This window comes from Triticum aestivum, chromosome 6A (genome assembly GCF_018294505.1).
Source record: "Triticum aestivum cultivar Chinese Spring chromosome 6A, IWGSC CS RefSeq v2.1, whole genome shotgun sequence".
NCBI lineage: Eukaryota > Viridiplantae > Streptophyta > Magnoliopsida > Poales > Poaceae > Triticum > Triticum aestivum.
This window is the reverse complement of record NC_057809.1, coordinates 134900288-134972376: the sequence shown is the minus strand read 5'-3', so window position 1 is coordinate 134972376 and position 72089 is coordinate 134900288. Positions and strand designations below refer to the sequence as shown.

Genomic DNA, 72089 nt, shown 5'->3' with positions numbered 1-72089 from the left:
GCCCAACCCCTTGCTCTCGCATCCGACCTCGCCTGCTATTCACAACCCAGGTTGGGATCATGAGGTGCTCGCGAGCCCCCGGCTCGCCTTCGTCTGGCGCCGCTTCCAGAGTTTGAGGGAGCTCAATGTGTCAGCACCCAAGGTGGTGAAGGAGTTCTTCCAATGCCGCATTGCTCCTCTCCAACGCCACTCTCGCCGCATGTGGGACTTTGCGGGGCACAGAGACCGCATGCGGCTTCAGCAGGAGGACTTGGCGCCTGAAGCGCTGCGGACAGTGCTCAGGGTCTTGATTGACGATCCTTCTCCAGGTAGCCTTCGGCATGGTGGTGTCCTCTTGTATCTTTGCTCTGGCAGGGCCGATTTTGTGAGGCAGATGCCCAACTTCGACGAGTGGGGGATGCGCCCGGCTCGCTTCACGGGGCCCCGCGAGAATCCAGTCGATGTGGTTGCTCCCCCTGCCGCCCATAACGGTCCTTCCTCAGGCGACAGGGCGGGGAGACGAGAACCGGCTGGAGCTGAGGCGACTGATGTAGATGTGTCGATGCCGCGAAAAACTCCAAAGACGGCGTCTCCCGAGGCCCGCACTGGAGCGGCGGCAGGTGCGGAGTTGCGGCCTGTGGTTCTTGAGGCCGGGTCTCCCGAGGCCCCAGCAGCTCCTTGTGAGGCGACGCCTGATGGCATCCCCCAGGCAGACCCCTCTGGCACTAATCATCTTGAAGCTTCTTTCGCACCACAGGCCGCCCCTGCCCCCCGCACTTGGGCCGGTTCCGCGTAGACTTCCAGGCCCTTCGCAAGAGGAAGGATGCCTTGGGTGGCAGGGACCGCCCTTGTCCCTTGTTGAAGCGCAGGAAGTACTTCGCTATGGACGAGTAAGTCTTCTTCTTTCTCTGCTCATTTACTTTGCTACCCCTGCGACTGATTGTGGCCTTTCAGGCCCTGCCCTGCCAAACTCGCTGAGTCGGCCTGGGAGCCATCCCCCCGAACTTCGCCTTCTTCACTGGCCTTGGGTGCGCCGAGCTCGAGCGGCACCCTTGCTACCGGACCAGTTGATGGAGTTGTCCATTCCATAGGGCACCTCGAGCCTGCACCCTCGCTGTCTTTTATTCATGAGTCCTCCTGGGGCACATCCGGCTTGCCCCGCGTTCCTCCTCTGGTCATAGATGGTGCATGGCTGAAGTCTGTCTTTGGCTCCTCCTCCGTGGGTGGACCGACGCCCGGCTGGATTCCCAGAGAGGTCCATTCGGCGATGGCTAGGGCGCCAGCCCCCAGCCCTGCGCCGGGAGGGGGCGTGCCGCCTCGGGGCCCTCCGCATACCCCGGTGGAAGAGGCTGATGCTGAATACGTGCTCAGGCGCGCTCGGGAGCGTCGCGCCCTTCGCGAAAAGTTCCTCCAGGGGGGCAGCGGATGCGGTGAGCCAGATCAGGGTAGAGCTTGCCGTCGAGGATGAGCGCCTCGAGGCCGAAGGTTTGCGCCTTGCTGAGGAGAGGCACAAGCTGAAGGTAGCCATCTCCCTCGTGCGTCACCAACGTGATCTCGACAACGCGAAGTCTGAAGCGTCGCTGGCGGCTTCGCGGGAGGCCTGCTCCCAGGCCGTAGAGGAGGCTCGGGAAGCAGACCGACGGCGCAGGGATGCGGAAGAGCGCGCATGGGAGCCTCGAGCCTGGAGCAATTCCCTGGAGCAACAAGTGGAATTGCGCCAGGCAGCCCTTGAGTCGATGCAGGGGGCCTCCGTTGACTGGGCGGAGCTCTTGAAGCACGAGGAGGCGCTGACGCTGGAGGCTGTCGAGCACAATCTTGACCTCGAGCGGTTGGAGACGAGGGAGCGCTTGGTGGCCCAGGCGGAGGACGACGATGCTGCGCGTGAGGCCCAGGTCCAGGAAGAGGTCAACCTCCGCGTGGCGGAAGCTCGCTCGGCGTTCAAGCGTGAATACGAAGTGAGGTTGGGGCTGATTAGGGCCGAAGCTAGGGGCAGGACCGCGGCCCTCAAGGCCAAACTAGATGAAGTGACACGGCGTGCGGACTCCTCCGTAGCCGCCCTCGGCGCAGCGCAGGCGGAGCCGACCTCTTCCCAGGCTGAGCTGCTTCTTTTCCAACAAAGGTTTGATGACGCCGAGGCCATCGCGTGGCGGAACGAGGACGAGATCCGTGAGTGGAGGGTTCTGGAGCATGAGCATGTTCCCATGCTTCGAACGCTTAGGGAGAGTGCCAACTCAGCTTTGGGCAACATTTGCGAGGCTGCCGCTAAGGAGTCGCATGAGGCCAACTACACCAGCAACCTTCAGTTTTTCACCAGTGTGGTGACGCTTCTGGAGAACCGCTCCGAGAGGTGCCGTTGGCTTGTTGAAGAGAGGAGCCGAGCCTTTCTCGGGCGCGCCTTCTCTCGTGTCTTCAACTATCTGCAGGAAAGGGACCCCCACTTCGACTTCGATGCTGCCATCGCACCCGTGCCCATAGCCGTCTAGGGCGACCTGGCGCAATGGGTGGAGAACAACGTGGACGCCCTCGTCAGGGCCTTTGCGTCTGATGATGACGGCGTGATCGTGGCTGCCGATGAAGGCGGCGTTGTGGACGAGCCTGGTGCTGGCGGAGATGCTGGCGGTGGTGGCGACGATGTCAGCGACGCCAGTGACGCCTTCGAGGGTGCCCCAGAAGACGTGGAGAGTGATATGCCTAACTGATTGCGTGTCACTACTGTTTATCCTGCACGAAGAAGGTTCGGACTCGGCCCTGAAGAATGTAAGAGCATTTTGGGAGGGGAGGCCCCTCATGTAAAGATCTGTGATCAGCATCCTGGTAAATATAATGTTGTGTGCGAGCTTAGCCTCTAGCCCGGCGATGGTTCAGCTGATTTGTTTACCTTTCTACCCCGACGAGTCCTGAGTGGGCCCACGGGGGGCCGCCGCGCCTCGGGCTTCTTCTGTTTAACGTGTTGATCCTGCGATGAGAACCTCCGGAGAGGGTGCAGCGACAGCGGTCCCGGCTGTAGACGTGCATGGGCCGGCCCTGGCTCGCGAGAGGCTCGTGAGGGGGGGGGGGCAGCCGACGCTAACTTTGGACGTAAAGACGAAACCAGAACACGAGAGATTGCTCGAATGAGACTAAACACCCCTTCCCCAAACACACGCAAGTCTTGAGCTCAAATCCAACTTAAATCCAAATCAAAGAACCTTGTCAACAAAAAAGAAGCAAAAAGCAAAAGGCCGCGTCCGGCACCTAGTCTAGTCTTCGACGTCTTCTCACCAGCGCGGAGCTAAGTGCTACCACTAGGCGTGGGCGGGAGCCCCCGAGGCCCGAGGGCGGCTCTCCAGAGACTTCGGGGGCGTGTACAGCCCCACTCATTATTACGTGAGAGTGTCACGGGGCGGTGAGCTTCACAGGCACTAGGCCTTCTTCACGGGTACCGGCCTTGCTTCATATCGCCAGGCGAGGGCCCCGCCTTGCGCCTCACTCTGCCGCCATTGACAGCGACCGGAAACCAAGACGAGGCCAATGGGGTAGAGCGGTCGCCAGCGGTTCCCCTGACGACCATGGGTCCTCTGTTGGGGGCAGGCCCTGGGGCACCTGCCCGGCAGAGGGCCTACCTCCTGAGAGCGCCATGCTCCGACCGCCGTGGGGACGAACCCGAATCTCGGCCCCTCTCCTGCAGCCCCTTGCGCCCTCCTCCTGAGGGGTATGAGGCTGTAGCATTGGGGCAGCCATCTACTGTGGCGACCTGTATCTCCTGCGACCCATGGTTAGCATAAGCTTGCTCCTGGGGGATGAGTGGTACCCGATAGTTGCTGCGTTGGTGCGGTTGTCGAGGCTCTCTTGGGATTCCTAAAAGAGCCCAGCTTCTGGCGTCTCCTCGCCCCAGCCTGGCCTGAGGAATGAGCCATGATCTTCTTCTAGCGCGCACCCGTGATCCACCATGCGGGGCACATAAGCTTCCGGGGCCACCGCCCCATGGGTCTCGCCGAAGCGCCCCACATGCCACACAGTCTGGCTTGGAGCGTCGTCTTGGGGGTGATGGCGCGCCGGTCCGCCGAAGCCAAAGGCCGCGACGTGCACCCCTTCGCCGACCTGAGGAGGGGTCGGCGTGACTTGTCGCCCGGTGCTGACGGAGGTGTTGGCGCTGGACTGGCTCGGGAGTCTGCTTGAAGTTACGTGAGACGCATAATGCCACCATGCGGCCCGCCCTGGATCTGGGGCGGCAGCTGGACGCAGCAAGGGGCTGCTCCTGAGGCGGCGGCGTCCAGGAGCTCAGCCACTCGCTCCAACAACACATCGCGGCTGCCTTCCAGCAAACGGCACCATAGCAGCTCTCGGGCCACCGTGAGCGCGGCCCTGGAGTTTGCCTGCTCCCGTCGGGTGTACGGCGCTGTGGCCGCGGCGTGGTTTGAGGCCCTTGCTGCGGCCTACACCGGAACGCGGGCTGCTTGAGGCACAAGTTGAGGTCACCCTGATCCGACGATACGGCGTGGGCGGGCCACGCCGCCCAGCGGTCGGTGTTGGTGGCCGGGTCACTTGACATCTGACGACGAGGCGACGGAACGCGATGCGGAGGAAGAAGGATTCCGGCGCACCCCTACCTGGTGCGCCAAATGTCCGATTTCGGGTTCCGGCAGACCCTTGAGGTTCAAACACTGGGGTGCGCGTGGAGATCTCTCCCCTACCAATCTACGTCTGATCTCCTCGTGCGATGTAAGCTGGAAACGATGAACAACGCAAAGCACACGAGATTTATACTGGTTCGGGCAACCGTTGTGGTGTAATACCCTACTCCAGTGTGTGGTGTGGTGGATTGCCTTAGGGGCTAGAGATGAATAGTACAGGGGAAGAACAGCCTCACGAGAGGTGTTCTTGATCTGGTGCGGTGTGTTCTACTTGGTCTGGATCTCCCTCTCTACCAGTTCGATGGATGCCACTCGATGCCTCTACTCTGTGGTGGCTAGCTCTATTTATAGAGGCCCTAGGCCTCTCCTCAAATAATGAGCGGGAAGGGCGCCAACAATTGGCCATTTTGAAGGGGAACATCTAGTGCAAGTTATCCTGACCAAAGGTGGTCTTCGGCTGCCAAAAGCACTGGTGGTGACGCCGTCTTGGGCTCCACGGTGACCTCCGTCCTGCCGTTCGGCTGGTCTTGGTCTCGTTGCACCGGAATGGTAACCTTTGCCTGATGCCTCGGCCTGTGCTTGACCCTTTGCATCGAAGGGGAAACAAGAACACTGCGCAGGCCGGCGCCCGCCTGGCGCCCGCCTTGGCTCGATCGTCATGGCTTGTGAGGGAGTCTTGGATTAGGAGGTATCCGGACAGCCGGGGTATAACCTTTGGCCGGACTGTTGGACTATGAAGATACAAGATTGAAGACTTCGTCCCGTGTCCGGATGGGACTCTCCTTGGCGTGGAAGGCAAGCTTGGCAATACGGATATGTAGATCTCCTTCCTTGTAACCGACTCTGTGTAACCCTAGGCCCCCCCGGTGTCTATATAAACCGGAGGGTTTAGTCCATAGGACAGAACAATAACAACAATCATACCATAGGCTAGCTTCTAGGGTTTAGCCTCTCCGATCTCGTGGTAGATCAACTCTTGTACCACCCATATCATCAATATTAATCAAGCAGGAGTAGGGTTTTACCTCCATCGAGAGGGCCCGAACCTGGGTAAAAACATCGTGTCCCTTGTCTCCTGTTACCATCCGCCTAGACGCATAGTTCGGGACCCCCTACCCGAGATCCGCCGATTTTGACACCGACATTGGTGCTTTCATTGAGAGTTCCTCTGTGTCGTCATCATCAGGCTTGATGGCTCCTTCGATCATCGCTAGCGATTCAGTCCAGGGTGATACTTTTCTCCCTGGACAGATTTTTGTATTCGACGGCTTTGCACTGCGAGCCAATTCGCTTGGCCATCTGGAGCAGATTGAAAGCTGCGCCCCTGGCCGTCAAGTCAGGTTTGGAAGCTAAAACTACAAGGCCGATATCCACGGAGACTTGATCTTCGACAGATTCGAGCCCTTGCCGAGTGCGCCGCACTGTCAGGATGGGCATGATTTAGCTCTGCCGTCGGACAATGTTCAGGAGGTCGCACCTGCAACCGCTCCGACCTTCAATTCGGAGCCAATTGCGTCATCCATGGACGGGTGGTTGAGCCCCATCATGGAGGCCACAGCTTCGATGGCGATCAAGCCGAATTCCAGCCTCACCCCTCACGAGGTCAATGACTCCAAATTGCCGGACTCCCTTCCGGACTCCGAGCCGCCCGCGCCCCTGCCAATCGAATCCGATTGGGTGCCGGTCATGGAGTTCACCGCCGCGGATATCTTCCATCACTCGCCCTTTGGCGACATACTGAACTCACTGAGGTCTCTCTCCCTGTCAGGAGAGTCCTGGCCGGATTATGACCGGCAGGATTGGGATGCGGATGATGAGGAAATTCGACGCCCACCCACCACCCACTTAGTAGCCACTTTCGATGATCTGACCAACATTCTCAACTTCGACTCCGAAGACATCGACGGTATGTACGACGATGCAGGAGACGAACAGGAACCACTGCCCACAGGGCACCGGACAGCCATCTCATCCCACGATGTATACATGGTAGACACACCAAAAGGAAGCGACGACGAGGAACGTAAGGACGCAGCGAAGGATCGTTCGCTAGAAAAGCAGTCAAAGCGGCGGCGGAAGCGCCGCCCCAAACCCCGCCTTGACAGAAATAGTGGTCATGCGGACCCAGCGATAGACCAGGGTAAGCCGACGGACGATGAACATGGCATCGAACAACCGTCCGACCAGGGCGACACGGATAATCAAACCGAACTACCCGTCTCCGGTGAAGATAATAGCCCAGATGACCTAACGCCGGACAAGCTCACGAAGTAGCAGAACCTCCATAAAAGGCTCGTCGCCATAGCGCGTAGCCTGAAAAAGCAGAAGCGGAGGCTCAAGACTGCGGAAGATGCACTCAGAATCAGATGGAGCAAAGTACTCAAACCCGCAGACAAATATGGCAGCAGTCGCCACGTCAAGAGCTACCCAAAGCGAAAGCTACTGCCTGAGTTCGATGAGGAGGCCTTAGAGCCCCCGCAATCAAAAAACCAAGCAGCCATCTAGTCGGATACACGACCTCATGGCCAACCTAGGGAGGCAAATAATGCCGCACACAGGCCAGCATGCGATCCACATAAGGGCTTGCATCCAAAAAATGGCCCAACCAGATCTATCTATGGGCCAAGAAGGCATGCTCCAGCAAGCAATGCAACACAAAGAAAATCCGAACACCTCAGTACACCCAAATACAGGGGTGCCGCCCATCCCCTATGTTTCACCGATGAGGTGCTGGACCATTAATTTCCAGAGGGATTCAAACCCGTAAACATAGAGGCATACGACGGAATGACAGACCCTGGGGTCTGGATTGAGGACCACATCCTCCATATCCATGTGGCTCGAGGAGATGATCTCCACGCCATCAAATACCTACCCCTCAAGCTCAAAGGGCCAGCCAGGAATTGGCTCAAAAGCCTCCCCAAAAACATTATTAGAAGTTGGGAAGAGCTCGAGGACGCCTTTCGGGCAAATTTTCAAGGGACCTATGTCCGACCACCGGATGCAGACGATTTAAGTCACATAACTCAGCAGCCCGGAGAGTTAGCCAGAAAACTTTGGAACATATTTCTTACTAAAAAGAACCAAATAGTCGACTGTCCGGACGCCAAAGCCTTAGCGGCTTTTAAACACAGCGTTCAAGACGAATGGCTCGCTAGACACCTTGGCCAGGAAAAGCCAAGAACAATGGACGCATTAACAAGCCTCATGACCCGCTTTTGCGTGAGGGAGGACAGCTGGTTGGCAAGATGTAGCACCAGCGACCCAAGTACATCCGAAGTCAGGGACGGAAACGGGAAGCCACGACGCAGCAAAGACCAGCGCCGGAATAAGGAAAACAGCCCGAAGAGCACGGCCGTTAACGCCGGATTCAAAAGCTCTCAGCGGGGTCAGCAAAAGCTGCCTCTCAAAGACAACAGAGACGAACTATCTAGTCTCAACAAAATTCTGGACAAGATATGTCAAATCCACAGCACCCCCGATAAACCTGCAAATCATACCCATAGAGAATGTTGGGTATTCAAGCAATCTGGCAACCTCAATGCCGAACACAAGGGGCTGGATACACCAAGTGAAGACGATGACGAACCCCGCAAGCAAAGCATTGGGGAACAGAAGAAATTCCCATCAAAAGTAAAAACAGTAAACGTGCTACGCGTGACAAAGGGGAGAAGCAAAGTGGCGCCCATAGAGATATGTGCCCTAGAGCCTATCACAATGGAGTTCCGCCACTGGTCATCCAAACCGATTACCTTCGACAATCGGGATTACTCTTTAAGTATCCGGCATGCAGGATGGGCTGCCCTGATGTTAGACCCAATAATTGACGGATACTACTTCACACGAGTCCTGATGGATGGCGGCAGGAGTTTAAACCTGATATATCAGGACACGGTCCGCAAAATGGGGGTAGACCCAACAAAAATTAGCCATAGAAATATTTCCTTTAAAGGAGTAACACCAGGCCGAGGGGCTCATTGCTCGGGCTCCCTCCTACTAGAAGTCATATTCGGCTGTCCCGATAACTTCCGTAGTGAAAAGCTAACCTTCCACATCGCTCTGTTTAAGAGTGGCTATCAAGCACTACTGGGATGCGACACTTTCGCTCGCTTCAACGCAATACCGCACTATGCGTCTCTCACGCTTAAGATGCCCGGTCCACAAGGCATCATTTCAGTAAAGGGAAATATTGAACGCTCCTTACGTGTGAAAGACTGTGCGGCTGCCTTGGCAGCCACACACTAAACTGCCTCACCAACCAGAACGCCTAATAGGTCATTAAGACCACGGACACGGTTGGACGAGTCCGGCGTAACTGTATAATTATTAAAGGTTTGATGGTTATACACCCCTATACAAGGGGCTCCGCGCATATAAACAAGCAGCAATAAAACTCAATTCTTCCCACCTTGGATCATACTTTGTTTACTTATTATAACACACATTTCACACGACTACTTTTTCAACTAAGTTCCTCTCTTTTACAGATGAACATCATGCTACACTAGTCTAGGATACGACACAACGGAGACATAGGCGTAGACGTGTAGCAGGGACCCATTCCAAGGATTATTTTTAGATTAAGGCCCTGCGTAAACCTTTTTTTTTACTGTCTCTCGTTGATACACATCCCCCAGATTCTCAGAATGACCGCGAGGGAGGCTGGCGTTTTGGCATGTGGCCACGTTAGAGTATTGCATGTACCTGGACACCAGGGGCTTATTGCAAAGGGCGCCGTTCAGCCAGTTTTATATCCAAAAAGACCGAATACCCTAGGGAGTGTTCGGCGTCACGAGTTTGGCCTTATATGCATCAGCTCCGAATCATGTCTTTGGTCAAATGTTGGGTTTGCCCGGCTCCTGTGTTTTGCTGCCTTATGTTCCGCTCTATCGGCTAAGGCGGCACCAGGAGAACTACCGCGATTGTGCCCCGGTTCAGCCAGGCGAGCACCTCAGTAGAGAAAGCCGAAAACTGACTGTCATGATATAGCGTGAGACTGGTCAACCACTTAATGACCTCGCGGAATCTTCGAGATTCCTCCACCTTAACGAAGGGACGTTTCCCGACCAGGCAAACACGCGCCCCGAATCCGGGTGAGCGCGGAGCCACCAGGGGCTATATAGTAGCCCCACTTTCAAACTCCTATGGCTAAGTGAAAGTGATAAAGCATCACAGTCCGATTGCCTAGTTCGGTGCGCTATCACCTGCTTAGTGGACCAAGACGTTGGATCAAGTGTGAATGTGCATCTTCTGTGAACACCCCCACATTATATGCGTGGGGGCTGAAGCCGACGACTACCATCTTTCAAGTTATATACATATATACATAAACGGCCGCACAGGAGGTATAATAATTCTTGAAGGCACAAGTATAAATAGCCTTTACATATTAGCAAAACATTGTTTTCAATGGGAATACATGGCATTAGAACATAATATTCTTCGAGCACTGCGTGTCTATCGAACGAGCACGCTCCAAAACTTCTTGAAAGTAGTGCTCGGCAGGTACACGGCTTTTGACCGAATCATGGGCTGCAATGGCGGTGGCTTCCATCTCTGCCCAGTATGTCTTGACACGGGCAAGGGCCATCCGCGCACCCTCCATGCACGTTGACCTCTTCATCGCGTTGGTATGCGGCACTGCACCAAGGAATTGCTGCACCAAGCTAAAATAACTGTTCGGCTTTGGCCTTTCCGGCCACAGATGATCCACAACATACCTCATGGCAATTCCGGACAGTCTATTCAGCTCGGCCCATTCGGCCAGCCGATCAGTCAATGGAAGCGGACGCTCCGGATCATTAAATTGCGACCAGGACAGCTTTTCCACTTCGCGATCCTTTTGATCTCGGAAGTGTTCGGTCGCATCATCAGCACTCACTGCTAAGTCCAGATATGTGTCCGCAGAGCTCCACATGTGGTCCAGAGGAGCATATTTAGGATCGCCGAACTTCATCCGCAGCATAAAGGGCTTCCCAGCCGTGATATCTCCGGCCTGACGCAGCTCCTCCATCAATGCTCTCATCGCAGAGCGAGTATCCTTGGCCGCCACCGTGGCCTTCTCTAGGTCCGACCTCCTCGCTTGATCTTCCTTTTCAAGAAGCTCGTAACGGTCAGTAGCACTCTTCAACTCCACAGCCATTTTGGCCATTTTCCCTTTGCTTCGGTGGTGAGCAGCCTGTTCGGCTTTCAGCTCCTCGATTGCCTTTAGGGTAGCCGCATCGCTTCTCTTTGCTTGTTCCTTGGCTCGGGCAACTTCTGCCCAAAGGTTCTCCATGGCCGCAGCTCCATCTGCATTTAAAACATATGTTATACATACTGTCATCATGCTCCTCTTATCATGCGTCACCGAAGAATTACATACCTTGCGCCTCGTCAAGCCGTTTGTTGACAAGTACGATGTCGGCATCCGCCACGTCAAGTTGCCGCTTCAGCTCGGCAAATTTGTCAGTCCAGCTGGCCACCGGACACTTCGCCGCCTGCACATTAAGGCGGCAGGATCAAACCTAGGAATATGATCCTCTGCGCACTATCGTCTATGACAGCACCCAGAGTCTCAGGGGCTACCATCTACACAGGGCGCATCTTAAAGTATGCGGCATCACCAAAAAGGTACTTCATTTCACGTACCTCAAAACCTGTCAGTAGACTCATGACAGCTTCATGCAATCCGCTCTCCGCGGACGAAATTCTTTCAGTTACTATACTCATCAACGTACCATGCTCTTCTGAGATGGACGCTCGGCCTAGCAGATCCCTCAGCACTCCCGACCATGCACCATACAGTGCCAGACTCATTCGGCTGCTTCTTCCGACAGCCGGATATTGAGGGCTTCGGGTGGCCATATGACTGCCTTCTGGCCTTGCTGGATCAGGAGAAACCCTCCGCGACGACACCTCGGGGTCGCCCGCCTCATGAGGCGGTACGGTAGGGGGAGGCGTTCCGCTCTCCATCATCTCCGGAAGAAGATCCCCCGAAGACGAGCTCTGCTGAGAAGGGCTAAGATCCAAACTGCAAGATAAAGGCTTCGGTTATTTTCCTCAGAAGTAAAACAAGGGTCTCTCTCTCATTATTAAAACACCCTTTTACTTACGGCTCGGTGGAGGGCTGACCCCCTTGAGGGCATAGTACGGCCGGGATATCCCCCGGTGCAGGACCCTCTGGCGAAAATTTCATCCCCCGCTTTGAGACCATTGTCTACGGGTCTTCAGAGGTGGTCCTCTTTTTCCCCTGAGGAGGGGAATTTTTGATTCCCCCTTCTGGTCAACCCCCTTCGCAGAGGCGGTAGCTTCCTTGTTCCCCCTTCATCTTCTCCCGAACGTGCGATCTCCAGCATCCTGGTTAATACGGGATCCATCCAGGTCTCAGGGAGGGGGGCCGGACACCTGATCATCTTTGCCTTCGCTATCCACTCCTGGTTCAAGAGCGGATCTTTTTCATAGAAGCAATGTTGCGGTAAATGAACGAATAGTGTGTTCAGACAGAGAGCTACTTACTTGGGTATCCGGATGGTTGCATCTTAGGCCTGCATCCTCAGTAGAGTCCGGACACATCGTTTGTGGTCCTAAGAACAATTGGTGCATCTCCGCGGGCGTCATACCGAGGAAATGCTGAAGAGCTCGCGGTCCCTCTGGATTGAATTCCCACAAGGAGAGGGGCCGACGTTTGCAGGGGAGAACTCGGCGAATTAACATAACCTGCATCACCACGACCAGACTGACATCTCTCTCCAAGAGGTCTCGGATGAGGCTCTGCAATATGGGAACGTCCTTTGCCGGCCCCCAGTCTAATCCCTTGCTGACCCATGACGTTAGTTGTGGCGGGGGACCCGAGCAAAAAACAGGCGGAGCCACCCACTTGGTACCCCTGGGACCTATGATATAAAACAACTCTTGTTGCCATAAGCTGGACTCCTCTGGGAAAGAGCCCTCGGGCCATGGGGCGTCGGCATTCTTGCTTATTACGGCGCCTCCGCACTCTGCTTGCCGTCCCTCGACCGTCTTCGGCTCCACCTTGAAGGTCTTAGGCGATAATCCGAAGTGAGGGGTAATACGGAGGAAAGCTTCGCACACGACTATGAACGATGAGATGTGGAGGATAGACTCCAGGGATAAGTTGTGGAAGTCCAGCCCATAATAGAACATGAGCCCCCTCACGAAGGGATCCGGCATCAAGCCTAGCCCTCGGAGGAAGTGAGAAACAAACACGACGCTCTCACCGGGCTTGGGAGTGGGAATAACCTGCCCTTGAGTAGGTAGCCTATGCGGGATTTCGTCGGTCAAGTACCTGGCCTCCCTTAGCTTTATTATGTCTTCCTCCGTGATGGAGGAAGGCATCCATCGGCCTTGGAGGTTGGATCCGGACATGATTGAAGGTCCGAAGCGTCTAAATCTGAAGCTTCGGGTGTTGGAACTCGAGGTGGGAGGCGGATTCGATTGAGATCGAGAGAAAAAGTAAGGCCTTGGTCTCTTTATAAAGAGGTGGAATACCGAGAGCCCTCCATATGACCGTTTGGGACTTACCTTCGATCGAGGAGACATACCAACGGGCACGGCTGGGTTACCCACGTCCGTATTGATGAGAATCCCGTGATAAGGGGACACGATCCCTGCTTCAACAAAACGTGCCAACGAAACCGCCTCGCAAAACGCATTGAGGTGGAACAGTAAAAAATGATTCGAATAAAGGCTTGGCTGTGGTGTGATGTCATGCTACAGAATACGTCAGCAGATTAGATTTGTGAAAATATTACTCTCTCTATGGTGGTATGTGGAACTTGTTTTGCAGAGCCGGACACAATCCTCGTGTTCAAAATCTTCTATGAAGTATTCGGAGGAGGAACCCGCCTTGCAATGCCGAAGACAATCTGCGCGCCGGACTCATCGTCATTGAAGCCTGGTTCAGGGGCTACTAAGGGAGTCCTGGATTAGGGGGTATCCTAACAGCCGGACTATAACCTTTGGCCGGACTATTGGACTATGAAGATACAAGATTGAATACTTCGTCCCGTGTCCGGATGGTACTCTCCTTGGTGTGGAAGGCAAGCTTGGCAATACGGATATGTAGATCTCCTTCCTTGTAACCGACTCTATGTAACACTAGCCCCCTCCGGTGTCTATATAAACCGGAGGGTTTAGTCCGTAGGACAGAACACTAACAACAATCATACCATAGGCTAGCTTCTAGGGTTTAGCCTCTCCGATCTCGTGGTAGATCAACTCTTGTACTACCCATATCATCAATATTAATCAAGCAGGAGTAGGGTTTTACCTCCATCGAGATGGCCCGAACCTGGGTAAAACATCGTCTCCCTTGTCTGATGTTACCATCTGCCTAGACGCATAGTTCGGGACCCCCTACCCGAGATCCGCCGGTTTTCACACCGAGAGCTTGCGTCACGGGATCCTCGCGAGGTTCCCCTGCCTTGATCTCTCCGCCTCCTCGCGAGCCTGCCTGATGAGGCTGCCTCTGAGGAAGCTTCCTGTCGTCCGCCCCACGAGGCTTGGCCCCTCATGAGGGTCTTGAGCTTGAGTTGATGAAGATGGGCCGTGTTGGGCCCCCACTTGAGCCACGCCGTAGGCCGCAGGCAGGCAAGTCTGGGGACCCCCGTTCCCAGAACGCCGACACCATCATATGCATATCATATTTTATTTGCATTTTGGTTGCGATCCTAAAAATCCTAAGCAACTCAAGGACCCACGGAGAGAGTTGGGGATTTCATTTATTTTCATATTTGAATTTTTCTCACATTGGAAAAAAGGATCATTTTGATTTTAATAAACTTTCTCTCCGAAATATTTCTGATATTAAAATAAAAAGAGAGAAGATAATACGAATTCTTCAAAAAGAGAGAAATATTGGAGGAAAGATTTTTAAAATCAAATAAATATTTTATTTGGATTTTATTCAAGATTTATTTGAATTAGAAAAAAATATGCATTTTGCAAAATTGCATTTTTAGGCAACAAAAATGTTCACTTTGTTCTAAATATTTTATTTAGACGGTGAAAATTGTTTTTGGCATTTTTAGAATTTTTCTTAAATTTATTTAGGATTTTTCTTCGGCGGAATTTATTTTTAAAAAAAGTTCTCGGCTGGCCCGAGCCGAGCCGCGCCAAGCCCAGCCTCGTCGCCGCCTTGCCCGCGTCGCCCACCGTGGAGTCACCGGACTCCCGAAGGAGTCCGACTCACCATCGCCTCGCCGACCCCCTCTCCAAGTCGGAGAACCGAGGGGCCTTTATAAGCAGCCCCGAGGCCGCCGCCTCCTCCTCGTCTCGCACCGCAGCCCCGCCGCCAGCGCCGCCACCGCTGCCTTGCATCGCCGCCTAGCGCTGCCGCCCACGCCGTGCCGCTGCTTCCCCGCACCACCGCCCCGCCTCACCGCCGAAGACAGAGCCGCCGGATCTCGCCGCCACCCGCCGGATCTCGCCGCCGGTTTTCTCCCGTTAAACAGTATAAAAACAGTTCGGTTTTTCTGGTTTATTTTTTTAGATCGGTTTAGGTTAGATCATTTTTTTATTTGTTCATTAATTAGCGAACGTTCGTTAGATTATTTTCTGTAATGAAGGAATTCGTTCGTTTAGTTCTGTTAGCGAACGTTCGGTCGTTAGTCTTTTTCTTTTTGTTTTATTTTCGGCCAGGGACTTATCCGTGATTATTTTTTATCGCAGATTAGCCCCTGATCTTCAAACCCTCGCAACTTTTTGACCATTCGTCCAAATCCAGTGAAACCAACGCCAAAATCTTTGACTCGAACCCCTATTTCCCATTAATCAACTTGAAAATGATTTTGACAATTTAAAATTTTCTTGCAAGCAAATTTGAACTTGAACTTCTTTTGATCGTAGTTTGAGTTTCGTAGCTCCGATTGGAGTGATTCTTTTTTCACATCGAAGCTCTTTAGTTGAACTTTTAGTTTGGACTTTCTCATCTGAGCTTTACCCTTGCATCTATACTTGAGTGCGTATGTATGCTATTGTTTATTTGTGATAGAATTTTTGGAGTGCGAAGCGTGCTATTACGAGTCTCTAGGGTTTGCGGATCGTCAGCAAGGCAAGTAACACTTTGATCATACCCCATTTTTACCCAAGTTTTTATGCATTAGTTTCAACCCTCAAACATTGCATGAGTAGGATTGATAACATGTGGGTATTGGGAAGTAGATGATGAGGTAGAACCTATTATCCTTTATATCAAACCCTAGGAGTTACTTCTATGTTATGCTTATACTGCTATGCTATGCTCGTAGACTTGGTTTGGTTTAAGTGATCCATGACAGATGTGAGAGATGTTAATTAATGGTTAACTTAAGGTGGCTACTTTAATACACATCTGGGTGGATTGGTTGCGGACACCTGGAGAATCTAGTGTTGTCCTAGGATATCCCGGAGTAACCGTGTGATCATCCTATGGTTCGCCACCCAGGCTGAAAGGGATCATAAGATTATTCATGCTAGAAACTTCCGTGTGCAGCCACAAGCCATTATGGGCTCTGACATAGTTGAGTATGTTGTGTGACCTCTTTCAGTGGTAGGCTAGCAGATGTAGAGGATGTAGGTGGTACTGTCTACCCAGAGTAAAGATTTAATGCTTCTGAAAGACTGTGTTTCGGTCATCTGTTTCTCAAACACCATGTAGTGCGAGAAAATCCAACGGAGGAGATCGAGTCTTGTGGGGAAAATTGCGCAAACCTCTGCAGAGTGTACAAACTAATCATGATTAGCCATGTCCCCGGTTATGGACATCTTGAGTATCTGGTTCTTGAATTATTGATTTTGATCTCATCACTTTAAATTAATTTGTTGGGTACTAAATACTGTTTAATTGGGATTGAGTTGGAGGAACCTTCTCAATGTTTATCAACTACCATGATCGTTAAACAAAATATATTCCTTTGTTGTAGGGAAAAATTGGCTTTATGCAAAAATTTAACTTAGAGCTTTCACCAGCCAAATATGCATGTAGTGATAGCTATTTTTCATCATTATCTTATGGTGTGAATTTGCCAATACATTCAATGTACTGACCTATATGGCTGCAACGTCTCATGTTGCAGGAATCTTACGACAAGTAAGTGATACGTTAGGGTTACGATTTCTACACTCAACTTTGCCGTTCGTGTTGATGGGAATCCACAACCTTGTTGTTACTTCCGCTATTTGGATTGAGCTAATAGTATTTACGTTATTTCATACATGTGATTTATCTCTGTTATAAATCCTCGAGTATTGTGTGTGTCAGCATACCGATCCAGGGATGACACTTAAGCATAGAGACTTGACCCATTCGGGTCGGGTCACTACAAAATTGCTCTCTCTAAATATGTATGATCTATTAGTGTGAAGAAGATAAGCTTTATACGAACTTGTGATATGTAATAAATAAAAGCGATGGACTGCATAATAAAGGTCTTTATCGCAAGCGGCAATATAAAGTGACATTCTTTTGCATTAAGATTTTGTGCATCGAACCATAAAAGCGCATGGTAACCTCTGCTTCCCTCTGTGAAGGGCCTATCTTTTATTTTTATCTCCTACCCTTATGCAAGAGTCATGGTGATCATCACCTTTCCTTTTTACACTTTTTCCTTTGGCAAGCTCTATGTGTTGGAGCGATCCGGATATATATATCCACTTGGATGTAGGTTATCATAAAGTATTATTGTTGACATTACCCTTGAGGTAAAAGGTTGGGAGGCAAAACTATAAGCCCCTATCTTTATCTGTGTCCGATTAATACTTTGTACCCATAAGTATCACGTGAGTGTTAGCAATTGTGAAAGTTTATATGATAGTTGAGTATGTGGACTTGCTGAAAAGCTATTATATTGATTGTTTCTGATGTTATGATAAACTGCAATTGCTTCAATGATTGAGATCATAGTTTGTAAGTTCTCAATGAAGTTTCTGATTTGTAATTCGCCTTGTGAATGAATTGTTACTTTATCATAAGAAATTATATGGCAATATATGTTGTTGTTCTAAAGATGATCATGATGCCCTCATGTCCATATTTTATTTTATCGACACCTCTGTCTCTAAACATGTGGACATATTTATCGATATTGGCTTTCGCTTGAGGACAAGCGAGGTCTAAGCTTGGGGGAGTTGATAAGTCCATTTTGCATCATGATTTTATATTGATATTTAACACATTATGGGTTGTTATTACACATTATATCACAATACTTATGCCTATTCTCTCTTATTTTACAAGGTTTACATGAAGAGGGAGAATATCGGCAGCTGCAATTCTGGACTGGGAAAGGAGCAAATATTACAGACCTATTCTGCACAACTCCAAAAGTCCTGAAAGTTCACGGGGCTTATTTTTGGAATATATAAAAAATATTGGGCGAAGAAAGAACCAGAGGGGGCCACCAGCCAGCCACAAGGGTGGAGGGCGCGCCCCCCGACCTTATGGGCCCACTAGCAGGCTTCCGGTGCCCATCTTCTGTTATATGTTGTCTTTTACCCTAGAAAAAATCATAAGGAAGCTTTCGGGATGAAGCGCCGCCGTCACGAGGCGGAACCTGGGCAGAACCAATCTAGGGCTCCGGCGGAGCTGTTCTGTAGGAGAAACATCCCTCCGGGAAGGGGAAATCATCGCCATCATCATCACCATCGATCCTATCATCAAGGGAGGGTCAATCTCTATCAACATCTTCACCAACACCATCTCCTCTCAAACCCAAGTTCATCTCTTGCATTCGATCTTGGTCCCAAAACCTCAGATTGGTACATGTGGGTTGCTAGTAGTGTTGATTACTCCTTGTAGTTGATGCTAGTTGGTTTACTCGGTGGAAGATCATATGTTCAGATCCTTAATGATAATTAATACTCCTCTGATTATGAACATGAATATGCTTTGTGAGTAGTTACGTTTGTTCCTGAGGACATGGGAGAAGTCTTGTTATAAGTAATCATGTGAATTTGGTATTTGTTTGATATTTTGATGAGATGTATGTTGTCTTTCCTCTAGTGGTGTTATGTGAACATCGACTACATGGCACTTCACCATGATTTGGGCCTAGGGGAAGGCATTGGTAAGTAATAAGTAGATGATGGGTTGCTAGAGTGACAGAAGCTTAAACCCTAGTTTATATGTTGCTTCGTAAGGGGCTCATTTGGATCCATATGTTTCATGTTATGGTTTGGTTTAGCTTAATACTTCTTTTGTAGTTGCGGATGCTTGCGAGAGGGGTTAACCATAAGTGGGAGGCTTGTCCAAGGAAGGGCAGCACCCAAGCACCGGTCCACCCACATATCAAATTATCAAAGTAATGAACACGAATCATATGAGCATGATGAAAACTAACTTGACAATAATTCCCATGTGTCCTCGGGAGCGTTTTTCTTTATATAAGAGTTTTTACAGGCTTGTCCTTTTCTACAAAAAGGATTGGGACACCTTGATGCACCTTGTCTACTTCCATTACTTGTTACCCGTTATGATTTATCCTATCACAAAACTATCTGTTACCGATAATTTCAGTGCTTGCAGAGAATACCTTGCTGAAAACCACTTGTCATTTCCTTCTGCTCCTTGTTGGGTTCGACACTCTTACTAATCAAAATGACTATGATAGATCCCCTATACTTGTGGGTCATCAACCACCTTTGGATCTGTGCCTTCGGCGTTGTTGATTTTTATGGCACCGGAACGATAGACCTCCTCGATAATGTAAGGGCCTTTCCCATTTAGAGAGAAGCTTTCCTTCAAAAAATCTTAAACGAGAGTTGTATAGCAAATCATGATCACCTACATTAAAGTCGCACTTTTGTATCCTTTTATCATGCCATCTTTTAACTTTTTCTTTAAACAACTTGGCATTCTCATAGGCGTGGGTTCTTCATTCATCAAGTGAGCTAATGTCCAATAACCTCTTCTCACCGGCAAGTTTGAAATCATAATTGAGCTCTTAAATAGCCCAATATGCCTTATGTTCTAGTTCAAGAGGTAAATGACATACTTTTCCATAAACCATTTTATATGGAGACATACCCATAGGATTCTTATAAGCAGTTCTATAAGCCCACAAAGCATCATCAAGTTTCTTAGACCAATTCTTTCTAGATCTATTAACAGTCTTTTGCAAAATTAATTTAATCTCTCTATTGCTCAATTCTACTTGACCACTAGACTGAGGATGATATGAGATGCAATTCTATGGTTAACATCATATTTAGCAAGCATTTTATGGAAAACACCATGAATAAAATGTGAACCACCATGAGTCCTTAAATATCTAGGGACTCCAAACCTTGGAAAAATAACTCCTTTAAGCATCTTAGTAGAAGTGTTATGATCAGACACTACTAGTTGGAATAGCTTCTACCCTCTTAGTAACGTAATCAACAGAAACTAAAATATGTGTATACCCATTAAAGGCAGGAAAAGGTCCCATATAATCAAAGCCCCAAACATCAAATGGCTCAATAACAAGTGAATAATTCATAGGCATTTCCTGACGTATACTAATATTACCAATTCTTTGGCATTCATCACAAGACAATACAAACTTACAAGCATCCTTAAAGAGAGTGGACCAATAGAAACCAGATTACAATACCTTGTGTGCAGTTCTATCTCCAGCATGGTGTCCTCCGTAAGACTCGAAGTGGCACTTGCGTAGGATCTGTTCCTGTTCATGCTCAGGTACACAACGTCTAATAACACCATCTACTCCTTCTTTATAAAGGTGTGGATCACCCAAAAGTAATGTCTTAAATCATAGAAAACCTTTTTCTTTTGCTGGTATGTGAAACTAGGTGGTATAAATTTAACAACAATATAATTAGCAAAATTAGCATACCATGGAGTATTCCGAGAAGCATTTATGACATTCAATTGCTCATCAGGAAAGATATCATCAATAGGTACTGGGTCATCAGGAACATTTTCTAACCTAGACAAGTTGTCTGCAACGGGGCTCTCAGCTCCCTTTCTATCAATAATATACAAATCAAATTCTTGTAGCAAGAGAACCCATCTAATAAGTCTAGGTTTAGCATCTTTCTTTTCCATAAGATATTTAATAGCAGCATGATTAGTGTGAACAGTTACTCTTGAATCAACAATATAAGGTCTGAACTTATCACATGCAAATACAACTGCTAAAAATTATTTTTCAGTGGTACCATAATTTCTTTGAGAAATGTCTAGAGTTTTACTAGCATACTGAATAACATTCAGTTTCTTATCAACTCTTTGACCTAGAACAACACCAATAATATAATCACTAGCATCACACATGATTTGAAAAGGCAAGTTTCAATCAGGTGGCTGAACAATAGGGGCAGAAATCAAGGCTTTCTTTAGTATTTCAAATGCTTCCACACAATCAACATAAAGAACAAAAGGAACATATTTTTGCAAGAGATTAGTGAGAGGCCTAGAAATTTTAGAGAAGTCTTTAATAAACCCCCTACCTCCTATAGAAGCCAGCATGACCAAGGAAACTTCTTATACATTTGATATCTTTAGGACATGGCATCTTTTCAATAGCATCTACTTTATCTTTATTAACTTCAATACCTCTTTCAGAAATTTAATGCCCCAAGACAATGCCTTCATTAACCATAGAGTGGCACTTTTCCCAATTCTAACTACTGCAGGATGCTGCTAACGTGACACTATGATCAGAGACCCTTCAATGAAACTGTGTGCGATGCAATAATCTTAAATGGTGGTGTAAAAGAACCATCAAAAAGGTGCAAAATGTTTGCGATGGCGGAGCCATCAAACACGGTTCAGATTTTAGTTGCGTGTGCGATCCAGGGCATACGGTTCAGTCCAGTGAACTGTTTGCGATGAGGCAGAACAAAAGAAACGGGCAACCTGATGAAGGCTTGTGCGATATAGAGCATACAATTCACTCGGATAAACTGTTTGTGATTAGGCAACACAAAAGAAACGGCCAGCCAGGTCAAGGTGTGTGTGATTGAGGGCATACACTTCAGAAGGATTAACTGTTTGCAATTAGGCAACATAACAGAAACGGGTCAGCCAGATCAAAGTGTCTGCGATTGATGGCTTACACTTCACATGGATGAACTGTTTGCGATTGGCCACAACAAACTGAAACAACTAGATAGATCAATGTGTGTGTGCTAGACGGGCACACACATTCTAATTAAAAGAAGCGTGTGCGATGGTAATAACGAGCATGCACGGTTGTTGGAACAAGACATGTGTTGACTAATGTCTACTACACAACCTTCTTCTTGTAGACGTTGTTGGGCCTCCAAGTGCAGAGGTTTGTAGGACAGTAGAAAATTTCCCTCAAGTGGATGACCTAAGGTTTATCAATCCGTAGGAGGCATAGGATGAAGATGGTCTCTCTCAAGCAACCCTGCAACCAAATAACAAAGAGTCTCTTGTGTCCCCAACACACCCAATACAATGGTAAATTGTATAGGTGCACTAGTTCGGCGAAGAGATGGTGATACAAGTGCAATATGGATGGTAGATATAGGTATTTGTAATCTGAAAATATAAAAACAGCAAGGTAAGTAATGATAAAAGTGAGCGTAAACGGTATTGCAATGCTAGGAAACAAGGCCTAGGGTTCATACTTTCACTAGTGCAAGTTCTCCCAACAATAATAACATAATTGGATCATATAACTATCCCTCAACATGCCACAAAGAGTCACTCCAAAGTTACTAATAGCGTAGAACAAACGAAGAGATTATTGTAGGGTACGAAACCACCTCAAAGTTATTCTTTCGGATCGATCTATTCAAGAGTTCGTAGTAAAATAACACGAAGCTATTCTTTCCGTTCGATTTGTCATATAGTTCGTACTAGAATAACACCTTAAGATACAAATCAACCAAAACCCTAATGTCACCTAGATACTCCAATGTCACCTCAAGTATCCGTGGGTATGATTATATGATATGCATCACACACTCTCAGATTCATCTATTCAACCAACACAAAGTACTTCAAAGAGTGCCCCAAAATTTCTACCGGAGAGTCAAGACGAAAACGTGTGCTAACCCCTATGCATAAGTTCACAAGGTCACTGAACCCGCAAGTTGATCACTAAAACATACATCCAGTAGATCACGTGAATATCCCATTGTCACCACAGATAAGCACATGCAAGACATACATCAAGTGTTCTCAAATCCTTAGACACTCAATCCGATAAGATAACTTCAAAGGGAAAACTCAATCCATTACAAGAGAGTAGCGGGGGAGAAACATCATAAGATCCAACTACAATAGCAAAGCTCGCGATACATCAAGATCGTACCACCTCAAGAACAAGAGAAAGAGAGATCAAACACATAGCTACAGGTACATACCCTTAGCCCCGAGGGTGAACTACTCCCTCCTCGTCATGGAAAGCGCCGGGATGATGAAGATGGCCACCGGTGAGGGATCCCCCTCCGTTAGGGTGCCGGAACAGGGTCCTGATTGGTTTTTGGTGGCTACAGAGGCTTGCGGCGGCGGAACTCCCGGTCTATTCTGCTCCCCGATGTTTTTAGGGTATATATATATATATATATATATATATATATATATATATATAGGCGAAATAAGTCGGTCAGGGGAGCCACGAGGGGCCCATGAGGGTGGGGGCGCGCCCAGGGGGTAGGGCGCACCTTCCTGCCTCGTGGTTTCCTTGAAGCTTCCCTGACGTCTACTCCAAGTCTCCTGGATTGCTTCCGTTCCAAAAATAACTCTCCCAAAGGTTTTATTCCGTTTGGACTCCGTTTGATATTACTTTTCTTCGAAACACTAAAATAGGCAAGAAAACAACAATTTGGGTTGGGCCTCCGGTTAATAGGTTAGTCCCACAAATAATATGAAAGTGTATAATAAAGCCCATTAAACATCCAAACGGGAGCCTATTACTACTCGGTTATAAATACTACTACTCCAAGATGACTGCACATACCTCCTCAACTCCTCATCCACAAAAACAAACAAGTCATTCATCATCGTTCCCTTGTGTCCGCCATGACCAGCGTGAGGTTGCCACCAGGGGGAGGCGAGTCTGGAAGCAGGATCACGAGAGATGTCTCGTCTTGCCGCGAAAGCAGCCAACATGTCCCGTTGCGTAGCCGTAGTAGCAAAGAGGTCCCGCCGCGCCGCCGAAGCAGTACGGAGGTCCCACTGCGTCGTCGATGCAGCAGACTGGTCCAACCGTGCCGCAGAAGCAGAAGAGATGACCCGCCACGCCACGAATGCAGCAAAGATGTCCTCACGTGCCACGGCGGCCTGGGAAAATGTCTTGTAGGTAGGCGAGGACTCTTAGAGGCGCATGCGTGCCCTCGTCCTTAGGCAGCTGGACCAGATCTCCAGTTGGGCGAGGTTGCAGGATGACCTGAATGCCTTGTTTGAACAGTCTACGGCGTCATCCGACAACTAAATGAGAGCAATGTGAAGCTTCGGGCCGAGTGTCGTGGTTCTAACTCTGACAGTGATGTAGGGGGGTGAATATGGAGAGTCTAGATCTTAGCTATTGGGAAGTTGTTACACGCGAGATTTACGAGTTCAGGCCCTTCTCAGAGGAAGTAATAGCCCTACGTCTCGGAGCCCGGAGGCGGTCGACTGGATTATGCGTGTATGGATACAGGGGTGCGAACCCTTCATACTGAGGAGGGGGGTGGCTTATATAGAGTTCGCCGGCCCCCTCCTGCCCTCAGTAATGCAGGGTTTAAGGTACATTTAAGGTTGGGCGTTACTGGTAACGCCCCTAATAAAGTGCTATGATGACCATAAAAACTACTTAACAGCTGACCGTTTGCCTGCGGAGTGACTGTAGGTCTCCTGGCGGTCGAGTGGTTGGCTTCATGGTCGAGTGATAGCTTTCTGGTCGAGTGTCTTGAGTCCGTCGAGTGGGATACCTTTAAGTCGACTGAAAGGTGACTTCTCCTAGGGGTGTCCTAGGGTAGGACTCTTTGGTCAGGTCCGTGTCCCTACCCTAGGTACATGTCTCCATCATTAGCCCCCGAATGGATCGAGGTTAGAGTGGGGAAAGAGTTGGAGATCTTTCCGACTGGTTCTTCGGGCTATGTGAGCGCCTCGTTTTGGGTCAACCGCCATGGATGACATTGCCAACCTTTTTCAGTCGCCTTGATCCATTTGAGGCCTTTCGTCGAGTGAATTTCTTTGTTTGTGACATACCGAGCGCCGGCGCGATCGGGGTCTTCTGTTTTGACAAGTTGTTTTGTGGCCCGCGGATGTCGCGGGATTCGGATTTTGGGAAGCGCGCGGGACGGGAGCGGCCGCAGTAATCGGAAGCGATAAAGCGGAAGCTCCTCGATCCCCATGTCACCTTTTTCGCCACGTACTGCACGCGCGTCTGCTGCGGGGTTTGACTGGATAGCCTGGGCCTACCAGTCAGCCACTCGGAAGCGGTCCCTTATAAATCGCCGGCTCGGGGTTTCCGAGCAGTGCGCTCTCTTCTCCTCCTTTCTTCCGCCTCTCCCCCTTCGCAAGTCCTTCTGCCACCTCCGTTCCCGCCCCAGCGTAGCAGGCCCGTGCGAGACTTCGCCGGCGACAATGACAAAGAGCAAGACCTCCGCTCTGGAGCGCGCGAAGAAGGCGGCGGCGGCGGGGAAAGGGAAGAGGTCAGCTCGGGGAAGATCTTCCTCTAGGACCGCTCTGCCCAAAGGTTGGATCCAGGGCGACTGGATGCCGTCGGTGCTCCGGCAGGAGGATCTCGACGACATGGTCGAGGGGGGAGTCATTCCCCACGAAGCTGCGCGTCTTCCGGGGGGAGAGATCGAACCTCAACTCTGCGACGGTGAGTGCGTGCTCCTAGCCACCCACATCGACCGAGGGTTTTCTCTGCCGCCCCATCCATTTTTCCAGAGCTTCTTGAACTTCTTTGGAGCGCAGCTCCACCACTTCACTCCCAACTCCATTGTCTACCTCGCCGCTTTCATTTCCATGTGTGAGGCTTTCTTGGGTTGCCGCCCCCATTGGGGACTTTTCAAACACATCTTTACTTGCCGTTCTCAATCGGTCAAGAAGGACAAGTTGAGTGATGAGAGGACGCAGGTGATCCAGTTGTGCGGGGGCTTGGCGACCCAGGCAAGGGGGAAGAGCTGTTTTCCATCCATTACTTTCCCGGAGTCGGTCCGTGGTTGGCAGTCGACCTGGTTCTACTATCAGGACCAGGCGACCCCAGGACAGTCGACTGGTCTTCCTCCTTTCTCCCTCGACCGAGCTGAAAAACCCGCTTCTCTGAAAGTGACACCGGAGGAAAGGGCCCAAGTCAAAGTGCTGGCCGGTCGAGTGGTCGAGCTTGTCCGTGAGGGTGTGACTGGGATGGACCTACTGGAGGTCTTCCTCCAGAGGCGCATCCAACCGCTCCAGGCCCGTGACCACCCGATGTGGTTGTATTCTGGTCTTGATGACACCACTCGGATCCACCCGGAGGAGGTCACCGACGAGATGCTGGAGGGGTGGCTGTCGAGCATCACGGGGAACAAAGACAACCCCCGAGGAGCCAGGAGGGTAACTCCACTCGACAACTCGTATGAAGTGGACCAGGTATGTCTTGTTCTTTGCATTCCGACTGAAAATGCTCCAGACTAAAATCTTATTTTCTGCATTGGTCTTCTTTGAATAAGTCGATTGACTTTCGTCTTGTCTATTGTTTTCCAGGCGACCACCGAGATGTACTCGACGCCCAACGGGGCTCAGGGGCCACTGAGGAAGGGGAGGCGAGCGGAGGTGAGAGCGGGGACGACCAAGGCGAGTGGGAGTCCAACGGTGAGGGAGAGGGAGGCGATGACATCTTCTCCAGCGAAGGGGAGGAGGAGGAGGTTGAACCCCCCCCCCCCCCCGCCCGGAGGGGCGATCCAAGCTCACCCACGATCCAGCGCAGGAACGTGGCAAGGCGACTGCTCCTGTTGGGCAATCGTCGAAACGCCCTCGGACTTCTTCTCCTCCGCCGACTGGGAAGGCTCCCAAGCATCCATGAGCGATGCCATCCAAGCCGCCCAAGGCTCTGCCCAAGATGAAGATAGCTGTTCCTACCATTTCCGGGTAATAATAAAACTTGTTTTCCTTTGTCGACCATGGACAGATCCTTGGTCGATTCATTGAGCCAACCGACTGACTTTCGAGTTTTGCAGTGCTGCTACTTCTGAGGTCTCCGCCAAGGGTGACGACCAAGAGATGGAGGATGCTGCTACCTCCAACCCTGGTACGATTACTGACGTTCTGTATTGAGTCGACTGGTCATTTACTGCAACTCTGGTCGATTGAACTTCTCCTTTGTAGCCCCTCCTCATGTTATCGACCTCCCGAATGACGATGACAACGGTCCGTTGAGAGTGAGGAGGCACAAGAGGGCGTTGGCTGACAAGACCCCCCAATCCACTCCGGCGTCCGAGGCCATGGCTCGGGATGGTGGTGACATCGCTCGGGCTTCTGTGACCTTCGCCGTTCCTCTGGCGAGTGCGCGGCCCTGGTCATCGACTGCAGATCCGTCTTCACTTTTTGCCGCATACCCCGTCCCTGAGGACCAAGTGGCTGCTGCAAAGGAGGCTATACGCCAGGCGGGGATCATGATGGAGCAAGTGAAGATGGCTCGGGAGGCCAGCCAAGCAGCCTATGACGCGAGTTCGGCTCTTCAGAGCAATGTCCAGGTCAGTCGACTCAACACTTGGTCTGTTATGATATGCTGTTTGAAGAGTCTCTTTTCTGAAGATCTTTTGTATCTGCATCTGTACACCCAGTGGGTGTGTCTTCTAAATCTCAGACGAGTGGGGGCACGCTAAGTGCACCCACTGGGTGTAGTCCCCGAGACTACGGTGGACTGCTGGCAGTCAACTGTAGTCTTTACATTGTGTTGCTGTAGCTGCATTTCTTCACTCGGTTTGGTCGGGCCAGGTCGAGTGGAACTGTATCCGGCCGACTGCGGGTAGTCGACTTTTTTTTAAACCAGTGGGGGCACACTGAGTGCACCCACTGGGTGTAGTCCCTGAGACTACTGTCGAATGTTTTTGATTCGGTTGTGGTCTTAGAAACGTCATCATTGTCTCTTAGTTACTCAGAAGCAACTTATCTTGGACGTCTGTCGACTGATTTTTCTTTTTACAGAAATCTTGCGAACTTGTAGCATGCTATACTGAGTTGGAGAATTAGCAGATCCAGCTTAACCTTAACTTGAAGCTTGCTCAGGAGAATTTGAAGAAGGCGCAAGAAGAGGCAAAAGGTATGGCTGGTGAGGTTCTCCATTCTTAACAGGTGGCTTTTCTTTCCTGTCCATTCTTGATGTTGGTTCCACTTGATGCGCCGTAGATAAACTGGAGGAAGCTCTGAAGAAGAAGGATCAAGACCTTGCAGAGGCACTGAAGGAGGCCTCGAGCAAAACGAAGCTCGCAGAAGAGAAGCTGGCTTCGGTCGGGACTCTTGAAGAGGAGAACTCCAGACTGAAAGCTGCTCTTGAGACAGCTAATCGAGATGCCAGTCGACTGAAGAAGGAGAAGATGGCTCTGCACGACAAGGCGGGCGAGCTGGCGGGGAAGGCAAAAGATCTGGAGGCTTATCTCGGAGGGCTCGCCAAGAAGCTGTTCGTCATGCTCGAAGGTAATTATTCCAACCTGACTCTCTTGTAATTGCCGAGCCCCCGTACGGCCACTGTCTTATTCTTGAATCGTGTTTGCAGAATTCTGCCAGAACTTCGAAGAGGAAACCGGTCGAGTGGAGCCAGGCTTGGATCCTGCCAATTCTCTCATGAAGGACGAGGCTGCCATGAACGTGCTCCGACTGGAGTCTCGTGTTACCAGCGTTGTTGATTATCTGGCTCGGCTGAAAGTTGCAATGTCGCGGATCGACACGTCACTCTGGCCTGGGACGATGCTTCAGAACAACCTCGAGTCTCTGATGGCTCGACTTAACAAAGTCCCAGGTCGAGTGGCGGAATGGAAGAAATCTTCTGCTAGATGTGGTGCTGATGTCGCTCTGTCTCTGGTCCGCGTCCATTGCAAGGAGGCGCGAGAAGAAAAGCTGGCGGCCATCCAAGTTGCAAATACCAGGAAGCACAGCTTTCAAGACTTCATGGAGACTTTCATCACTGCTGCCACCCGTATCGCCGACGGGATCGACTTGGATGAGTTCGTCGCCCCTTCCAGTCCTCCTCCCGAGGAGTGAAAAACTTTAAATTTACCTCGGAATGCCGAGTGGACTTGTAACCGTTAAACTCTGCCGAGCCGAGGGATCGAGTACTTTGAGGTCTGGGACCCTTTAGGCTTTATTCGAAATTGATTTCTCGTTGGGCATCTTCATGGTTTGATTCGTCGAGTGGAACTTGATCTTCACTCGGAATGACCTTGTATTTGCGGCGCAATTCCGAAGGGGGAGTTGGCAGTCAACTCGTGGATTGGGTCGAGTCTTGCACTTAGGCGAGCACTGGGCTGCAGCTAAGCCCTCGAGTGGGAGGTTTGCTCTCCACTCGGTAGGATTTTTAAAAACTTAGGCGAGCACTGGGCTGCATCTAAGCCCCCGAGTGGGAGGTTTGCTCTCCACTCGGTAGGATTTTTTCAACGCTTAGGCGAGCACTGGGCTGTAGCTAAGCCCCCGAGTGGGAGGTTTGCTCTCCACTCGGTAGGATTTTTTCGACACTTAGGCGAGCACTGGGCTGTAGCTAAGCCCCCGATTGGGAGGTTTGCTCTCCACTCGGTAGGATTTTTTCAAACTTAGGCGAGTGCCGGACTGCAGCTAAGTCTCTAGGTGAGAGAACTTAGGCGAGTGCTGGACTGCAGCTAAGCCCCCCGAGTAGGAGGATCGCTCTCCACTCGGTAGGACTTTTTCAAACTTAGGCGAGTGCCGGACCGCAGCTAAGTCTCTAAGTGAGAGAACTTAGGCGAGCGCTGGACTGCAGCTAAGCCCCCGAGTGGGAGGTTTGCTCTCCACTCGGTAGGATTTTTTCAAACTTAGGCGAGTGCCGGACCGCAGCTAAGTCTCTAAGTGAGAGAACTTAGGCGAGTGCTGGACTGCAGCTAAGCCCCCGAGTGGGAGGTTTGCTCTCCACTCGGTAGGATTTTTTCAAACTTAGGCGAGTGCCGGACTGCAGCTAAGTCTCTAGGTGAGAGAACTTAGGCGAGTGCTGGACTGCAGCTAAGCCCCCGAGTGGGAGGTTTGCTCTCCACTCGGTAGGATTTTTTCAAACTTAGGCGAAATGGATCCCGCGGTCGAGTCCACTATCTGGTCGATGCGGGGGAGAGGGAAATGATCTTTCGGGCAGGCCCGATTGATATGTTTGAAATCAATGCACATGCGAAGTGACTTGTCCTTCTTGGGGACCATGACAACATTGGCGAGCCACTCGGAGTGGTAAATCTCTCGGATGAACTCCGCTGCTAAGAGCCGAGCCACCTCCTCGCCAATGGCTTGCTTCTTCTGGACGGCGGACCGTCGAAGATGTTCCTTTACAGGCTTGAATTTTGGGTCGACTCGTAGACGGTGCTCATCCAGCCCTCTGGGAACTCCAGGCATGTCAGAGGGCTTCCATGCGAAGACGTCCCAGTTCTCACGGAGGAGCTGGACGAGTGCTTCTTCCTATTTGGAGACGAGCGTCGTTGAGATGTGAGTCGGGGCAGCATCGAGGTCGGTCGGGTGAATGTGGACTGGCTTTGTTTCACCGAACGACTGAAAAGCTGATTCTGAAGCAGGCTTCTTGGCTCGTAGCAATTCACTCGGATCGGCAGTCTTTTGGTACTCTTGCAGCTCGACCACTGCCATCTGAGCATCAGCGATCTTTGAGCCTTTCTGAAAACACTCTTCTGCTTTCTTTCAGTTGCCTGTAACAGTGATTACCCCTTTAGGGCCAGGCATCTTCAGTTTGAGGTACACGTAACATGGTCGAGCCATGAAGCGTGCGTAAGCTGGCCTGCCCAAAATGGCATGATAAGCACTTTGGAAGTCCACAACCTTGAATGTCAACTTTTCCTTGCGGTAATTCTTTGAGTCACCGAAAACCACATCAAGAGCAATCTGGCCGAGTGATTCGGCTTTCTTGCCAGGAATGACTCCGTGGAAGCTCATGTTACTGGTACTAAGTCTGGACATCGGAATGCCCATTCCTTTCAAAGTTTCGGCGTACAGTATGTTCAGGCCACTGCCACCATCCATCAAGACTTTGGTCAGTCGAGTGCCTTCGACAATTGGATCGACCACAAACGCTTGCCTCCCAGGGGATGCAATGTGCGTAGGGTGATCAGACTGGTCGAACGTGATGGCAGTATGAGACCACTTCAGATAACTGGGTGTTGCCGGAGCAACCATATTCACCTCACGGTTGATGACTTTCAGTCGACTTTTGCTTTCAACATCAGCAAAAATCATCAGGGTGGAATTGATTTGGGGGTATCCGTCGTCGCTATCTTCCTTGTCCTCGACTCTGTCTGACTCTTTTTCCTTATCCTTGGACTGTTTGCCTTGAAACTGCTGGATTAGGAGTCGGCACTGTCGAGTGGTATGCTTTGGGTAAATAAAATTACCCTCTTCATCTTTCTTGGTGTGGATGTGACACGGCAGGTCCAAAACATCGTTTCCATCCTGATCCTTGACTTTCTTGGGCTTCCAGGTGCCCTTGGGTTTTCCTTTGAAGTTTCCCTGGGCTACGGCCAGGGCCTCCCCAGGAGCGGCTGACTCGGCCTTCCGCTTGTGTTTCCGACTGGAATTTCCTCCGGTTTCTTGGGCGACTGCCTTGTGCTTGCCACTCCGGAGTCGGTCCTCGTCTTCACCATTGGCGTACTTGGTGGCAATCTCCATCATCCGATTCAGAGACATCTCTCCAGTTCGACCGAACTTCATATTCAACTCTCTGTATTTAACGCCTTCCTTGAAGGCACAAACTGCTTGATGGTTTGGCACATTCTCAACTGAGTGATGCAGTGTGATCCACCTCTGGATGTATTCCCTCAGGGTTTCATTCGGCTTCTGCATGCAAGACCGCAACTCTGTAAGGCCTGCAGGTCGCTTGCATGTTCCTTCAAAGGTTGTGATAAACACTCGGGAGAGATCCTCCCAAGTGTAAATGCTGCTGGGTGCCAACTGATTTAGCCATGCTCTGGCTGAGCCCTCTAACATGAGAGGTAAATGTTTCATGGCCACCTCATCATTGCCACCGCCAATCTGTACAGCCACTCGGTAATCTTCGAGCCAAGTGTCAGGCTTAGATTCACCAGTGAACTTGCTGATTCCAGTCGCCAGCCTGAAATTGGGAGGAATCACTGCGGCTCTGATGGCTCGACTGAAACACTCTGGCCCTGAAGCATGTACTCTGCTGCTGGCGGGCGCATCTCTGTTCTGGCCTTCCCGATGAGCCCTGTTCCTGTCAACCAAGCCTTGAACGAGGACAGATCTCGCGTCAAAGCCTGGGTCCCTGGGGTCGACGGGAACCCTCTGCCCAACGCTATGAGGGCGCCTGTCATCTCGATGTCGAGGCGCATATGACCCACTCCTCGGGGGAGGGGTTGGCACTCGACGTTGATCATCACGATCGGATCGGTGATCATACTGCTCGTTCCTTCTGTACTGATCATGCCGGTCGCCACGTCCCTCACGACTCGGGGGCGACCGCGGGCTGTGAGCCGACTGGACTGTATCGGTTGCAACGGATCGACTGTGGATCCTATTCCGCGACTGAGAAACAGCGGAATTCTGGTTTCCTGCCGCCCGGAGCAACGCTCTGATCTGTAACAAGCCCCTGCCGGCCTCCGACTAGGAGGGCTGAATTGATTCTGCTATACGGGCCACAGCGGCCAAATTCTGAACTGGGGTTCGATATACCTGCGTCGGCGGGAAGAGCTGGCGTCGACTAGACTCGGGAGCCCGCTGACGCGCTCGCTCGTCGAGTGCTCACTAGAGATTCTCCAGTCGAGTGCGCTCGGCCAAATTAGCCAAATGCGCGTCCTCCAAGGCCCGGGCCTCGGGGGACTCTCCGACGATAGGGGTGCGGAGGGCATCCGTGTTCCGGCGGTGAAGCTCCTCTCGCTGTGATGACGTGAGAGGTTCGGGGAGATACTCATCGTGGGGATGCGATGGGCCGCCCCCACCCGCGCCTCCATCAGCGCGAGGGAAACCGGGAGGACTGTGTGTTCCATCGAACACCAGGATCTCAGCCGCTGGGTCGCTGCTGTCGCACTCGGACACGGTCTCCGCAGAGCCAGTCGAATAGGCCGCAGAGGGATTCGTCGGGCTCGATTGCCGCGACTTGCGGGGTGGCCGACTGGCGAGCCATGGCATGCCTCACCCACCTCTGAAGTCTCGACCGACCGGAGCGCTTGCGCCGGTGGGAGACAGAGCGGGGAGACAATACGAGGGCCGACCGATACTGGGTCGACGGCTGCCGCAGGAGGACGCCACAAACGAATGCGCGGAAATGCGTCGCACCACGGACGGGGAGCGCATCGACGTCGAGTGGCGCCTCTTGAAGCCAGGCGGAGTCGTCGGCGATGAATGTGAGCACGCCGAGAGGGATCTCGCGGCCCTCCACCAAAACTCCGCACGAAACCATGATCAAAGGGATCGGAAACACCGCAACTTCCCCAATCAGGCGCTAAGATTCTGGCCCCATGGTGGGCGCCAACTGTCGTGGTTCTAACTCTGACAGTGATGTAGGGGGTGAATATGGAGAGGCTAGATCTTAGCTATTGGGAAGTTGTTACACGCGAGGTTTACGAGTTCAGGCCCTTCTCAGAGGAAGTAATAGCCCTACGTCTCGGAGCCCGGAGGTGGTCGACTGGATTGTGCGTGTATGGATACAGGGGTGCGAACCCTTCATACTGAGGAGGGGGGTGGCTTATATAGAGTTCGCCGGCCCCCTCCTGCCCTCAGTAATGCAGGGTTTAAGGTACATTTAAGGTTGGGTGTTACTGGTAACGCCCCTAATAAAGTGCTATGATGACCATAAAAACTACTTAACAGCTGACCGTTTGCCTGCGGAGTGACTGTAGGTCTCCTGGCGGTCGAGTGGTTGGCTTCATGGTCGAGTGATAGCTTTCTGGTCGAGTGTCTTGAGTCCGTCGAGTGGGATACCTTTAAGTCGACTGAAAGGTGACTTCTCCTAGGGGTGTCCTAGGGTAGGACTCTTTGGTTAGGTCTGTGTCCCTACCCTAGGTACATGTCTTCATCATCGAGCGCGACCTGCTGAGGGCGAAGATCATCGGAAGTGTGGAGCAGCAGGAGCAGACCACTGCCTTGATGAAGAAGACTGGCGTAATCATCGAGAAACTTATGGACGAGAATGCCATGCTGCGCATCGAGCGCAGAAGGCTGGTGGAGGAATCCGTGGATGCTCTCAAGCAACATCTGGAGGACAAGAAAGAGCTCATCGCCGCTTGCTGCGGAGACTAGTTCCCGTGGCCTGCAGCAACGCATCAAGGAAGTAGAGATCAGCGAGCCAGATCGTTGTCTTCCTTCTTCTTTTGCCCTTGTGTATTTCGGGCGTCGCCGCATGTGGCTTTTTTAATTATGTTCCTAAATATGTAAGACAATTATTATCCACTGTCATTGTCCTTATATTCATCATGCTTGCTATAAGTCGCAGTCGATGCTATATAGGTCCGTCGGATCTTACATCAAGATCCGTGCAAACCTTTCTTTTCAGATTTTCATTTTTCTCTCTTAAATCTCAGTCCAGTGAGACATATAGACACGCCGTAGAACAGGTGCTCGGGCGCCATTAATGCATACATTGGGAGGGAGGTGCGCGGCGGGTAGCGGTCAAAGGGCTCTCCTCCCGATGAGCACACGCAGGGGTCTGATCGCACGCCCCCCGTACTCAAATAGCTACCCCACACGGCACCTCCTAGCCAATAAAAAAAAGGGGACGTGTGGTGGCACGTAATTGGTAAGTAGAACGCCCACGGTTTCAATAATACTTGTTTTTCCGATTTGTAACGTGACAACACTTGTTCCAAAATGACTTTGTCATTGTTAATGTGTGCGCCTTCACAAATCGGATAGAAAAATTACCACAACATGTTGGTGCCATGTCATGACACCATGCCAAGTTTCATGACTTTCAGGCATGTTTTGGGTTTATAGGAATTAAAAAACCAAGTTTCACAATCTTTTCGGCCGAGCCACGACGCTCAGTTGTTTGAATTTCATTCCCATCTCTTGCATAGGACCTAGAAATTCACCCAAGGACACCCATGTGATTTTTCAAACAACTTTGGTGCACTGGAGCATGTGCTTGTAGTTCCAAAATTTGAATTATGCACATTATATGCGCAGAAACTCAATTAATATATAAAAAAGGCCAAACGAATCCGGAATAATTCCAAAATTTAGCACGATACTTCTATTCGGTCTAATATGCCTGTGTAAAAAAATTAAGGCGGGAGAAGGCAGTGTACGTATGTGGTTTCGCACACGGAGGTGACATGTTCCCTCGTGGAACCATGAGCCTTCTTGAGGGAAGCTCCAGTTTGCAAGAAGCTTACGCGAAAGCTTGTCTCAATTCGGCCAAAAAAATTACCGCAGCATGTCGGTGCCATGTCATGACACCATGCCAAGTTTCATGATTTTCGGGCATGTTTTGGATTAATAGGAATTAAAAAACCAAGTTTCTCAATCTTTCAGGCCGAGCCACGGTGCCCAGATGTTTGATTTTCATTCCCATCTCTTGCATAGGACCTAGAAATTCACCCAAGGACACACATGTGATTTTCAAACAACTTTGGTGCACTAGAGCATGTGCTTGTAGTTCAAATTTGAATTATGCACATTAAATGCGCAGAAACTTAATTAATGTATAAAAAAGGCCAAACGAACCCGGAATAATTCGAAAATTTAGCACAATACTTCTATTTGGTCTAATTTGCCCGTGTAAAAAAATTAAGGTTGGAGAAGGCAATGTATGTATGTCGTTTCGCACACGGAGGTGACATGTTCCCTCTTGGAACCACGAGCCTTCTTGAGGGAAGCTCCGGTTTGCAAGAAGCTTACACCAAAGCTTGTCCCAATTTGGCCAAAAAAATTACCGCAGCATGTTGGTGCCATGTCATGACACCATGCTGAGTTTCATGATTTTCAGGCGTGTTTTGGATTTACAGGAATTAAAAAACCAAGTTTCTCAATCTTTCCGGCCAAGCCACGACGCCCAGATGTTTGAATTTCGTTCCCATTTATGTCATGGGACCTATAAATTCACCCCAGGACACACATGTGATTTTTCAACCAACTTTGGTGCACTGGAGCATGTGCTTGTAGTTCGAATTTGGATTATGCACATTAAATGCGCAGAAACTCAATTAAAGTATAAAAAAGGACAAATGAATCCGGAATAATTCCAAAATTTAGCACGATACTTCTATTTGGCCTAATCTTCCTGTGTAAAAAAATTAAGGCAGGAGAAGGCAGTGTACGTATGTAGTTTCGCACACGGAGGTGACACGTTCCCTCTCGGAACCACGAGCCTTCTTGAGGGAAGCTCTGGTTTGCAAGAAACTTACACCAAAGCTTGTCCCAATTTGGCCAAAAAAATTACGGCAGCATGTTGGTGCCATGTCAAGACACCATGCCAAGTTTCATAATTTTTAGGTGTGTTTTGGATTTACAGGAATTAAAAAACCAAGTTTCTCAATCTTTCCGGCCGAGCCACGACGCCCAGATGTTTGAATTTCGTTCCCATTTATGTCATGGGACCTATAAATTCACCCCAGGACACACATGTGATTTTTCAACCAACTTTGGTGCACTGGAGCATGTGCTTGTAGTTCGAATTTGAATTATGCACATTAAATGCGCAGAAACTCAATTAAAGTATAAAAAGGACAAATGAATCCGGAATAATTCCAAAATTTAGCACGATACTTCTATTTGGCCTAATCTTCCTGTGTAAAAAAATTAAGGCAGGAGAAGGCAGTGTACGTATGTAGTTTCGCACACGGAGGTGACACGTTCCCTCTCGGAACCACGAGCCTTCTTGAGGGAAGCTCTGGTTTGCAAGAAACTTACACCAAAGCTTGTCCCAATTTGGCCAAAAAAATTACGGCAGCATGTTGGTGCCATGTCAAGACACCATGCCAAGTTTCATAATTTTTAGGTGTGTTTTGGATTTACAGGAATTAAAAAACCAAGTTTCTCAATCTTTCCGGCCGAGCCACGACGCCCAGATGTTTGAATTTCATTCCCATTTCTTGTATGGGACCTATAAATTCACCCAAGGACACACATGTGTTTTTTCAACCAGCTTTGGTGCACAGGAGCATTTGCTTGTAGTTCAAATTTGAATTATGCACATTAAATGCGCAAAAACTCAATTAATGTATAAAAAGGCCAAACAAACCAAGAATAATTCCAAAATTTAGCATGATACTTCTATTTGGTCTAATTTTCCTATGTAAAAAAGTTAAGGTGGGAGAAGGCAGTATACGTATCTCATTTCGCACACGGAGGTGACATGTTCCCTCTCGGAACCACAAGCCTTCTTGAGGGAAGCTCCGGTTTGCAGGAAGTTTACACCAAAGCTTGTCCCAACTCGGCCAAAAAAATTACCGCAACATGTTGGTGCCATGTCATGACACCATGCCAAGTTTCATGATTTTCAGGCGTGTTTTGGATTTACAGGAATTAAAAAACTAAGTTTTTCAATCTTTCCGGCCGAGCCACAGTGCCCAGATGTTTGAATTTCATTCCCATTTCTTGCATGGGACCTATAAATTCACCCAAAGACACACATGTGATTTTTCAACCAACTTTGGTGCACTGGAGCATGTGCTTGTAGTTCAAATTTGAATTATGCACATTAAATGCCCAGAAACTCAATTAATGTATAAAAAAGGCCAAACAAACCCGGAATAATTCCAAAATTTAGCACGATACTTCTATTTGGTCTAATCTGCCAGTGTGCAAAAATTAAGGCGGGAGAAGGCAGTGTACGTATGTCGTTTCACACACGGAGGTGACACGTTCCCTCTCAGGACCAAGAGCCTTCTTGAGGAAAGCTCCGGTTTGCAAGAAGCTTACACCAAAGCTTGTCCCAGTTCGGCCAAAAAAATTACTGCATCATGTTGGTGCCATGTCATGACACCATGCCAAGTTTCATGATTTCCAGCCGTGTTTTGGATTTACGGGAATTAAAAAACCAAGTTTCTCAATCATTCCGGCCGAGCCACGACGCCCAGATGTTTTAATTTCATTCCCATTTCTTGCATGGGACCTATAAATTCACCCAAAGACACACATGTGATTTTTCAACGAACTTTGGTGCATTGGAGCATGTGCTTGTAGTTCAAATTTGAATTATGCACATTAAATGCCCAGAAACTCAATTAATGCATAAAAATGCCAAACGAACCCGGAATAATTCCAAATTTAAACGCGACAATCATGTACTAGTTGCATGTTCACTGTAGGTAAATGTTCTGGCAATTCAAACACCATCCTTTCCCTCCGTAACACCATTTTGTCTTTCAAAACATAATGAAAAAATATCAGGTATACCATAAACAGTTTACTTGAAGGAATCGTGTGGGATGCGATATAGAATATATTGGCGCACCGTCTTGTCTGGCTTACGCAGGAAGCTTCGCCGTCTACAGTCCATCGCCCCCGCTTGAACCACACTTGCGCGCCAGTTTCTCGTGGCACCGAGCGAAGTTTTTTTGCCACCACAGATATATCTATCTCCCCGCCCCCTCCCTCCTACAAAAAGCCACATTTCCATTGTTCCTCCTTGCTTTCCAAGTTCAAACCTTCACTGCTGCTTACTGGCAGCTCATCCTCCTCACCGGCGATCCTTCTTTTTGCAGCGCTGCCTCCTCGCCGGTGACCCTTCTTCTTGTTGCGCGGCCTCCTCGCCGCCGACCCTTCTTCTTGTTGCGCGGCCTCATCGATATGGTTAGGTAATCCACACCCCACCCACACCATCCTCCTCCTTTCCCGTCCCACATGCCCCAACCGACGGAGTGACACCTTCTACCAAAATCACTGCCCCCCTCCTCCAATTAAGCGCCGCCCACATCCATTTTGCACGCAGTATAACATGGAGCTCAGTAGCATGCGGCTACACGTGCGAACGAGGTCGCTATGGCTGCCATGCGTGTTGACCACCAGATCTTGGAGGAGCACCTCGTCTTCGAGGCCATCGCCGACACAGCCACGCGGTTGTCTACTTTATAATACAGTTCGTGATGTTTTCTCGAGGCCACCGCCGGTGCCTTCTAGTGATTTGTCCTCTGTAATGTTAATATGCAATATGATGTTCAGTTAACAGTTTGGTCCTCTAAAATGTAATGTTTAGTTAACACTTTAGTCCAACAATTGCTACATTTCGTAGTATTGTTCTCAAGCATTCTTTGTTTTGCTAACTGTCTTATCTTCTAGTACATGTTTCTATTCTGCAACGTCGTGCTCGGTTAACTATTTTGGTTCATTTGGTCTGTTGTCCATTTAACTGTTTGGTTCAGTTCTGCAATTTGATTTTCATTTGCTATGGGTACAATTTTGTATTGTTATGCATGTGACACCAACCGAATTTGGTTGTACTCAATACATATTCTACTGATAGTATGGAAACTCTCAGTTAACCTGATCAAGATCTTCCTTATGTGTGTTGAAGGGAACAAATGGGAGACACTGCGGTTTACCATCAAGGTTTGTTCAAGCAGGGTCCTTTGGCTAATAGCACATTATTGTGCAGTTGCATGAATCATTCTAATATTTAGATTTCTTACAATCTGGTCTTGCACATGTAGGTCCTGTTGTCAGAGGCTTGGACCCATTGTTCGACCCATTTTGCATATGCGGAAATGAGATGTCCATGGATATCAGTCAAGTCAAGAAACTCAGAAAGATTGTTAGGATGAAGAAACTTGCGACAAATAATAGCAAGATCTTTGTTTGCACAATGAAGAAGACACCAGTCAACTATAGGATGGTACGAACTCTATTACCTTGTTTTTACCCCATGCACCATTTCAAAATTTACAACAGCGATTTATGCATAGCTTTGTTTTTAGTACTTTTCAAAGTAGTTCACCAATGATTACCTCTCAAACCACCTGCATGGTCAAGAGGCGAGGAAGGTATTCATTCAACACCCACGGTACAATATTGAAGTCTTGCTGAAGAGGATGAAGGTTGGGTGGGCAATTATCCATAGCCACTGGCCTAAAGTTGCAAGGACATTCAACATCACTGAAGGCTTAATATTTGCCTTCCGCTTCTGTAGTTTCCAAGATGAGATTCATCTGTCTATTTACCGTGTATGATGCTACTTTCCAAAGGTTTTTGATGCTGCATGTGAAACTTGGTGTTGTTCTGTAATGGCGTAACTGAGTGCCGAAGCTATCTGATGTAATTCGATTATGAAATCCTGGTTGCTTTTATACGGATATGAAATATCTGGCGTGTTTTGTAAGAAATATCAGTTTGATTAGTACATGGATTATCAATAATAGGCTAATTACCCTGCTTATTGGGGTTTTCTATTGCAGGCGGTTACTCAGACAACACTGTGGGTGTTGAACTGAAACAACCCGCATGGTTTCTAGAAAGTAGGCGTGTTCGATCAACTAACAATCACACACGACTTCCGACAGCGAACTCTTTGCGTTAGACCATCTTGCACAAACGTTTCCACATAAAGAACTGTGTGTGATATACATACCTACGGAAATGTTTTTCTAGGATTCACCATGTGGTATGTACATACCTACGGAAATGATTTTCTGGGATTCACCGTGTGGGATGTACATACCTACGGAAATGATTTTCTGGGATTCACCGTGTGGGATGTACATACCTATGAAAATGATTGGGTTTCGATGCCTCGCCCGATCACACACGGCCCCAGCCTGGGTCCCAGGAGGGCCTATCCCCAATGATTTCTGGGTCATGTGGGAAGGACCCCCTATCGCCCACACTCACTTGGTGACGGTTCCAAATGCCGTCGCCGAAAGGGGTTAAAAACCATTTGTTTAGCACGTCGATGTACTAGTGTCAAGACAAGATTAGTTTCTTCACATCTCTGCAAAACTCGATCAAGGTTGCTTAAGAAATCATCAAAAGAAGTTCTGTAAACGGAGAAATCATCCATGAAAACCTCAACAATCTTTTCACAAAAGTCAGAGAATATAGCAGTCATACATCTTTAAAAGGTAGTAGGTGCATTGCATAAACCAAAAGGCATACATCTATAAGGAAAGGTACCGAAAGGGAAAGTGAAAGAGGCTTTCTCTTGATCCTCTTTTGACACAGGTATTTGAGAGAAACCAGAATAACCATCTAGAAAGCAAAATGTGTATGCTTGGATAATCTTTCTAACATTTGATCAATAAAATGTAGAGGGTAATGATCTTTTCTAGTGGCTTTATTCAATTTGCAAAAATCAATTACCATTCTATAACCTGTAACAGTTCTTTGAGGAATCAATTCATTCTTATCATTAGAAACAATAGTGATACCTCCTTTCTTAGGGACACAATGAACAGGACTTACCCACTGACTATCAGCAATAGGATAAATTATACCTGCCTCCAGAAGCTTTAGTATTTCATTTCTTACCACTTCTTTCATCTTAGAATTTAACCGTCGTTGATGATCAACAACTGGGTTAGCATCTTTCTCCAATTTTATTTTTTCCTAACATAAAGTGGGACTAATGACCTTAAGATCATCGAGAGTATATCCAATAGCGGCACGGTGCTTCTTCAGAGTTTTCAATAATTTCTTTTCTTCATGCTCTGAAAGGTTAGCACTAATAATAACAAGATATATCTTCCTTTCATCAAGGTAAGCATATTTCAAGGTATTAAGTAATTTTTTAAGCTCATACACGGGATCACCCTTGGGTGGAGGAGGATCTCCGAGGATTTCAACAGGCAAATTGTGCTTCAAAATAGGCCCTTAATTAAAGAATACTTCATCTATTTCTCTTCTTTCATTCATAGACAAATCATTCTCATGGTCTAGCAAATATTGTTCTAAAGGATCAGAAGGAGGCACGACAATAGAAGCAAGACCAATAATTTCATCTTTACTAGGCAATTCTTTATCATGAGGTTGTCTATGAAATTTAGGGAAACTAAAATCATGAGACATATCTCCTAAACCAACAGTAACAATATCTTCCTCGCTATATATCTTAGCATTAACAATATTCAAGAAAGGTCTAACAAATATAATGGCACAAAAATTATCTTGTGGGGAACCCGGAACAAGAAGATCAGTAGGATATTTAATTTTTCCCACACAAGACTTCAACATATCTAACAATCCCAATTGGTGATATGGTATCTCTATTGGCAAGCTTAATAGTAACATCAATATCTTCTATCTCGGCAGGTGCAATATCATTCATAATTTCTTTATATAAGGTATAAGGAATTGCACTCACACTAGCACCCACATCACATAAGTCATGAGAACAATGATCTCCTATTTTAACGAAACAACAGGCATGCCAACAATAGGTCTATGTTTATCTTTAGTATTAGGTTTAGCAATTCTAGCAGCTTCATCACAGAAATAAATAACATGCCCATCAATATTATCAACCAGGAGATCTTTAACCATAGCAATACTAGGTTCGACTTTAATTTTCTCAGAGGTTTTGGGTGTTCTAATATTATTTTTGTTATCCACAATTGAAGCATTAGCATGATCCTCTATTCTAACAGGGACAGTGGCTTTTCAATATAAGTAGTAGGAACAATAGGATCAACATTATAAGTAATAGTTTCTTCTTCAACTTTAATAGGTTCAACTACTTTAACTTCAATGGGAGGACGATATTTAAACCACTTCTCCTTAGGGAGATCAACATGAGTAGCAAAAGATTCATAGAAAGAAGCTACTATCTCAGAGTCAAGTCCATATTCACAAAAATCAACCCCTTATGAAGAAACGCATAAACTCGGGTTTAAGCTTCTGTCACTCTAGCAACCCGTCATCTACTTATTACTTCCCAATGCCTTCCCCTAGGCCCAAATCATGGTGAAGTGTCATGTAGTAGACATTCACATAACACCACTAGAGGAAAGACAACATACATCTCATCAAAATATCCAACGAATACAAAATTCACATGATTACTTATAACAAGACTTCTCCCATGTCCTCAGGAACAAATGTAACTACTCACAAAGCGTATTCATGTTCATAATCAAAGGAGTATTAATTATCATTAAGGATCTGAACATATGATCTTCCATCGAATAAACCAACTAGCATCAACTACAAGGAGTAATCAACACTACTAGCAACCCACAGGTACCAATCTGAGGTTTTGAGACAAAGATCGGATACAAGAGATGAACTAGGGTTTGAGAGGAGATGGTGCTGGTGAAGATGTTGACGGAGATTGACCCCCTCTCGATGAGAGGATCATTGGTGATGACGATGGCTCGATTTCACACTCCCGGAGGGATGTTTCCCTGGCAGAATCGCTCTGCCGGAGCTCTAGATTGCTCCTGCCCAGGTTCCGCCTTGAGACGGCGGCGCTTCGTCCCGAAAGCTTCCTTCTTATTTTTTCCAGGTCAACACTACTGCAGGATATCGCTAACGCGACACTACGATTAGTGACCCTTTGCCGAAACTGCGTGCGATGCAATAATCGCAAACGGTGGTGTAAACAACCATCAAAAAAGGTGCAAAACATTTGTTGTGGTGGAGCCATCAAACACGGTTCAGATTTTAGTTGCTTGTGCAATGCAAGGCACACGGTTAATCCATTCCAACTGTTTGCGATGAGTCAGAACAACAGAAATGGGCAGCCAAATCAATGTGTGTGCGTTGCAGGACACACGGTTAATCCATTCGAACTATTTGCGATGAGGTAGAACAACAGAAATGGGCAGCCATATTAATGTGTGTGCGATATATGACATACGGTTCACTCGGATGAACTGTTTTCGATTAGGGAACACAACAGAAATGGTTCAACTTAACAAGACGTGTGTGATATGCGGCATACAGTTCACATGGATGAACTGTTTGCGATGAGCCAAAAGACCACAAAGGACTCGTGTAAACAAGATGTGTGTGATACGTGGCAAATAGCTGACTCGGATGAACTGTTTGCGATGATTAATTACAACACAAACGGTCAATACAGTTACTTCGTGTGCGATTCTTTGTGTACAAAAAACTTTGAAAAATGCAAACTAGTTGCTTGCGGTGGCTAGGAGTATCACACACGATGCGTCTACGAGTACTTGTGTGCGATGCTTAGTATGCTACACATACGTTTTCTTATGTTAACATGTGTGTGAATTTGGAATATGGATAGTTAATATGAAAATGTCTTCTGGACATCGGGCACACGCTTAAACTCAATGAACTGTGTACCATACTAATACTTTCCATGAAAATTTATGAACTTGGGTAACAACATTTGAGTAACATATATATAGTGGTTACACTATTCGACAAAAGGAGGATCTTCATAACAGGGTTTTGACAACCATATGGTCCATATCTACATACTTAACATAGTAACAACTATCACATTTTAAGAGGCTAAGGGCCAACAACCATATGGTCCATATCTACATACTTAACATTAAGGATAGTAAAATTGAGCCTAAACCGCGTTCTCTCAGCGAATTAGCTTCTTCGGTCGTCTGTTTCACGATCTGATCTTTCCTGACCGTCAGATTCCGTTTAAAAGCCAATCTGTCCCATAATCTGGGTAACTTGGGCCAGTTGTCCTATGGGCTGCTGCTCCAGAGGCCGAAACGAAGGCCTCTGGTGCACTGGGCCGTCGGCCAGCCATTCTACCACTAGGCTTCGAGGGATGGGAACAAAAAGCTGCCGATGCGAGCCGCACAGAGGAGCCACCGGTTTCATCGAGTACTGCTACAGGCGCACAGAGGAGACGTGGGTGATCATCCGGCGCTGGTGGAGATTAGGCCAAGTTCGCGAGGGATTCCGGCGAGGTGGGAATTGACTCGAGGCGAGGCATCTAGCCCGGATCGACCGGACGTGACGCGCGTGAGGGTTCGGTGCGGCGAACCCTAGCGCCGCCGGGTTGCCCTCCTACTCACGAAGGTCACCCCTCCTCCAAGGGAGGCAAATCTCTGATAGCTATTGTAGGTCAGTGTTTGATAATTTGTTTATTTGGCAAATAAATCTGTTGTTGTATGCTTATACTTCCACTGCTTCTCATCCACAATTATCCACATCAACTAATATGACTATTTTCATACAGTCTTGCTCTCGATGCCATATCAGATTGACTATGCATACGCGGGAAGACACCTAGCGGACTGTAGACCTTCCTTTCTATCGGCTGGATCTTCAGCAGCAGAAGACAGTGCTGCTTCTAGCCTCACCTCGTTCTGCTGGTGTTTGTTTTACCGTTGCCCCGCCCTTCCTACCCAGGTACCCAACAAATCATTATCATTAGTACTGGTTATTGTTGACTAGACAACTTTCAGAATTTGAATTGTAAGGGTCACATTACAGAGCAAGTAGCAGAAGCAATAATGGCTTACATCTCTCAGTTGTGTTCTTTCCTCTGAGAATTGAGGTTCCAATTCCAATGAACAGATAGCTCCACATTTGGTGTTATGAGGAATAGTAGATATCTTAATGGTGGCAATTGTCAGCATTCTGGGAACGGGGGTCCCCAGACTAGCCTGCCTGTGGCCTGCGGTGTGGCTCAAGTGGGGGCCCAGCGCGGCCCATCTTCATCAACTCAAGCTCAAGACCCTCGCGAGGGGCCAAGCCTTGCGGGGCAAACGATGGGAAGCTTCCTCAGAGGCAGCCTCATCAGGCAGGCTCGTGAGGAGGAGGAGAGATCAAGGCAGGGGAACCTCGCGAGGAGCCCATGATGCAAACCATGACGATCGAGACTAGGCAGGCGTCGGCCTGCACAGTGTCCTTGTTTCCCCTTTGGTGCAAAGGGGGCAAGCACAGGCCAAGGCATCAGGCAAAGGTTACCCTTCCGGTGCAACAAGACCAAGACCAGCCGAGCGGCAGGACGGAGGTCACCGTGGAGCCCAAGACGGCGTCATCACCAGTGCTTTTGGCAGCCAAAGACCACCTTTGGTCAGGATAACTTGTACTAGATGTTCCCCTTCAAAATGGCCAACTGTTGGCGCCCTTCTCGCTCATTATTTGGGGACAAGCCCAGGGCCTCTATAAATAGAGCGAGCCACCATAGAGTAGAGGCAGCTAGATCTAATCGGATAGAGAGACCAAGTAGAACACACCGCACTAGCTCAAGAACACCCCTCCCGAGGCTGTTCTTCCTCTGTACTGTTCATCTTCAGCCCCTGAGGCAATCCACCACACCACACACTGGAGTAGGGTATCACACCACAACGGTGGCCCGAACCAGTATAAATCTCGTGTGCTTTGCGTTGTTCATCGTTTCCAGCTTACATCGCACGAGGAGATCGGACATAGATCGTTAGGGGAGAGATCTCCGCGCGCACCCCAATGTTCGAACCTCAAGGGTCTGCCGGAACCCGAAATCCGACATTTGGCGCGCCAGGTAGGGGTGCTCCGTGTTGGAAATATGCCCTAGAGGCAATAATAAATTTGTTATTATTATTATTATATTTCATTGTTCATGATAATCGTTTATTATCCATGCTAGAATTGTATTGATAGGAAACTCAGATACATGTGTGGATAAATAGACAACACCATGTCCCTAGTAAGCCTCTAGTTGACTAGCTTGTTGATCAATAGATGGTTACGGTTTCCTGACCACGGACATTGGATGTCGTTGATAACGGGATCACATCATTAGGAGAATGATGTGATGCACAAGACCCAATCCTAAGCCTAGCACAAGATCTTGTAGTTCGTTTGCTAAAGCTTTTCTAATGTCAAGTATCATTTCCTTAGACCATGAGATTGTGCAACTCCCGGATACCGTAGGAGTGCTTTGGGTGTGCCAAACGTCACAACATAACTGGGTGGCTATAAAGGTACACTACAGGTATCTCCGAAAGTGTCTGTTGGGTTGGCACGAATCGAGACTGGGATTTGTCACTCTGTGTAAACGGAGAGGTATCTCTGGGCCCACTCGGTAGGACATCATCATAATGTGCACAATGTGATCAAGGAGTTGATCACGGGATGATGTGTTACGGAACGAGTAAAGAGACTTGCCGGTAACGAGATTGAACAAGGTATCGGGATACCGATGATCGAATCTCGGGCAAGTATCGTACCGATGGACAAAGGGAATTGTATACGGGATTGATTGAATCCTTAACATCATGGTTCATCCGATGAGATCATCGTGGAGCATGTGGGAGCCAACATGGGTATCCAGATCCCGCTGTTGGTTATTGACCGGAGAGTTGTCTCGGCCATGTCTGCATGACTCCCGAGCCCGTAGGGTCTACACACTTAAGGTTCGATGACGCTAGGGTTATAGGGAATAGATATACGTGGTTACCAAATGTTGTTCGGAGTCCTGGATGAGATCCCGGACGTCACGAGGAGTTCCGGAATGGTCCGGAGGTAAAGATTTATATATGGGAAGTCATCATACGGTCACCAGAATAATTCGGGGGTTACCGGTATTGTACCGGGACCACTGGAGGGGTTCCGGGGGTCCACCGGGAGGGTCCACCTGCCCCGGAGGGCCCTATGGGCTGTGTGTGGAGAGGGACCAGCCCCTTAGTGGGCTGGGCGCCTCCCCCCTAGGGCCCATGTGCCTAGGGTTTGGGGGAACCCTAAAGGGGGGGCGCCCCCCTTGCCTTGGGGGGCAAGGCAACCCCCCTGGCCGCCGCCCCCTCCTCAGATTGGATCTGAGGGGGCCGGCCCCCCTCTCCCTTGCCCCTATATATATGTGCAGGGTGGGAGGGCAGCCGCACCCTAGCTCTTGCGCAGCCCTCCCCCTCTCCCAAGTCCTCCTCCTCTCCCACGGTGCTTGGCGAAGCCCTGCAGGATTGCCACGCTCCTCCTTCACCACCACGCCGTCGTGCTACTGCTGGATGGAGTTTTCCCCAACCTCTCCTTCTCCCCTTGCTGGATCAAGGCGTAGGAGACGTCACCAGGCTGCACGTGTGTTGAACGCAGAGGTGTCGTGGTTCGGCGCTTAGATCGGAATCAACCGTGATCTGAATCGCTACGAGTACGACTCCTTCATCCGTGTTCTTGCAACGCTTCCGCTTAGCGATCTACAAGGGTATGTAGATGCACTCTCCTTCCCCTCGTTGCTAGATTACTCCATAGATTGATCTTGGTGATGCGTAGAAAATTTTAAATTTCTGCTACGATCCCCAACGATGGCATCATGAGCCAGGTCTATGCGTAGTTTCTATGCACGAGTAGAACACAAGTTGTTGTGGGCATCGATTTTGTCAATTTGCTTGCCGTTACTAGTCTTATCTTGATTCGGCGGCATCGTGGGATGAAGCGGCCCGGACCGACCTTACACGTACTCTTACGTGAGACTGGTTCCACCGACTGACATGCACTAGTTGCATAAGGTGGCTAGCGGGTGTCTGTCTCTCCCACTTTAGTCGGATCGGATTCGATGAAAAGGGTCCTTATGAAGGGTAAATAGAAATTGGCATATCACGTTGTGGTTTTCGCGTAGGTAAGAAACGTTCTTGCTAGAAACCTATAGCAACCATGTAAAAACTTGCAACAACAATTAGAGGACGTCTAACTTGTTTTTGCAGCATATGCCTTGTGATGTGATATGGCCAAAAGGATGTGATGAATGATATATGTGATGTATGATATTGATCATGTTCTTGTAATAGGAATCACGACTTGCATGTCGATGAGTATGACAACCGGCAGGAGCCATAGGAGTTGTCTTAATTTATTTATGACCTGCATGTCAACATAAATGTCATGTAATTACTTTACTTTATTGCTAAAGCATTAGCCATAGTAGTAGAAGTAATAGATGACGAGACAACTTCAAGAAGACACGATGATGGAGATCATGATGATGGAGATCATGATGATGGAGATCATGATGATGGAGATCATGGTGTCATGCCGGTGACAACGATGATCATGGAGCCCCGAAGATGGAGATCAAAAGGAGCAAAAATGATATTGGCCATATCATGTCACTATTTGATTGCATGTGATGTTTATCATGTTTTACATCTTATTTGCTTAGAACGACGGTAGCTTAAATAAGATGATCCCTCGCTAAAATTTCAAGAAAAGTGTTCCCCCTAACTGTGCACCGTTGCAAAGGTTCGTTGTTTCAAAGCACCACGTGATGATCGGGTGTGATAGATTCTAACGTTTGAATACAACGGGTGTTGACGAGCCTAGCATGTACAGACATGGCCTCGGGACACATGCGAAACACTTAGGTTGACTTGATGAGCCTAGCATGTACAGACATGGCCTCGGAACACGGAAGACCGAAAGGTCGAACATGAGTCGTATAGAAGATACGATCAACATGAGATGTACACCGTTGATGACTAGTCCGTCTCACGTGATGATCGGACACGGCCTAGTCGATTCGGATCATGTTTCACTTAGATGACTAGAGGGATGTCTATCTGAGTGGGAGTTCATTAAATAATTTGATTAGATGAACTCAATTATCATGAACATAGTCTAAATTGTCTTTGCAAATATGTTGTAGATAAATAGCTCACGTTGTAGCTCCCTGTTTCAATACGTTCCTAGAGCAAGATTAAGTTGAAAGATATTGTAAGCAATGATGTGGACTAGGTCTGTAGTCCAAGGAGTGTCCTCACTGCTACACAGAAGGCTTACGTCTTTGATGCACCGCTCGATGTGCAAACCCCTACAACGTCGTCTGTGGATGTTGTGAACACCTGACAGACACATCCTGATGACTACTTGATAGTTTAGTGCACCATACTTTTTGGCTTAGAATCGGGATTCCAATGACGTTTTGAACGCCATAGAACATATGGGATGTTCCAAGAGCTGAAATTGGGATTTCAGGCTCATGCCCGTGTTGAGAGGTGTGAGACCTCTGACAAGTTCTTTTGCCAACAAGATGGAGGAGAATAGCTCAGCTAGTGAGCATGTGCTCAGAATGTCTGGGTGCTATAATCACTTAAATCAAGTGGGAGTTAAACTTCCAGATAATATAGTGATTGATAGAGTTCTCTAGCCACTATCACTAAGCTACTAGATCTTCATGATGAACTATGACATGCAAGGGATGGAGTTGATCCCGGAGCTATTCGCGGTGCTTAAGACCGCAAAAGGTAGAAATCAAGAAGGAGCATCAAGTGTTGATGGTTTAACAAGACCACTGGTTTCAAGAAGGGCAAGGGCTAGAAGGGAAACTTCATGGATGGCAAACCAGTTGCCGCTCCAGTGAAGGAACCCAAGGTTGAACCCAAACCCGAGACTAAGTGCTTCTATTGTAAGGGGAACGGTCACTGGTAGCGGAATTACCCCAAATGCATGGTAGATAAGAAGGCTGGCAACTTCAACAAAGTATATACGTGTTATTAATGTGTACCTCACTAGTACTCCTGGTAGCACCTGGGTATTGGATACCGGTTCAGTTGCTATTATTGGTGACTTGAAGCAAAAGCTACGGACTAAACGGAGACTGGCTAAGGGCGAGGTGACGATGTGTGTTGGAAGTGTTTCCAAAGTTGATGAGATCACCATCGCACGCTCCATCTGCCTTCGGGATTAGTATTGAACCTAGATAAATGTTATCAGGTGTCTACGTTGAGCATGAATATGATTAGATCATGTTCATTGCAATACGGTCATTCATTTAAGTTAGAGAATAATGGTTATTCTGTTTACATGAATGATACCTTTCATGGTCATGCACCCTATGTGAATGGTTCATTGAATCTCGGTCATGGTAATACACATGTTCACGCCAAAAGATGTAGAGTTAATAATGATAGTACCACTTTCTCGTGGCACTGCCGCTTAGGTCATATTGGCGTAAGATGCATGAAGAAACTCCATGTCGATGGATGTTTGGAGTCACTTGATTTTGAATCACTTGACACATGCGAGCCATGCCTCATGGGCAGGATGACTAAGACCCTGTTTTCAGGTACAATGAAACGGGCAAGTGACTTGTTGGAAATCATGCATGCTGATGCGTGTGATCCAATGGGAATTGAAGCGTGCGGTGGATATGGCTATTTTCTCATCTTCACTGACGATTTGGGTAGATATAGGTATATCTACTTAATGAAGCACAAGTCCGAAACGTTTGAAAAGTTCAAGCGATTTCAGAGTGAAGTTAATAATCATCATAACAATAAGATCATGTTCCTACGATCTGATCAAAAAGGGATTTTCTGAGTTATGAGTTTGGCAATCTCTTTAGACATTGTGGAATTGTTTCACAGTTGAAGCCACCTGGAACACCACAAGATAATGGTGTGTCCGGACGTCGTAGTCGAACCCTATGAGATATGGTGCGATCTATGATGTCTCTTACCAATCTACCGTTTTCATTTTGAGGTTATGTGTTAGAGACAGCTGCATTCACTTTAGATAGGACACCATCTAAGTCCGTTGAGACGACGTCGTATGAACATTGGTTTGGCAAGAAACCAAAGTTGTCGTTTCTTAATGTTTGGGGCTTCGATGCTTAAGGCTTCAGCCGGAGAAGCTTGAACCCAAAGCAGACAAACACATCTTCATAGGATACCCAAAGGTGACAGTAGGGTATATCTTCTACCTCAGATCCGAGGGCAAATTGTTTGTCACTAAGAACGGGTCCTTTCTCGAGAAGGAGTTTCTCTCGAAAGAATTGAGTGGGAGGAAGATAGAACTTGATGAGGTTGTCGAACCTTTACTTCAACCAGAGAGTGATGCAACACAGAAAGATGTTTTCTATGGCGCCTACGTCTGTTGAATAGGAAGTTAATGATAGTGATCATGAAGCTTCGGATCAAGTTGCTATCGAACCTCGTAGGTCGACAAGGATATGTACTACTCCTAAGTGGTACGGTAATCCTGTCTTAGATATCATGTTGTTAGACAACAATGAACCTACGAGCTATGGAGAAGCGATGGTGGGCCCGTATTCCGACAAATGGTTAGAAGCCATGAAATCCGAGATAGGATCCATATATCAGAACAAAGTATGGACTTTGGTGGACTTGCCCGATGATCGGCAAGCCATTGAGATAAATGGATCTTTAAGAAGAAGACAGACGTGGGCGGTAATGTTACCGTCTATGAAGCTCGACTTGTGGGAAAGAGTCTTTTCACAAGTTCAAGGAGTTGACTACGATGAGAATTTCTCACCCGTAGCGATGCTTAAGTCCGTCGGAATCATGTTAGCATTAGCTGAATTTTTCGATTATGAAATCTTACAGATGGATGTCAAAACAAGTTTTCTTACCAGTTTTCGTAAGAAAAGTTGTATGTGATACAATAAAAGGTTTTGTCAATCCTAAGGATGCTAAAAGGTATGCTGGCTCCAGTAATCCTTCTATGGACTGGAGCAAGCATCTCGGAATCGGAATATATGTTTTGATGGAGTGATCAAAGCTTTTAGGTTTATACAATGTTTGTTAAAAACTTGTACTTACAAGAAAGTGAGTGGGAGCACTACAACATTTCTGATAAGTATATGTGGATGACATATTGTAGATCCGAAATAATGTAGAATTTCTGGAAAGCATAAACGGTTGTTTGAAGAGTGTTTTTCAAAGGAAGACCTGGATAAAGCTGCTTACATATTGGGCATCAAGATCTATAGAGATAGATCAAGACGCCCGATGATACTTTCAAAGAACGCACAGCTTGACATGTTTTTGAAGGAGTTCAAAATAGATCAGTCAAAGAAGGGGTTATTACCTGAGTTGTAAGGTGTGAAGTTGAGTAAGACTCAAAGATTGACCACGACAGAAGAAAGAGGAAGGACGAAGGTCGTCCCCTATGCTCTTGTCATAGGCCCTATACGGTATGCCATGTTGAGTACCGCAACTGATGTGTGCCTTGCCACATGTCTGGCAATAGGGTACAAAGGTGATCTAGGTTTGGATCACCAGATAGCAGTCAAAATTATCCTTAGAGGAATAAGGAAATGTTTCTCGGTTATGGAGGTGATAAAGAGTTCGACATAAAGAGTTACGTCGATGCAAGTTTAACACCTATCCGGATAGCTCTGAGTAGAGATACCGGATATGTATAATGGAGCAATAATTTGGAATAGCTCCAAGTGGAACGTGGTAGCAGCATATACGATATGACATAATGTTTTGCGAAATACATAGGGATCTGAATATGGCAAGACCCGTTGACTACAACCTCTCTCACAAGCATAACATGATCAAACCCAGAACTCATTGAGTGTTAATCACATAGTGATGTGAACTAGATTATTGAGTCTAGTAAACTTTTTGGATGTTGGTCACATGACAATGTGACCTGTGAGTGTTAATCACATGGCGATGTGAACTAGATTATTGACTCTAGTGCAAGTGGGAGACTATTGGAAATATGCCCTAGAGGCAATAATAAATTAGTTATTATTATTATATTTCATTGTTCATGATAATGGTTTATTATCCATGCTAGAATTGTATTGATAGGAAACTCAGATACATGTGTGGATAAATAGACAACACCATGTCCCTAGTAATCCTCTAGTTGACTAGCTCGTTGATCAATAGATGGTTACGGTTTCCTGACCATGGACATTGGATGTCGTTGATAACGGGATCACATCATTAGAAGAATGATGTGATGGACAAGACCCAATCCTAAGCCTAGCACCAGATCGTGTAGTTCGTTTGCTAAAGCTTTTCTAATGTCAAATATCATTTCCTCAGACCATGAGATTGTGCAACTCCCGGATACCGTAGGAGTGCTTTGGGTGTGCCAAACGTCACAACGTAACTGGGTGGCTATAAAGGTACACTACAGGTATCTCCGAAAGTGTCTGTTGGGTTGGCACGAATCGAGACTGGGATTTGTCACTCCGTGTAAACGGAGAGGTATCTCTGGGCCCACTCGGTAGGACATCATCATAATGTGCACAATCTCTACTTCTCTACTACTAATCTCTATCTCTACTACTAATAAACAATCAAACATAATTTTTTTTAAACGCACCCCATAAATATACACGAACCTATTACTACCGCAGGATTAGGCCCATTAAACTTAATCCAACCGCTAGGCTTCATCTAATCCGTTTTACGTGTGCATTTAGCAATTTATGTTGGCTGACCTTACTCCACCATCCGCTACCTCTCTTCCGTGATTAGCGCCGACCTTCGCTACCTCTCCCGTCATTAGCGCCGACCTTCTCCACTCAATCCCTCCCAGTAGAAACCCTTCCGCCGCTACTATGCAATCCATCGCCAGGGACGCACGAGATGCATGTCGTCACCACGCACACGAGCCACGATGGGGAGAGACCGAGAGAGGGAGAGGTGGCCAGCCATGGTAAGGTGTCGTTCATCTGGCGAGCGTGGAGAAATTGGGACGGGAGGAAACAAAGAAACCCCCACGCGGCCACGCCCATCACTGGAACCGTCGCCCCGCACCAGATGCCTACACGGATGGTGGCCGAGCGGAGGAGGGGGAGGCCGAAGTGCTCGTCGTCCCCTTCCGTAGTTCGGCGCTACCCGCACGCTGGAGGGGGTCCCCAGCACAGACCGGATCCCCATCTATGGTCGGACGCTTCGACCTCCTGGGTAGGCATGGCAAGTCCCGCATCCGCGTCTGACACCGTCCCGCCTCGGCCGACGGCCACCTCTTCGCAGAGTGGAGCGTCGCCGTCAGTGTCGTCTCTGACTGCCATCGTCGTCACCGACTCCATCAAGAACACCGTATGCCCCCCTCTCTCCCCGTGCCCCGTGGTTCTCTCCCCCGGTGCTCCCTGTCCTAGTTCCTTGATTGATTTGCCATGGCTTTTGTTTGCTTCGTCAGGTGTATGTGAAGGCAAGGAGTGTTTCCTGGGAAGGCATTTCACCTCACTATACCCGCAGGTAGGTTCCTCCCCACACACCCGCCGCCGCCTCATGTCCATCTCGCTGCGCCCTTCCCATTATGGTGTTTCACTTTCACGTCTCTCCTCTAAGGCACGGGCGTAGCGAGGCGCGATGGCCACTGTGCGGCGTGCGCGGCTCGGAGGGCTAAGGGAGCGTGGGGTTAGTGGCCAGAGGGAGTGCAGCGGCCGGAGGTGAAGGGCGAGCGCGAACTGCGGCCGAGGTTCGTGTGTGGTATGGACGAGCTGTCGGTTGGCTGAATGCGTGGTGCACAGGCAGTAGTAGCAGACACGAGCTGTTTACGCTGCTTTTCTCTGTATTTTCTCTACCACTAATAAACAATCAAACATAATTTTTTTAAACGCACCCCATAAATATACACGAACCCATTACTACTGCAAGATTAGGCCCATTAAACTTAATCCAACCGCTAGGCTTCATCTAATCCGTTCTACGTGTGCATTTAGCAATTTATGTTGGCTGACCATACTCCACCATCCGCTACCTCTCTTCCGTGATTAGCCCCGACCTTCGCTACCTCTCCCGTGATTAGCGCCGACCTTCTCCACTCAATCCCTCCCAGTAGAATCCCTTCTGCCGCTACTATGCAAGCCATCGCCGGGGACGCACGAGATGCCTGTCGTCACCACGCACACGAGCCACGATGGGGAGAGACCGAGAGAGGGAGAGGTGGCCAGCCATGGTAAGGTGTCGTTCATCCGGCGAGCGTGGAGAAATTGGGACGGGAGGAAACAAAGAAACCCCCACGCGCCCACGCCCACCACTGGAACCGTCGCCCCGCACCAGATGCCTACACGGATGGTGGCCGAGCGGAGGAGGGGGAGGCCGAAGTGCTCGCCGTCCCCTTCCGCAGTTCGGCGCTACCCGCACGCTGGAGGGGGTCCCCAGCACAGACCGGATCCCCATCTATGGTCGGACGCTTCGACCTCCTGGGTAGGCATGGCAAGTCCCGCATCCGCGTCTGACACCGTCCCGCCTCGGCCGACGGCCACCTCTTCGCCGAGTGGAGCGTCACCGTCAGTGTCGTCTCCGACTGCCATCGTCGTCACCGACTCCATCAAGAACACCGTATGCCCCCCTCTCTCCCCGTGCCCCGTGGTTCTCTCCCCCGGTGCTCCCTGTCCTGGTTCCTTAGATTGATTTGCCATGGCTTTTGTTTGCTTCGTCAGGTGTATGTGAAGGCAAGGAGTGTTTCCTGGGAAGGCATTTCACCTCACTATACCCGCAGGTAGGTTCCTCCCCACACACCCGCCGCCGCCTCATGTCCATCTCGCTGCGCCCTTCCCATTATGGTGTTTCACTTTCACATCTCTCCTCTGAGGCACGGGCGTAGCGAGGCGCGATGGCCACTGTGTGGCGTGCGCGGCTCGGCGGGCTGAGGGAGCGCGGGGTTAATGGCCAGAGGGAGTGCAGCGGCCGGAGGTGAAGGGCGAGCGTGAACTGCGGTCGAGGTTCGTGTGTGGTATGGACGAGCTGTCGGTTGGCTGAATGCGTGGTGCACAGGCAGTAGTAGCAGGCACGAGCTGTTTACGCTGCTTTTCTCTGTATTTTTCCTCCACAGAGGCAGTAGCAGGGTCAGGGACAGGACCAACAAATCTCTCTGAATTTTTGCAGGTCCATACTTGCATTCCCCCCTGTCTTTTTGTGTCAACTAGCTGCCATCTATTCGCCAACATCTGCTGTTGTGCGCAAGATTTAGTTATCGGAGTGCGCACACCACGTGCTTGTGTTGCTGTTGTGAGGCCATGGTGGAGGAGGGGGTGGCCCTGTTCTATGGCGGCGCCGTTGGGGAGAGGCTGGTGGAGGACGTGCAGATTGCGGTGACTCGACTGAGACAGGCAATAAGCATCGGATTATACATCGTATTCGGAGCTATAGCTTTTAATATTAATGTATTTTCAAAGTTGCTAGCCTATGCTTATATGGGGAGCTACAGCTTGTAGATGTATTCAGAATGATTTTCACGAAGTTGTGACATTGTCTAACAATTTGACATTTGCTCACTGGGAATTGAATGAAAACATCTACTAAGAAATTAAATGTGTATACAAGTGAGCATTCATCTCCTTCTTTATGTTCTCTTCCGAAATGTGTTTTTTAAGCTTATCAATTTCGTCAGTATAGTTGGAGAGTTAGTTTATGTGCTTATTCCCAGTTGACTATGCCCAATTCACTTAACATGATTTTTGGATTCAATTTTCAGAAATAACTCATATGAAGAACTGAGGCTTTGGTGTGGTCATTGGCCTCCTGAACTGCCAAGCTGTAAATCTTCAGGTATTTAGATAGGTTGATACGAGGATTTGCTTTCAAATGCACCAAGTAAAACATATATATATATATATATATATATATATATATATATATATATATATATATATATATATGTATATGCTGGAGCCAGATCTTTGATTCATGGTGATTTGTGTTGATCAATGACTAAATGCAAAATGAAGCTAGGCACTTGTGTCCATAGCAAGACATTAATTTGTCTCCTTCTCTAAAATATGTGTTTTATACTCTTGTGATGTACTTCATACAGAGGTTGTTCATGCCATATGACATGGAGAAGCTTGGATCATATTAGTATAGTTGTGATCTGTGTACAGTTCATTTGCAGTTCATTTTTACACATCCTGTTTGAAGCACCGCGGCAATTACATACGGCACGTTTCGTAAATTGATGTGAACTATGTAAATGACAATAGAACATTATATTTTCTTGTTATTATCCTTTCATCACACATACACTGCATTGTTATACGGTATAATGTGAATGTCATGACGAACTAACATCTCACTTATGTGGCTTTCTGTATGCTTTATATAAATAATGACGTGCAGTGAAGAAGTCTTTTCAGAAGGTCAACAATTCATATTCAATAGTTATCACGGACCACACATGATAATTTTTCAGTTTGTATTTTTTCCGCCCTCTTTAGTTGTTGGCAGGGAACATTGTGATTAGTTTGCATGATATATCAGCTGCGAGGACTTGAGAAAATCTTGTTAGAGTGGCAACAATGTTTCGAGATAGGAAATAACCATAAACAATATATATCCTTCTATTATGCAATAGCATCAAACTTGAGAGAAGATGGCATGGATAATCTGATTAAGCACGGCTGCAAGATGCACAAGATGAGAACAACGGTGGGTGAGCATCAACAAGTAATTTCTAGGTGTTTCCTATGTTTCAAAATTTGCCAGCCTTTCAGGTGGTACTTTTTTTATTTGTGATATATTTCATGACTGTATCTCTGGTTGTGTAGTTCTTATTTGTGGCTCCCTTTCTATTTTTTCCTTTTTTTGTAATGTCAATGGATGTCAAGTAATCTATGTTTGATTTACGATATATTTGTAATGAGAGCTCCAAGAATCGGTGAGATTTATCGAGTTTACTCACATTGAAGAGTGTTATTGATACTATAATGAATTGTTGTTGGCTAATTTTGGTGCATGGCGTGCGATAGGCGTGGGCCAAGTGATGATCGGATCAGCCGCCCCGGCAGCCATTGGATGGCAAAAATGATGAGATTTCGGAAGGAAGAGGGGACCAAGGAATGGTGGTGAAATCAACATGCAACATGATTATAATAGGGAGGTGTCCTGCCATGGGCACCCTCTTTGTGACAAAGGAGACCGGAATGAGGGAGAGAGAAATGTGTGTAGGAGATCTATGCTAAAGAGAAAATACGGGGAACGAGCAATGGGAGGGCTTCACTTGGGCACGTGTAGTGCAGGAATGTCGATATACACAAGCAATGCTATACGTCAGGTGATGCCAAGCGTTTCCCTTGCAACACATGGCATCCATGGGTAGACTCATGGAAGGACCGCTGTAAGAGGTTTACTTCAACAAGTGTGATTGCGCCCATAAAAAAGAAACAAGTATGATTGTAATAATCACTCTACCCACGAGGCTACGAGCACTACAAGGAAGAAACTCGATGTTTGGAAGAGGGCGGTGATAATATAAAAATGTTTCAACTTTTTTAAACACAGTACACACGCAAATGTTCATATACACGCGCGTACACTCACCCCTATGAACGCACACACGCACACCCTACCCCTATGAACACCTCTGAAAGATTGAGCCGGCATATCATCTTGAAATTTACGAAGTCAACGTAGGCACCTCGTTATCGACGGGAACGTCTTCTCCCACTGAATGCACATCGTCGGAAATCCTGAAATAAATCCAGGAATAAATACGAGCACTAGGATTTGAACCCTGGTGGGCTGGGGATACCACAGTCCCTCTAACACCCGAGCAGCAATACCAAGATGGTCTATTTTGACACACGACAATGAAACCTTAACCATGAAGTGGTAAACAATTACGTAATTACGTGCATTGCACGTGCAAGCTTACTAGTGTGATCAAGGAGTTGATCACGGGATGATGTGTTATGGAACGAGTAAAGAGACTTGCCGGTAACGAGATTGAACAAGGTATTGGGATACCGACGATCGAATCTCGGGCAAGTATCGTACCGATGGACAAAGGGAATTGTATACGGGATTGATTGAATCCTTGACATCGTGGTTCATCCGATGAGATCATCGTGGAGCATGTGGGGCCAACATGGGTATCCAGATCCCGCTGTTGGTTATTGACCGGAGAGTTGTCTTGGCCATGTCTGCATGACTCCTGAGCCCGTAGGGTCTACACACTTAAGGTTCGATGATGCTAGGGTTATAGGGAATAGATATACGTGGTTACCGAATGTTGTTCGGAGTCCCAGATGAGATCCCGGACATCACAAGGAGTTCCGGAATGGTCCGGAGGTAAAGATTTATATATGGGAAGTCATCATACGGTCACCGGAATAATTCGGGGGTTACCGGTATTGTATCGGGACCACTGGAGGGGTTCCGGGGGTCCACCAGGAGGGTCCACCTGCCCCAGAGGGTCCTATGGGCTGTGTGTGGAGAGGGACCAGCCCCTTAGTGTGCTGGGCGCCTCCCCCCCTAGGGCCCATGCGCCTAGGGTTTGGGGGAACCCTAAAGGGGGGCGCCCCCCTTGCCTTGGGGGGCAAGGCAACCCCCCTGGCCGCCGCCCCCTCCTCAGATTGGATCTGAGGGGGCCGGCCCCCTCTCCCTTGCCCCTATATATGTGGGGGTGGGAGGGCAGCCGCACCCTAGTTCTGACGCAGCCCTCCCCCTCTCCCAAGTCCTCCTCCTCTCCCGCGGTGCTTGGCGAAGCCCTGCAGGATTGCCACGCTCCTCCTTCACCACCACGCGCGTCGTGCTGCTGCTGGATGGAGTCTTCCTCAACCTCTCCTTCTCCCCTTGCTGGATCAAGGCGTAGGAGACGTCACCGGGCTGCACGTGTGTTGAACGCGGAGGTGCCGTGGTTCGGCGCTTAGATTGGAATCAACCACGATCTGAATCGCTACGGGTACGACTCCTTCATCCGCGTTCTTGCAACGCTTCCGCTTAGTGATCTACAAGGGTATGTAGATGCACTCTCCTTCCCCTCGTTGCTAGATTACTCCATAGATTGATCTTGGTGATGCGTAGAAAATTTTAAATTTCTGCTACGATCCCCGAAATCCGACATTTGGCGCGCCAGGTAGGGGTGCGCCGGAGTTCTCCCTCCCGACGATCCGCTCTCCACCAACATCGCGTTCCGCCTTCATTGCGGGCAACGCGCCGCCCGCTCCGGCTATAGATGTCGGCACTGGGGTCAGGGGGCTCCAGGCCTTGGCCCCCGCCTTGCGACAGGTGCAGTGGCTGCGCAAGTTCAAGCCCGAGATGCCACCGCGCTACAACGGCGCAACGGACCAGCTGGTCTTTTTGCTGGCGTACGAGGAGGTCGTCCTCAGAGCCGGGGGCGATGACCGGGTGATGGCCAACTGGTTACCCATGGCCCTCACCGGCGTCCCGTGCATGTGGCTCCTCCACCTGCCGACAGCTTCTGTGACCTCCTTGGAGGAGCTGCGTGACCTCTTCCTCGCCCGTTTTGCTGCACCAGCGCCGCCTGTCGTTGCAGCTCTCCTGGGTGGCTCCCAAGCACCACCCTCGAGCCATCACGTCAAGCCGTTCACCCGCCGGATTAGTACCACCTCCAAGTGTCGAGAAGCCCCCCCGGGCTGGGCGGCGCCCAAGGCCGATCTGACCTTCGACTCGGATGATCACCCCTTCAACCCCATTGGTTCGGGCACGCTCCAGATGCTATGCACCCCCACCATCTGCCAAGTGGCCGTCACCAAGACCCTCATCGACGGTGGTGCCGGCCTCAACGTGCTCTCGGTGGAGGCCTTCAGCCTCCTCCACGTGCCGCTGGAACGGCTCCGGCCCAACAAGCCTTTCTTGCGTGTCGGAGTCGGCTCCACCGCCTCCTTGGGACAGATCCGCCTCCCAGTGACCTTCGGCACCTATGACAACTTCCGCACGGAGCTGATCGAATTCGACATCTGTCAGGACCCCGATTCCAAGTCACATCGATCTAGTCGGTAACACCTCATATCACTTTGCGGCCTCACGCACGGTATTCCCACGGGTGTCGCCTTACCATGGCCCGGGGCCGTTTGCGCCTTTTGGCTCACGTATATGATAATGTCGCTAGCATCCATATGACAGAGAACCCGGGCCGACATGGCTAGTCATGAACCCAAAGCGACACTAACCTATGGGGACAGGCATACATGAATCACATCGAGCATGTCGGTCAGCAGCGTGTGAATCCGGGCTGTAGCGCTGGGCTAACAGGACTCCGGATGTCACCGTGTGACATTTCCCCGAAGGGATAGACACAGGAACGAAGTGAAACACATGCCGGCCAGTCAAGTGATCTGAGCAGTAGTGCTGGGATAGCAGGACTCCGGTGAACTGGGCTGTAGCGGACTACTATGGCTCAAGGAAGCACTGGACTACATTTCCCCATAAGAGAGGCTGCCAAGGATAAACAACTAGATTGTCGGATCCCACACATACCAAGCATTTCAATCATACACACAATATGCTTGATATGTGTAAATACAACATGGCATCACAACATAACTCTACGACTCAAAGTATTTATTCATTAGGCTCCGAGGAGTGAGATATTACAAACATGGGTCTTATGACCCAACATACAAAGCATACAAGCAACAAGCACATGCGGAAGCTTAACTTGTCTAAGTACAGACAACTACAAATGAAGAAGGCTGAGAAGCCTGACTATCTACCAGATCCTGCCAAGGGCACAAGATTGTAGCTGAGGTATCAAGCTAAACGTCGAAGTCCACGTGGAACTACTAGCGAGACTGACGTCTCTCTGCAAAACATAAAATAGGCAAACGTGAGTACAAATGTACCCAGCAAGACTTACATCAGAACTAGCTACATATGCATCGGTATCAACAAGGGGGGGGTGGTGGAGTTTAACTGCAGCAAGCCAGCTTTGACTCAGTGGCTAACCTGAACTACGACTGCAAGCAACTCTTTTGAGGTGGCGCACACGAGTCCACATATTCACCATTCAATACACCACTATGGATCCACTCCCGTCTCCCTATGAGAAGGCCATCCATAGCACTCACACTTATCTTGCGAGTTTTAGAGTATCCACTTTCACTTATCTATGAACTGTTATAGGCAACCCAGAAGTCCATTACCGCGGACGCGGCTATTCGAGTAGATGATGTTAACCCTGCAGGGGTGTACTTCTTCACACATGCTCTCACCACTTACCGTCGTTTACACGACATGTACTCGGCAACCTTCAAGCGGAAGCCCAACAAGGGTGTCGGCCACGGCCTACCTAAACACTTAAGTCTCTAGTCCAGGTTTATTGCCTATCCATGTTCCATCCGCAGGGAGTCCGGCCGAGGTTTCCACATATGGCCCCGAACGATGTGAACAGGGTTCCCGAGACACCAAACGGGCGCCCGGTACACCGTGCCACGGTGTATCTACCGCAACATAGCCCACCCCTAGGGTCAGCGCTACGCACGGCCGCCAACACATAACCTACAAACACCAGAAACTATTTGCAACTCCTGGACAGAGTACTAGGGTGATTAAGAAGCCGAGAGGGTCCATTGGTTTCGGGCCCAATGCGTGGTGGTAACTGTTTCATGGATCACAAACAGAGAACTCAGTTCCTGAGGATGGCTTCAATGAGACAACCCACCATGTACTCCTACATGGCCTCTCACCGCTACCTTTAGCAAATCGTGTTCACGCACTTAGCTCTCAACACTAGGACATGTTTACACACCTCTGATTCATCCTCGATGAATCAGAACTGACTCAACTCTAAGCAGTAGCAGGCATGACAAACAAACATGAATGAGTAGGCACATCAGGGCTCAAACAACTCCTACTGGGTTTCATCTATTTACTGTGGCAATGACAGGTCATGCAGAGGAAAGGGGTTCAACTACCGCAGCATGTAATAGTTGAATCGTTGTTGTCCTAATGTGGTAAAAGAGAGTAGGAGCGAGAGAGTGTGATTGTATCGGAATGAACAAGGGGATTTTGCTTGCCTGGCACTTCTGAAGATAGCACCGAGTCTTCATCAGTGTCAATGATCACAACGTCAAAACAACGTCTATCGAGAGGGGACAAATACCGGCAACAGAAAAAGAAACACAATCAATGCAATGCACAATATGATGCATGATCATGACATGTCAATATGCTATGGTTTGAGCTAATGCAACTAGCAACATGTTAAATGGAGTTGGTTTGAACCTTAGGTTCAAATTCAAATTCAAACTATGAATTCAAATAGTGCATTATCATGTTTTGGACTAAACAGTGAGGTTAAGTTGTTCAAACATGCATGAAAATGCCATATTCAGATTCCTTGGATTTTTCTGATCATTTTTCATATATAATTTATTTCATTTGGAGTTGCGGTTGAATTTCTATGAATTTTAGAAGTTTATACTAATTCTGGAATTTTCTAAATTATTTTTAATCCAGAAAACGAATAACTGCGTCAGCAATGCGTAAGCATGACGTCAGCGGGTCAAAGGGCTGGTCCAAGTCAAACCTGACAGTGGGGTCCACACATCAGTGACACAGTTAACTAACAAGGTTAATTAAAATTAAACTAAACCTAACCTAGTTTAGTTAAGGCATGGGCCCACATGTCAGAGGCTAATTAACTAACTAAATAATTAGCACTAACCTGGGTTAATTAGCAAGGCTGGCCCCATGCGTCAGTGACCCAGGGTGGTCAAACCCTGGTCAGACGGGGTCAAACCCCCCGTCAACCGGGGCTAAACCACCGGCGTTTAGCCGCCGGCGATGACCAGACGCGGCGAAGGCCGCGAGAATGGGCTCTGGGGCCCTGTTCGCAGCGTGGTTGGGCTCGTTCGAGAGCCCAGACCAGCGCGCGTCGGATGGTAGCGCCAGCCGGGCCTGGGGCGGCCGGAGGCGACGATGGGGAGCTCGGCCGCGGCGGCCGGAGCTCGGGCATGCTCGGGTTCGGCGCTGGGATGCACAACAGGGGCGTGGAGAGGGGCTACGGCCTCCTGGGAGTGTGGCAAACGCGGTGACGCGCTCGGTTTCGAGCCCGCGTGGCTGTGGCCACCACGACGGTGTCGCCGGCGGAGCAGAGTGCTCGGGCTCGGTGGAGATGGCGGCTAGGGGGCGCAACCGAGGCATAGAGGAGGGGGGTTAGGGGTAGGGGCTCACGGTGGATGCAGAGGTGGCCTCGGCGTGCTCGGGGAAGCACCGGAGCGAGCGGGGCGGCGAGAGGCATCTCCGGTGGACAAAGGTTGAAGAAGACCTCGAAGGCGACGCTGCAGGGCTTCTGGCGGGGCGTGGTTCGGTGAGGGGGTCGAGGACGACGTTGCGGAACTCATGGGCACAATAGAGGGGTGAGGGGGTAGGTGTGGCCGTGGTGGTTCTCGTCGGCGGTGGCGGCCGCGTTCAGTGGTGCGAGGGAGAGAGACAGGGGAGGGGATGAGCACGGGAGGGGGGAGGAGTGAGAGGTCCTGGGGGTGCGTGGCCGTCTCCGTGGCGCTGGAAGAGAGCCTAAGGGGCGCGAGGCAGGCAGGGAGGAGGTGGCAGCCTCAGCACGCGCCGTGCCCGCCTTCGCCTCTGCCTACTGGCATAGGTTGAAGATGACTGGCACTGGCTAGCTGGGCTGGGCCGGCTGGAGGAGCTGGGCCACTACAGTAACAGGCCAGGTGGGCTTTGCCAGGTTGGTTCCTCTCTTTCTAATTCTGTTTATGTTTTCTATTTTTCTGTAATTGTTTTGACTTAATTAAAATGCTAAGGCATTTTCTAAAACCCTGAAAATAATTGTGGGCTCTGTATGGAATATTTCCAACAGCCCTCACTTAAGTTCAGAATTATTTGGACATTTAATATATTATATAGCATTTAATTGTCCAAATGCAAATACGTATGAATTAACTCCAAAATCCAGAAATGTCCTAGAAATGTATGCATCATTTTTGGAAGAAGTTTTCACCCATTCCAAAATTGATGAACTTTTCTAAAAGCCATTTTGGGTAGATGGAAAAGATTTAATTTGACCCTAGTTGTATTTCACTTGCTGCTAGGGTTTATCAGTCCCCATTTCAAAATTAATAAAATTTAGACATGATGCATGGAGGCTAATGCAAAGGCAGGCAAGGCCTGAACTGGGGCTGTGACAGCTCACCCCCACTAAACAAGAATCTCGCCCCGAGATTCAGGTGTAGGGTAAGATGAAAGGGGAACACAAACTAACATAATCTTCACAATCCAAGTTGCACCTCTTAGGGTTGTTGATTCGTTGCATATATTGACTCTGACATCCTTGCCTTTGAGATCTTCATCCACACGATGACAAGAAGAAAAGAAACTCTCGAAGAATCGATCTTCTTGAAGATCGAGCAACCGACGATCAACTCACAGAACGAGACATAGCGACATTTGTCGAGATGAGACACAATACACACATCAAGAATGATGGAAGGTAATAGATGACAAGGGTTCAAATTGGTAGGCAACAATTCCATGCTGGAGTAGGATGGTGCATGGTTTCAAAGTAGCGAGGAGATAATTGCCATGATTCCATAATGGGGCACCTTAGGGAAAAATGACTCGTAGAGCATTTCCCTTAAGTGGCAAAAAGAATTACTTTTGATACAAAGATCATTGAAACTCTCTATACCAGCCCGAGGTAATCACAATCGATCGTTGGAAGGGGTTCGAAAGAATGGCATACTTCGACTAGGATGGATGATGTGGAGTATCTTGTTGAAGACAACGCAATGGATGATTTTTGCTTATCATTGGGAATGGATGAGACCCATGGTAAGTTCACTTTTGAAGATGATCCTGAACAACAACTACTGAGGTGTAAACTGGGAACAAAATGCAAATGTTGGGAATGATTCTAGTAACTGGAGAGAAGGTTCACCGGCAAAGGTGATTCCACCAATTGGATGGCCATCGAACAACTGAGAGAACGGAGGCACATTCCAGTTAACGACAACATCAGAACCTAGTGCCTGAGCGTGCTCTCAAGAACTTGAGCATTTCCATACTCATCAAGGTCTTACCAACATCCGTGCCGAGGATCCTAGCAACACATCTTACTACCATGATGAATAGTGATGGACAATGCGGGTGCAAGGGAAGATAACACTTTCTCAGATTTCACCTTAGCGAGGCCAAGGGATCAAAATCTGGATGATCGACCGAGAGACATTTAGCGCTCCGCTTCTAATGCTCTCCTTGATGTGCTAGCCTAACCATTCTTTGAAATGGTTTCGTATCTAGAACATCAAGTAGCAGGTCGGACTTCGGAAACACAAAAATCCATAAGGAACTACTATTGGAATAAATTCTACGAGATCCTTATGGGGAGGTGGCCAACTTACTCAATCAAGATACTACAATAATAGGTCTTCCAGCTGGGTGTGTTGGTCACGACATCCACTTTACCGGGTTACAGAGAGATCAATATTATAGCTCTTGGGAAAATGTCCCAACCATCACATCTGCCTGAGATTCAGATCTGGTTGGTGTCAGGATATTCCAAACTCATCGAGTCTGGAAAGAAAATGAAAGTTTGCAACACAAATGACGAGATGACATTGCGAGATTCTCAGGAAATGGACTATGGTAGTAAGCTCCAAAACATGAGCTGGTTCTGTTAAACACATGTGAACATGTTGTCCCAGACAAGCATGATCACATAGTAGTCTTACAATGAAACACTGCCGAGTCCTAGTTGGGAACCATCATCAAGGATATCGAAGTCCTTGCATAAGTCATATGATTAGCTCTTATGAAGAAACTTATTTTCCCTGAACAAATCAGCTAGTGGCTTGGTGTGATAGGGAATACAAATGGAATGGAGGTAGCGAGCCTGTCAAATCATAGCATACTTCGCACATGCATTGGGATGGTACCAGAGGAAACAAAAACAACCTTTCTCGAACTCACGGCGGCAACTTGCATCGTTTGCACGTGAACTTAGAGGAGGTCACTACTTTCATCCAAACATATTCTACATGAACGGGGCATGAAGAAAATGCTTACACAAGTTTTCAACACTAGTGGATGTTCAACACAAATCATGGAGGAGAAAAAATGCTGCTGATGGGCTCAACAGCAACTCATCGGAATTTCCATATCACTGGACTTCCACCATCATGTGAACACGGTGATAGCATTGGTCGGCCCAAAATATGTAATGGTGTATGCTCGAAGGATCAACCACGAGTAAGGCAACATTACGAACATCGTTGATTCTGATTTGACTTGACGATAGCCCATACTCAAGTCAAAGTTTTGACAAGGCAATAGATCCAACAACTGATCACGAGGACCAATCGATGGAGATATCATCTTTCTTCATCACACACACACACACACAAAAAGATATCCCTTAACATGAACTAAGTCAGACAAGCTTTATCTTCCAACTCTCCAAGTTGTTGTTTAGCTCAACCAACTAGCTCAGGGATATCCAACACAGATTCTTGGAGAAGGGTGATTTATAAGAAAACCCATTTAATCACGAACTCAACATACCGGTCAGGTGACAACCAGGTAATACTTCCAAGAAGATCTTCGGAAAATCATGAACCACCGATATGTTACTAAACTCGAGAACAATCTTGCTTTTCAGGGCAAGACGATATGATCAACTAAGCAAGGATAGACACAGTCCCAACTCTTGATCGAAGAGTGTACCAGGAAAATGGACTAGGTAGCACGATCAATCTTAGAATGATGATTCAATAACCAACACGCTAAGAATGAGAATATTGTCCATTAACTACTAAGCAACGGAGTTGCTAGGAGTATTGATTTCACACATCACGACTCACTTGCCGGCATTACGGCTACAATAACACGAGAACCGAGGAATGAACAATGATGGCAAGAAGTATCACTGCGTCAAGAATTCATAAGAGAAGGTGCAAATCTCATGACGCTCCTGACATAAAGTGGGTAATACTTCAGGGTAGAACAGAACCAAAACCTGGGTTGCATTTTGATCTACGGAATACAACTGCTTTGACCCAATCTTAGAAATGGATGAGGTACTGGAGTTTGTTTCTCCTAGCCATTCTGAAATAGAACGGCTTGACGAACCACAAGAATACTATGCATCGATGAACACAAATGCACACATACTCTTGGTTATCAACTGATAGAGGATGGTCGGGATACAACTGAAGAGGAACCACTCAAGGGACATATAATTTTCTGGGTTGTGGACGCATAGATTAGTATGTCGAACAAGTTCAACAGGTTTCTTCTGCACAATCCATGCAGAAAGGTAGGACTAGCAGATTCACAATTCTTGAATGGAGAACTCATTAAGAGCACTCTTATTGTGATCTTTTGGTTCAAAGAACTTCTGCCTTAATGGTTCATGGTATTTGAAAGAAGGAAATACCACGGACCTCGAGGACTGTCGCAAGGTTACTAATATCCTAAAGGAACTAGCAACACTATCAACACGAGATAGGTAGAGTGAATTTTGGGCCAAGAACCCAGGAATAGAATGCGTACTAACTAAACGGCATCACGGGATGCTTTCGAGAATGGTGGCCAGAATCGTCACACTGGGGATGCAAAGCATTGCTAGATTACCAGGTGATACTCTAGACACCTAGGGTCATAATAATAGCTCCAACATAAATGCCGAGGCAGCGGAGTACCTCAACAGACGGATTAGTGTGCTTAAACTGGCCCAAAAGGACATCGGGAACTGGGAGGAAGGATTTGCAAATGCATCAGATTGTTTAGAAACCTGGGATGACTCGGACAGCATAACGGCTGTAAATGCTCAAAAATATTTGAGACATCCTACAAATGGTGGCATAACCACTCAACAACATCATATCAGGGTTCTGAGGCCATTTAACAACACACTGGAGTAGAAGAAACTGAAATGAGGCTTGAGACCAACAATTCTATAAGTCTATGGATTAGTAACACGTCATCCTGATAGATAGATGAGAAGGCCTAGTTCTTAATCCCCGTAGAAGAGAAGAGGATGACTCAGATCAGAAGGGCATAAGATATAAGGAGTAAAAAGAGCCTTACGTTCCCTTCCACAATCAATTCCCTTACATAACTAAAGCATTTCTAGACACGACTTCGACCGGCTTGGCTTGGTAATCCTACAGGCAGTCAGGCTCTGATACCAACGCTATCAGGACCCTGATTCCAAGTCACATCGATCTAGCCGGTAACACCTCATATCACTTTGCGGCCTCACGCACGGTATTCCCACGGGTGTCGCCTTACCATGGCCCGGGACCGTTTGCGCCTTTTGGCTCACGTATATGATAATGTCGCTAGCATCCATATGACAGAGAACCCAGGCCGACATGGCTAGTCGTGAACCCAAAGCGGAACTAACCTATGGGGACAGGCATACATGACTCACATCGAGCATGTCGGTTAGCAGTGTGTGAATCCGGGCTGTAGCGCTGGGCTAACAGGACTCCGGATGTCACCGCGTGACATTTCCCCGAAGGGACAGACACTGGATCAAAGTGAAACACATGCCGGCCAGTCAAGTGATCTGAGCAGTAGTGCTGGGCTAGTAGGACTCCGGTGAACCAGGCTGTAGTGGACTACTATGGCTCAAGGAAGCACTGGACTACATTTCCCCATAAGAGAGGCTGCCAAGGATAAACAACTAGATTGTCGGATCCCACACATACCAAGCATTTCAATCATACACACAATATGCTCGATATGTGTAAATACAACATGGCATCACAACATAACTCTACGACTCAAAGTATTTATTCATTAGGCTCCGAGGAGCGAGATATTACAAACATGGGTCTTATGACCCAACATACAGAGCATACAAGCAACAAGCACATGCAGAAGCTTAACTTGTCTGAGTACAGACAACTACAAATGAAGAAGGCTGAGAAGCCTGACTATCTACTAGATCCTGCCAAGGGCACAAGACCGTAGCTGAGGTATCAAGCTAAACGTTGAAGTCCACGCGGAACTACTAGCGAGACTGACGTCTCTCTGCAAAACATAAAATAGGCAAACGTGAGTACAAATGTACCCAGCAAGACATACATCAGAACTAGCTACATATGCATCGGTATCAACAAGGAGGGGTGGTGGAGTTTAACTGCAGCAAGCCAGCTTTGACTCAGTGGCTAACCTGAACTACGACTGCAAGCAACTCTTTTGAGGTGGTGCACACGAGTCCACATATTCACCATTCAATACACCACTATGGATCCACTCCCGTCTCCCTACGAGAAGGCCATCCATAGCACTCACACTTATCTTGCGAGTTTTAGAGTATCCACTTTCACTTATCTATGAATTGTTATAGGCAACCCAGAAGTCCATTACCGCGGACGCGGCTATTCGAATAGATGATGTTATCCCTGCAGGGGTGTACTTGTTCACACACGCTCTCACCACTTACCGTCGTTTACATGACATGTACTCGGCAACCTTCAAGCGGAAGCCCAACGAGGGTGTCGGCCACGACCTACCTAAACACTTAAGTCTCTAGTCCAGGTTTATCGCCTATCCAGGTTCCATCCGCAGGGAGTCCGGCCGAGGTTTCCACATACGGCCCCGAACGATGTGAACAGGGTTCCTGAGACACCAAACGGGCGTCCGGTACACCGTGCCATGGTGTATCTACCGCAACATAGCCCACCCCTAGGGTCAGCGCTACGCACGGCTGCCAACACATAACATACAAACACCAGAAACTATTTACAACTCCTGGACAGAGTACTAGGGTGATTAAGAAGCCGAGAGGGTCCATTGGTTTCGGGCCCAATGCGTGGTGGTAACTGTTTCATGGATCACAAACAGAGAACTCAGTTCCAGAGGACGGCTTCAATGAGACAACCCACCATGTACTCCTACATGGCCTCTCACCGCTACCTTTAGCAAATCGTGTTCACGCACTTAGCTCTCAACACTAGGACATGTTTACACACCTCTGATTCATCCTTGATGAATCAGAACTGACTCAACTCTAAGCAGTAGCAGGCATGACAAACAAACATGAATGAGTAGGCACATCAGGGCTCAAACAACTCCTACTGGGTTTCATCTATTTACTGTGGCAATGACAGGTCATGCAGAGGAAAGGGGTTCAACTACCGCAGCATGTAATAGTTGAATCGTTGTTGTCCTAATGTGGTAAAAGAGAGTAGGAGCGAGAGAGTGTGATTGTATCGGAATGAACAAGGGGATTTTGCTTGCCTGGCACTTCTGAAGATAGCACTGAGTCTTCATCAGTGTCAACGATCACAACATCGAAACAACGTCTATCGAGAGGGGACAAATACCGGCAATAGAAAAAGAAACACAATCAATGCAATGCACAATATGATGCATGATCATGACATGTCAATATGCTGTGGTTTGAGCTAATGCAACTAGCAACATGTTAAATGGAGTTGGTTTGAACCCTAGGTTCAAATTCAAATTCAAACTATGAATTCAAATAGTGCATTATCATGTTTTGGACTAAACAGTGAGGTTAAGTTGTTCAAACATGCATGGAAATGCCATATTCAGATTCCTTGGATTTTTCTGATCATTTTTCATATATAATTTATTTCATTTGGAGTTACGGTTGAATTTCTATGAATTTTAGAAGTTTATACTAATTCTGGAATTTTCTGAATTATTTTTAATCCAGAAAACGAATAACTGCGTCAGCAATGCGTAAGCATGACGTCAGCAGGTCAAAGGGCTGGTCCAAGTCAAACCTAACAGTGGGGTCCACACGCCAGTGACACAGTTAACTAACAAGGTTAATTAAAATTAAACTAAACCTAACCTAGTTTAGTTAAGGCATGGGCCCACATGTCAGAGGCTAATTAACTAACTAAATAATTAGCACTAGCCTGGGTTAATTAGCAGGGCTGGCCCCATGCGTCAGTGACCCAGGGTGGTCAAACCCTGGTCAGACAGGGTCAAACCCCCGGTCAACCGGGGCTAAACCACCGGCGTTTAGCCGCCGGCGATGACCAGACACGGCGGAGGCCGCGGGAATGGGCTCTGGGGCCCCGTTCGCAGTGTGGTTGGGCTCGTTCGAGAGCCCAGACCAGCGCGCGTCGGATGGTAGCGCCAGCTGGGCCTAGGGCGGCCGGAGGCGACGGCAGGGAGCTCGGCCGCGGCGGCCGGAGCTCGGGCGTGCTCGGGTTCGGT

The 72089-nt window shown here is 48.3% G+C and overlaps 1 protein-coding gene across 4 annotated transcripts; it reads left to right on the top strand.

Annotated features, from left to right (window-relative positions):
• The first annotated feature begins 54890 nt into the window (after nucleotides 1-54890).
• On the top strand, nucleotides 54891-56780 carry LOC123130466 (uncharacterized). Of its 4 annotated transcripts, none has more exons than XR_006463834.1 (3): nucleotides 54891-55529; nucleotides 55631-56512; nucleotides 56665-56779. XR_006463834.1 is itself a non-coding variant. In XM_044550363.1 (3 exons), exons 1-3 carry the CDS (start codon nucleotides 55074-55076, stop codon nucleotides 56744-56746), a joined length of 597 nt encoding a protein of 198 aa, XP_044406298.1. In that variant the 5' UTR covers nucleotides 54891-55073; the 3' UTR covers nucleotides 56747-56780. The 4 variants fall into 4 exon arrangements, 1 of the variants encoding a protein (XP_044406298.1); XR_006463835.1 differs by having other exon boundaries at nucleotides 55631-55689; nucleotides 55795-56774; XM_044550363.1 differs by having other exon boundaries at nucleotides 55631-55689; nucleotides 56665-56780.
• The last annotated feature ends 15309 nt before the right edge of the window (nucleotides 56781-72089 follow it).

Coding starts and splice junctions, on each gene's coding strand:
- LOC123130466 (XM_044550363.1), top strand. CDS start 55,074: ATGCCTGTCGTCACCACGCACACGAGCCACGATGGGGAGAGACCGAGA. Junction 55,530..55,630: donor CCGACTCCATCAAGAACACC/GTATGCCCCCCT, acceptor TTGCTTCGTCAG/GTGTATGTGAAGGCAAGGAG. Junction 55,690..56,664: donor TCACCTCACTATACCCGCAG/GTAGGTTCCTCC, acceptor TTCAATTTTCAG/AAATAACTCATATGAAGAAC.